The sequence below is a fragment of the Triturus cristatus genome, chromosome 7 (assembly GCF_964204655.1).
Source record: "Triturus cristatus chromosome 7, aTriCri1.1, whole genome shotgun sequence".
Taxonomy (NCBI): domain Eukaryota; kingdom Metazoa; phylum Chordata; class Amphibia; order Caudata; family Salamandridae; genus Triturus; species Triturus cristatus.
Genome location: NC_140590.1, coordinates 820823118 through 820895206, shown reverse-complemented (window position 1 = coordinate 820895206; position 72089 = coordinate 820823118). Strand labels below are relative to the sequence as shown.

Genomic DNA, 72089 nt, shown 5'->3' with positions numbered 1-72089 from the left:
AAGTATTTAGTTATCCAGCACAATATCCTTGGTGCAACATCAACTGTTGCATGGCTAAACACCTATAAGGTCCCAAAGGCGAAACCTATTGGCTATGCCAATGCTTGTTTACCTCTCCTTCTCATCTCTAATTGAAAGGGAGAATCAGACCGGTACAATCCCAATACAATAATTCCCCACAGCAAGCGACACAGACAACTTTTCTCCGCCAGTCCCCACATCTTTAGGTTCCAAAGCTTTGCACTGGCTAAATTCTAAAGCAGGTTTTGTTAGTGGCTTATTGTGCAATGCTCATGGCCACCAATTTGCAGATATTAGTTTGTATCTGGGACTCAAATGCCCACAATGTCAATGTGGGTTAGAACAGTCAGATGCAACTAGTTATGCACCTAATGAGTCAGGTGCTCAATTTTTCAAATACTTTCATATTTAATGTAGGAGCTGTTTCTTTTCCTCATTTTAAAGGATCGGTTGAGAAAACTTTGTTTGAATGGCAACATGTAAAGAAGCTTAACTTAGATGTGTGTGGAAGTATTCCAATTGCCCCAAAAAAACAAAAAACGGCTGGCTTATGGCCCAGTAGTTTGTACTGAACTGTACTGTGTGCAATGCAATAGGTCTCGCATTATTAAAGCGTGAGCAGTTGGCATAGCTAATAATAATGAAACACTAGCTATTGGCATTGTAAATGATAATGGCATTTATTTATGTGTTTGCTTTATAAAATAGATAAAAAAGGCATTATCATGAACAATGCCAATAGCTTAAACTTTTGCAAATGTGAGACCTATTGCATTGCAAATGCTTGTTTCAGTACAGCAGGCTTTTTTGTGTGTGTGTGTGGTTGTGTGTGTGTGGTTGTGTGTGTGTGTGGTTGTGTGTGTGTGGTTGTGTGTGTTGTGTGTGTGTGGTTGTGTGTGTGGTTGTGTGTGTGTTTGAGGTTGTGTGTGTGGTTGTGTGTGTGTGTGGATGTGTGTGTGTGTTTGTGTGCATGTGTATTAGTGTGCATGTGGTTGTGTGTGTGTGTGCTTGTGGTTGTGTGTGGTTGTGTGTGGTTGTGTGTGGTTGTGTGTGATTGGTTGTGGTTGTGTGTTGTTGTGGTTGTGTGTGTGGTTGTGGTTGTGTGTTGTTGTGTGTGTGGTTCTGTGAGTGTGGTTGTGGTTGTGTGTTATTGTGGTTGTGTGTGTGGTTATGGTTGTGTGTGTGTTGTTGTGGTTGTGTGTGTAGTTGTGGTTGTGTGTGGTTGTGTGTGTGGTTGTGTGTGTGGTTGTGGGTGTGGTTGTGTGTGTAGTTGTGGTTGTGTGTGGTTTTGTGTTATTGTGTGTGGTTGGGTGTGTGTTGTGTGTTGTGTGTTTGTGTGTGGTTGTGTGTGTGTGTGTGGTTGTGGTTGGTTGTGGTTGTGTGTGAATGTGGTTGTGTGTGATTGTGGCTGTGTGTGTGTGGTTGTGTGTGGGTGTGTGTGGTTGTGTGTGTGTGGTGTGTTTGTGTGTGGTTGTGAGTGTGTGTGTGTGTGTGTGGTTGTGTGTGGTTGTGTGTGATTGTGGTTGTGTGTTGTTGTGGTTGTGTGTGTAGTTGTGGTTGTGTGTGTGGTTGTGTTATTGTGTGTGTGGTTGTGTGTGTGTGTGTGTGGTTGTGGTTGTGTGTTGTTTTGGTTGTATGTGTGGTTGTGGTTCTGTGTTGTGGTTGTGTGTGTAGTTGTGGTTGTGTGTGTGGTTGTGTGTTTGTGTTATTGTGTATGTGTGGTTGTGTGGTTGTATGTGTGTGTTTGTGTGTGTGTGGTTGTGTGTGTGGTTTTGTGTGTGTGTGGTTGTGTGTGGTTGTGTGTGTGGTTGTGGTTGTGTGTGTAGGAGTGTGTGTGTGGGGGGGGTGTGGTTGTGTGTGTGTGAGGTTGTGGTTGTGTGTGGTTGTGGTTGTGTGTGATTGTGGTTGTGTGTGTGGTTGTGTGTGTGTTATTGTGTGTGTGGTTGTGTGTGCTTGTGTGTGCTTGTGGTTGTGTGTGTGGTTGTGGATGTGGTTGTGGGTTGTTGTGGTTGTGTGTGTGGTTGTGTGAGGTTGTGGTTGTCTGTGTAGTTGTGGTTGTGTGTGTGATTGTGTGTTTGTGTTATTGTGTGTGTGGTGTGTGGTTGCGTGTTTGTGTGTGTGGTTGTGTCTGTGTGGTTGTGTGTGTGGTTGTGTGTGTGTGTGGTTGTGTGTGTGGCTGTGTGTGCTTGTGGTTGTGTGTGTGTGTGGTTGTGTGTGGGGGTGGGGGTGGGGGTGTGGTTGTGGTTGTGTGTGTGTGTGGTTGTGTGTGTGTGGTTGTGTGTGTGGTTGTGTGTGTGGTTGTGTGTGGTTGTGTGTTTGTGTTATTGTGTGTGTAGTTGTGTGTTTGTGTTATTGTGTGTGTGGTTGTGTTTTTGCGTGTGGTTGTGTGTGTGGGGGGTGTGGGGGGGTTGTGTGTGTGTGGTTGTGTGTGGTTGTGGTTGTGTGTGTGTGGTCGTGTGTGTGTGTGATTGTGTGTGTGTGCTTGTGTGTGTGGTTATGTGTGCTTGTGGTTGTGTGTGTGGTTGTGTGTTGTGGTTGTGTGCGTAGTTGTGGTTATGTGTGCTTGTGTGTGTGGTTGTGTGTGTGTGTGTGGTTGTGTGTGTGGTTCTGTGTGTGTGTGTGGTTGTGTGTTGTTATGGTTGTGTGAGTGGTTGTGTCTTGTTGTGGTTGTGTGTTTGTGTTATTGTGTGTGTGTGGTTGTGTGTTTGTTTGTGTGTGGTTGTGTGTCCTTGTGGATGTGTGTGTGTGTGGTTGTGTGTGTGGCTGTGTGTGCTTGTGGATGTGTGTGTGTGGTTGTGGGTGTGTGTATGGTGTGTGTGTGTGTGTGGTTGTGTGGGCATGTGTGGTTGTGTGTGTGGTTGTGTGCGGTTGTGTGTGGTTGTGTGTGGTTGTGGTTGTGTGTGTGTGCTTGTGGTGTGTGTGGTTGTGGTTGTGTTTGTGGTTGTGTGTGTGTGTGGTTGTGTGTGTGTGGTTGTGGTTGTGTGTGTGTGGGTGTGTGTGTGGGGGGTGGTTGTGTGTGTGTGGTTGTGTGTGATTGTGGTTGTGTGTGTGGTTGTGTGATTGTGTGTGTGATTGTGTGTGGTTGTGTGTGCTTGTGGTTGTGTGTGTGGCTGTGGGTGTGGGTGTAGTTGTGGGTTGTTGTGGTTTTGTGTGTGGTTGTGGTTGTGTGATGTGGTTGTGTGTGTTGTGGTTGTGTGTGTGGTTGTGTTATTGTGTGTGTGTGGTTGTGTGTTTGTGTGTGTGTGGTTGTGTGTGTGTGGTTGTGTGTGGTTGTGTGTGTGGCTGTGTGTGCTTGTGGTTGTGTGTGTGTGCTTGTGGGTGTGTGTGGTTGTGGTTGTGTTTGTGGTTGTGTGTGTGTGTGGTTGTGTGTGTGTGGTTGTGGTTGTGTGGGTGTGTGTGTGGGGGGGTGGTTGTGTGTGTGTGTGTGATTGTGTGTGTCGTTGTGTGTGCTTGTGGTTTTGTGTGTGGTTGTGTGTGTGGTTGTGTGTGTGGTTGTGTGTTGTTGTGGTTGTGTGTGTAGGTTGGTTGTGTGTGTGGTTGTGTGTTTGTGTTATTGTGTGTGTGGTTGTGTGTGTGTGGTTGTGTGTTTGTGTGTGTGTGTGGTTGTGTGTGTGTGGGGTGTGTGTGTGTGGTTGTGTGTGTGGTTGTGTGTGTTGTGTGTGTTTGTGGGTGTGGTTGTGTGTTGTTGTGGTTGTGTGTGTAGTTGTGTTTGTGTGTGTGGTTGTGTGTTTGTGTTATTGTGTGTGTGGTTGTATGTGTGTGTTTGTGTGTTCGTGTGTGTGTGTGGTTGTGTGTATGTGTGTGGGGATGTGTGTGTGTGCTTGTGTGTGGTTGTGGTTGTGTGTGGTTGTGTGTGATTGTGGTTACATTCGATTTGATGAGAGTTAAGCAGAGATGTCTGCATTCAAACCACTAGCGAGTAATTGTAACTCTGCAGCTACACATATCCCTTGTAATAAATACAAGAGGAACATTTCCGAAGCTGGTAAATAAGATATACTTCCGACAGTAAGGTACTGTCATTTCTTTCCCAGTTAAATAAAAGGTGAGTACAATTATGTGCAAGTTATAAGGCAAAAGTTAAAGGCCGGAGAGAATTGGGAAGCAATCTGGTATATTTTGGGAACCAATGGAATTGTCAGAGTTTTCCCGTTTCCTTGAATGGACAAAATAGATGCACCATTTTTCTCACGATTAGATTTAAAAACCATTATGCTTGCGACTTTGAATCTAGATGACCGTTGTTTTTTTTCTTAATTGCAACAAATTGTAAGATGTCATTAAGGAAGCTTTTACGGAGAGGTCAGGGGTTCGAGAGTAAATCCACATGCAAACAAGCATTGGCCGCGCGGCTCACTGAGAACATCAAAGCGGCTGAAAGGGGAGAAAGGAGGGGTGAGTGCAAGCTGAGGTGACAAGAAGGGCTGGGCGAGAAGGGAGGGGGGAATGCTAGCAGCAGAGAAGCCTGATTAAAGCTGAGGAAAAGGGAGGGGGAGAAGGGAGGAGGGAGTGCGAGCAGCAGCTGTGCATGTGTACGCCATCGTGCACTCAAGCTTTAGGCCTGGGTAGCACTTTGAAAACCTGTATACTAAATGCTCTCCGAGCAGCGCATGCGCACTGGCTCAGAGAGAGCTAAAAAGGAAAAGGAAAAACTAGTATGTGTTACTACATTCTCACCTGTTTCAAACAATGTCGAGCAATGTATTTTGAAGCACTAGAATGTGTTTAATGCAGATGACCTTACACTTGAGAAGCCTATCTGTGAGTTCCGTAAAGGTAAAAACCTTAAGAATCACTGACTCAGGGCAGCATTACCACATCAAAACCCCACTCGTACCATCAATGATCTCTTGGGACGTTTGAAACTTATTGGTCATAAGCAATGTGGCCAGTTTAGTATTTTGGCATTTACTATTGAGTCTGAAGAATTTAGACATGGCAGAGTGATCTCAAAGTTAAAACAGTTTTTTCATTGTGATACATCAACGTTATATTTGCCATAACCTGCCCTTGTGATCTTGTACACGTCAGCTAAACCACCCCAAAAAAATTGCATTCGAATTTGCAAACACAGGAGCCATCCTAGGTGTGAGGTCATGCCAGCACCAATGGGGGTGGGGGAAGGGGGGCATTTCTTACAAAATAATCATACTGAAGATGAACAACCCTGGCAAGAAATTTCAGTCATAACCTCACCAAGCAGAGACAGCCACCTCTCATCACTACTAAACAAAGAGGAGCTGAAATGGATTAAGCGAGCGAATAGCCTGAATTCGGGCCACAATAGAATGAAAAGTTGGACTACTTTAGTAAAATAACATTTATTCCTAAAACTGCTTGATTACATCTTATGCATTGCTGGAGATAAAACATAAGCTGCTGATATTTCGTTTTATATACTGAAGGAGATACATATGTGGTTCCTTGCTCTATTTTGTCTAATTTGGATGCATGAACATTTTTGCCTTTTCCTCTTCCTCTTCCTCTATTAACTGTAATCAGGAATTGGTGACTCTCACTTCCGCTTTTAATTCCCTTCATGTTGGGTATTTCTGTTTTGGGATCTCTTCAAAAAACCACTGCCACTACATTCAAGATGGTGGCTGTCCGATTTATCTTGTTTCATGTTCCTTTCCTATACTTGCCTACCTTATAGCGGGTGACCATTGGTTCAATATGGCAGCAAGAGAGCAGTCCTCTCTCTATTTTGATTCACTGCCTCTGCACTTGCTCACAACATGGCCACTGATGATGCTGTCCTATTTTTGTGTCTGCTCCTTGAATCAGTGCATGCTCCCTATTCAACCATTTGGCACTGGTTTCTAGAACGCCTGACACTGTTCAGGTTCGCCATAACGATTGCATACTACTGGTTGCCTGAACTTACTCTCACTAGTTACATACATTGGGATGAATAACAAATCATTTAAAGTAAGGTATGTTTACCTCTTTAGCAGTCGTCCTCGTCCTCACAATCACCTTGGTACCTATGCTCATTATGTCTTCCATTGGATCTCATTCCCTTGACAGATTCAATAGTTACCTCATTCAGGATTAGTCAGGATTTATAATGCTGGGCTAATCACCCGATATGGTATCCAGGCTTGCAGACCCCAGAGGCTTATTCAAACAGCCAGGTCTTGATGGTCATTCAGAATTCTGGAAGTGAGGTGATGGTGCATAGGTGCGTGGGGAGGCTGTTCCAGGTCTTTGCTGTGATGTGGGAGAAGGAGCGTTGTCCACTTCTACTTCGGTATATGTGGGAGAATGGGCAAGAGAAAGGGAGGTGGAGCGTAGCCTTCTCGATGGAAGTTCAGACGGTGGTTAATGTAGGCGTGTCCTTGGTTCTGTAAAACCTTGTGTGTGGGTCAGTAGCTTGAATTGGCATCTCTTCTGTATGGGGAGCCAGAAGAGTTTCCTGAGGAGGGGTGTGATGTAGGTTCATCGGGGAAGGCCAAGGATGAGTCCGGCTGCGGCACTCTTGATGGCCTGAAGTTTCTGTAAAAGGTGTGCACGATACCTACGTAGAGCGCATTGCCGTAGTGCAGTCGGCTGGTGATGAGGGCTTGTATCACAGTGTGTCTTCTGTGCAGGGGTATCCACCTGAGATCCTACATAGCATGCGCAGAGTGAGGATGCAGGCGGAGGAGACAGCATTGATCTGTGGTGAGATTGTTGTCAATGATGATTCTGAGGTTTCTGGCATCGTTGGAGGGAGTGGGTGTGGGTCCTAGGTCTGATGGCCAGCAGGAGTCATTCCATGTTTTGCTTCTGTTGCCAAAGATCAGTACTTGCGTCTTGTCTGTATTCAGCTGTAGGCAGTTGTTTTTCATCCAGTCGGCTACGCTTGTCATGCATCTGTGGAACTTGGTTCTGGTGGTGGTGGGGTCATCAGTGATTGAGAGGATGAGTTGGGTGTCATCTGCGTAGGAAATTATGTTGAGACCAAGGGATCTGACAATGTTGGCCAGTGGAGAAAATATATGTGTTGTAGAGCATGGAGCTAAGGGATGATCCCTGGGGGACACTGCAGGTGATCTCTTTGGGTTCAGAGGTGGGAGGTAGATTCTCTGGGTTCTCCCAGTGAGGATGGAGGTGATCCATCTAAGGGCATCCCCTTGGATGCCGAGGAGGCGGAGTCTTTTGATCAGTGTGTCGTGGGATATGGTGCCGAAGGTTGCGGAGAGGTCGAGGAAGATCAAAGCTGCTGTTTCTACTCGGTCGAGGAGGGTTCGGATGTCGGCAGTGGCTGTGATCAGGGCGGTTTTGGTGCTGTGATTGTTGTGAAAGCCAGATTGGGTGGCGTTGAGTAGCTGGTTCTGCTCCAGGTGTGTCATGAGTTGATTGTTCGTTTCCAGTACCTTTACTGGGAATGGGAGCAGGGAGATTGGCCGTGGTTTTTAAGTTTGCTGGGGTTAGCGGAGGGTTTTTTGAGTAGTGGGAACTCCTGAGTGGGTAGATTTCATGGTGGAAGTGGTGTCCTGGGTGGAGAGGATGTTCCAGGTGGTCAGTGTGAGGCTCATGTCGGTTACAGTGGTGGCGCATCTGTCGAGGGAGTACTTGGGGGTGGGTTGTGGTTCGAAGTTTCTGTATTTGGTTGCGATCTTGTCATGGAAGAAGTGGGCAAGGTTGTCACACAGCTCCTGTGTTATGTTGTTTATGCTGGCAGCCTCTTTAAATTTCACCACCTAGGAACCTTCCAGGTACTCTAATTATTTGCACCTTCAGTTAGGCAATACCCATTTCTTCCAATTACCCTCTTTTCTGTTCTATCCTAATCCATAGTATTCTCCTGCAGCATATTACATTGGTGCTTTCCTCCAGGGCCCCCATTTGATCACTCGCCCTATTTGGGTTAAACGTATTACCATGTTTTCGATAAGCAATTACATTAAAGATGTATTTATGACTTGCCTCTTTTTTTGCCTTTTCGCAATTATTGATCATTTGTGACATTGTAGAACCATAAGCATGTATGTATGCATCACAATTTGTTGCCTTTTTTCTTTTAAAAACGTATTTTTATGTGTGTCCTTTTCTTTGTGTTTGTCTTTACATGTGCTAGTGCAACAATTATTCAGCCCTACATTCAACTTGTCCTGATGATGATCATATCATTTTAATGGATCGAAATGCAGACGATAACACATACAGACCCAATTCCGATTAATTCCATAGTTTATGGTCTGTATGCCTGCTGATGTAACTGTGATATAAACATTGCACCCTTGAGTCACATGCACCTCACTTTTGCCTTTAACATTTTTACCTAGTACCTTTTTTACTTCACATTCACTCTAATTCTACTGTGTTTTCACTTGAGAAACTTCATTTATTGATTTTTTATAGTGTAAAATTTGTTTCGTATTTAGAATATTGATTGATATTCTATGTCAATCCTTGTTCTCGTAGGGAATGCTGCTGTTTTTGAATACCATATTATTTGTCACACAGAGCTAAAAGCGACTTCATGATTTCAATATCACTGCAGATCCACTATCTGATGGGGTTATTTGGGAAAAGGTTCCATATCAAATTTTGGCCCTACAGAAATTATTCAAATTCTGTATCAATTGAGAATCACGGGACATCAATGCTGAAGACTGACTTGAGTTTCTGTGCTTCACTGGATAATGAAGATCTATATCTTGATGTGGAAAATCACAAAGAGCTGTTCCAGTTCCATCATTATGGACACAAATCTATGCATTGATAAAACAGCCAAAGGGAAGTATATCATTTTACACAATAGGGCTATTATGGGACTGTGTCGATTAACAGTGCTAGAGGTTTTCAGACAAGGTTTTAATAGTGATGTAAGATCAGAGGAATCTGCATTTCACTATTTCCAAGAGCCTACACAGTTTAAAAGGATTTTGATCACCTGTCACAGATGTATATATTTCCAACTGTTCATTGATTGATTTCTACAACAAGGCTACACGTATTGTAAGGGAAAAATCAATGAAAATTGCTTGGGAAACTAATTTTTGGCAAGTTCATGGAAATTATACCCTGTTGAGAGCATGTCTGATTCCTAGAGAATTTTTCTTTTTGAATGAGTCTTACTTCTCTTTCAAATTTGAAGACAGCATTAATAGCAAAAAATATTTCATAATTTGGCACATTTTTCAGACTGCATATTGAAAAAAAAGCATTATTAATAATGAACTGAAGGAAATGGTTCAGAACTGTACTTATAATCTGACATTGTTTGGTTCAGATTGTGTAGCCTTATGCCAAACAAATACCAATATTGCATGCATAGGTTTCTGTCTAAAGCTATAGGTCCACTAGAAAATAGACCAAATGCTAGGCTTAAACGATATTCTCCCATGACAGTGACTACCTATTGTTTAAGAAATGTATGCCCAAGGTAGTTATCATGATCTAGGGTGAATGGTGGAAAAAAAACATGTTGAAAATAGGTGAAGATATTGGTTTGAGTGATTTTCTTTTAGGACAATATCATGTGAAATTAAAAGATTTATAGCTACAATAACTGATGCAACTATAAAAAAAGAAAAAGCATATTCACAGAGGATAGCACCAGAAAGAATCATGAAAATTGACAGAGAAATTATGCGAAATACTTTCAACTTTATTGATAATGATGAAACATGTGTGCTACTTTGTCAAGTTCCAAACAGAATAATCTTTATTTAATTCCCAATTCTTTAGATTCTTACAGCTAAGCCATGCACTAGAGAAATACTGTGTGAGTTAGTTGGTCTTCCAGAGTTCAGTCCCCAAGAAGCTAAACTAATATTAGGAATATTAGAGTGAAGGGGATATCAAAACTTTACCACTCCTAGATTGTGACTGGCCCAGATCCTACTTTACCCCTGTGTACCCAATGACAAAAAGACCTAGGCCCTCTTGACGGTTAGTAGATTGAAGCAAAGATGGTGCAGTACAGCTTTGTTATTTCGTCCAAGCTTTGACTAATGCAAATCAACTACCTCCACAGAACATACTACACCATGAGAGATAATTGAGAATGGAAACTAAGACATCCCCAGCTGTGCATGATAGCCAGGTGATGGTACCTTTCTACACATTGTATAGGACTTCCATCCCATTTGACCATTCTTGAAGTACATACAGAACACTCTAGAAGTAGTGAGTGGCAGGTCAATTGTCCTTGTACCCAAAATTGTGCCATTGTAATTTTGTGGAACTTAAGGGCCTCAGTAGCAGTTGCATCGTAATTGGGCTGAGATACCTAATTACAAAGGGGATATCACAGAATCAGAGGACTTGACTCCTCCCTTCCCCCATTGCTGTCTATGGCTGAGGGGTATGGATTGGTGCTCAACCTCCTCAAAGGAGAGTGTATAATGCCCATGAATGCCCAAAATAGCACACACAAATCTGGGGTAAATGAGAGAAACACACTGAATTCAGCATCACCTAACTGATTAAAGGTACCAACAAGACTAGCTAACCCCCCCCTCCCAAATGCCCACACTTGCCATGGTATCCTGAACCTTTGTAAGGAATTTCCACAGGGTCTCAAAGCTGGGAAAGATCTATAGGCAATAACCAAGGAGTTCTGGGTGGTAATAATTGCATCAAGTCACGTGGCAAAGCTCTCTTCATATTAGAATGTGTATGCAATCCTAACACCTACTGTATCCTGCCCATGACTGTGGTTAATGTTTCATTGTATTACTTGCAAACCCAAAAAGGAATGGTATTTATAAAATGGTACTGTCAAACTTTAGCTAAATAAATACATTTTATCTCTTCTATTTCCTGTTCTACTTCTTTTACAAGGTCTGACTTCTTTGCAAAATTGCAAGCTCAAATATGTGCACTGACAAATTGGGCACTAAAAACACTTCAATTAGCATAAGGTACCTTGGTCGTTGATCAACAAAACATCTGTCTTTAGTCCTTCCATTCTCACTATAACCCAGGATTACGATTTCTAAGAAAAGAGGCATTCTATAGCCTTCTCTTGATTGAACAGATAGAGTGTCCTTTTTCTATTGCTGACGTTTTGCATTTCATGTGGCTGTTGCATTGAGTAATTTATTGCCTCTCACTGTTTTATATTTCTATGTCTGTCAGAAATATAAATCTCTTAGATGGTATGATGGATGCATACACCATTCATTCTCATAATGTGATACATCTCTTGGAGCTGAATCTCCCTTTGAATTCTATTACTTGGATAATGGAAATCCTCCTTTCATTGGCAAAACTTCCTGTCCTAATATTTAACAACACTCACTACCTTGAGAGGCCATAACTATCCTTGTGCTTGTAATCCTTAGAAGCCTAGTGTTGCTTTCAAACTCCTCGCGACACCTGCATCCTTCATTCCCTCCTAATATATGCTGTTAAATAATGGCAGCTATGTAATTTGAATAAAATGTTCCTTTTTTTTGGGTTACCTCAAGATTGTGTGTATCTGTTAACTGTTCAAAAACAGTAGTAAAATGTTGTGAAATTACATTCCATCCTACTCCGGTAAAAGTTTTCAAAAGTATTCAATGGCCACAACTTGATATGATATATATGCGCTTTGATAAATTAAGCAAACTCATAGCAATTCTAACTGAGAAAGAGGTATCATTGCCCTTTGCAGCAGAGACATTTACTCTTCAAATAGCTCACTCTGTTTCCAATATTCAATAGCTTTTGCAGACTCTGTTTTAGACTCACTTTGTTGGCTTATTTCACACTGTGTTCCTTGTCTTGAACACCAAGGTCATTGTGCATGTTTTTAAGCTATTGGATATGGCTTACTGACTGAACTTAAATCTACATTTGGAACTATTCCTGAATTTGTGGTTCTTTGTTTTGAAGGCTGTTTGGTGAAATATCACAGCTATTCTCATTGAAAGGTGTTCATTTTTCCTCTTTGTTTTGCTGAAGCTATCAACAATTACTGTGAAGCATTAGAATAGCTAGATTAGTAATTCTGCCCCTACCCCATGCATGCACAAGTGTTTGTTAGGCAGGAGTTACAATAATAAATCTGATCCCCACCCAGTCTATACACTTTTATCAATGTTTTTCAGACTGCAATTAGAATGGTAAATACAGTCCCCCACGAACCTACACTGTATGTATTTCTCATAATATTTGTAGGTTTATAGCTAGAATTGTGTATTTCAATTTATTATTTGTTTCAGAATGAATTTAGGTTACTATATGTTACTTCACCCTGGATTTTCTAAAGCTATTTATATGATATATTAGTTAAAAGTACATATTTTTTAAATATTTTTTATTTCTTTTGATCTTTTATCATTTTTCTTTTGTGCTATTTTTTCATTATTATTTATTTTTTGTTAAAAGATTACATTTTGTTACATATTTTAAAAATTCTTTATCATAATTTAATACAATAATATTTGTTTATATATTTTCGAATAATCAATACTTATACATGTTTATACTATCTGTTATCATTTATCATAAATATATACTATTGCTTTGAGGCCTTTTGCAGTGAACATGAGCTTGAGGTTAATGTAGAGAAAACTAAATTTATGGTGCTCCATGGGGCAGGAGACGTTTCGGCAAAAGTCTTCATGGGTGGGAAGCCCCTGGAGCAGACCAAAGTTTTTACTTATTTGGGCATTACCCTCGATGAAAAATTGAGCTGGATCCCACAGGTGAAGCTTCTAGCCCTGAAACATTCACAGCTAGCTGGAGCCCTTTTAAGGGAGCATAGGCTATCTCTAACTAAGCCAGTGGCTCCAGCAATAAAGCTGTATTCCCTGAAAATAGTCCCTGCTATTTTATATGGTGCTGAGATCTGGGGTTGTTGTAACTTGTCCGATTTAGCTTTGGCCCAAAATAAATTTTTAAGATCAATTGTGGGCCTTCCAAAATCGACTCCTCGAATCCCCCTATTGTTTGACCTTGGTTGTAACCCTATTGAGGATATTGCACAGCTTAGAATGGTCCTCTTCTGGAGAAGGTTGTGGTCTACCCCAGAATTACATCACTTCGCAAAGGCCTTACTTGAAGTAAGGGGGTTGGACCACTCTAATAAGATTCTATGGCTAAAAACTGTCAAAAACCTCCTTATTGATATGGGAATGAGGGATTTCTGGGTATCCCCGGAAATGGTCGTCCCTCCAACCAAGACTGATTTAAGAGCCGCATACTGGAGCTTAGTAAAATCTAGGAGACATTCTACTCTGGTAGGATCCCCACTGACTAGAGTTTTTTGGGATTTCAAGGACGAACCATCCCTTGAAATGTACTGGGACCTGATTACCAAACCTAGAGATCGTAGGCTGTACCACCAGTTTAGGGTAGAAACGCTCCCACTCAGTAAATTTACCAGTAAATGGAAAACTGGTATGGGAGACAGGTGTCCTTTCTGCCCTGACTGTATTGAAAATGTAAGCCACCTTCTCTATGTTTGCCCAGCCTATCATTTAGCTAGGAGCACGTGGCTCAAACCCTTGAGTAGATCTCTTTGCACAACCTCCGCTATGACTGCTAAAAGGCTTCAGAAAATTGGAGACAATGGAACTATTATCATAGGGGTAGCCAAATTCCTAAGCTGGTCTTGGGCTATTCGCGAAAGATATGGTGGACTACAGTAAACTTTGCCAATTTTATCTTTTTAGATGGAATTTTATGGACATTTTAATTTAAATGAATTGTATGTTGAGTATAAACTATATATCCTGTGATATCCAATCTATGGTCGCAGTATTTCACATTGTTTTATTGTATATATATGTCTTTTAAGATGAATAATCGTAATAAAGACCTTTTTGACTGACTGACTGACTATTGCATTTTTTATTTAGCAATTATTTTATTTGTATTATAGATTTTTTGTAATGCATATATTAATATATTTTTAATTCACTGATAAAATTATTGTAAGGTCATTTCAACTTGTAAGAATAATTTTTCGAATGTTTACGTTATTTCTTATTTTATATATTTTTTAAATAAAATAATGTTTCCATTCTAATATTGTTAATTGCAATTAAAGGTCTATACTTACCAGTAAAATGTTTATATTTTGAGGAACGATAGTTTCGTAGTTTATATTTTTGAACTTATATTAAATGCATGTAACTTCTATAGATTGTGAATACTTTGGCAACAATAATCTTTTGCTGTGATATTTTTGTGACCATATCCTGTCAATCAACATTTACTTCACATTTGCACATTAGCAACTCGCAACTCGCTATATTTAGAAAATAAATAGGCTGGAGCTCAGAGCTCCAAGTGTGCTGTTTGGCAGTTGCATTTCACAGCAAGGCTCATACTTCTGAGTTTCTGTTGCAAGAGTTCCCAAGGCAGAACGTCCAGCAGCAGGAGAATTCAAGATTGTGACTCTGTGTGAAGGCAATTGTGCTTCCTCAATGCGACCCAAGGCTAAGGGTAATACTGTTTGACGGGAGAGACAATTCCCTGCACTGGAATATCCTACTGTGGGGCACCAGGCTGAAGAAAGTTGGTTTGTTGATGCAAAACGTTCTCCTAAGTGTACCTGGAAACGTTGCCAAACTTTGTGAATGGCTGTCGATCAACAATAAGGTGCAAATAAAATCTATTGATATTGCTAGAAATTGGATTTCTGGTTGGCAGAGGTATGTACCCTGTCCAAGCAGAAACCACAATTATAGTCAGGGTAAGTCACAAACACACTGTAAATGAACAGATGCTCACCCTATGGTAACTTGGCACAGAGCAGTCAAGCTTAACTTAAAGAGGCAATTTGTAATGGATTTGTGAAACACTTAAACAGTAAAACAGTGAAACACCACACAAAAAGACTCCATACCAGGTCAGGAACATAGAAATACATTTTATAAATAAAACAAGACCAAAACGACATAAACTCCAATAAGTAGAACTTTAGATATTAATTTTTTTAAGAATAAATGGAAATAATAGCATTTAGATGCAATAAGGACCTACCTGGGATATCTGGTTGTGCTGGACCAGGACAAAGTCAAAAGTTCAGGCCGAATGATACGTCGATGGCGGTCCACACAGTGACTGCGATGCATCGGTGTCTCCACACAACAGCGGTAATGCATTGGTTCCGAAGGCGATGCACTGGTTCCGAAGGGGATGCATCGACTCTGCTCCAGCAGAGGATGCATAGGTTTAGAGGGTGATGTGCTGGGTCTGAAGGCAATGTACTAGTTCTGCTCCACGCAACAGAAGTGATGCATCAATACTACTATTACAGAGGAGGATGCGTCAGTTTCGATGAAGCAAACACTTTAGGCCCACTTCCAATGGTTCAGGTCTAGGATCAGGGTAGTTGGAAGTCTTTTATGTCCCTGGGATGTCAGATCAGGAGGTAGACAGCTAGCCCTTGGAGTCACGCTGGCGACAAGAGAGGCAGGTCCCCTCTTCTCACACAGGCAAAGAGCACAGCAGGCAGCAGGTCAGCACAGCCAGAAAGCCGTTTTTCAAGAGCAGCAGTCCAGCAGAGTGGCAGTCCTTCAGCAGCACAGCAGTCCTTCTTCTTGGCAGGGTATCCTCAGGTCCAGAAGTGTACTGAAGTGGTAGGGTTTGAGGTAAAGTTCTTATACCCAGTGGTGCCTTTTAAGTGGGGTAGACTGTGAAGAAAGTTTTGAAGTGCACAGAGGACCTCCCTTGCCTGACTACACATTCACTACAGGAGGGTTTTGAGCCCTTTGAGTGGGGACAGGACACAGCATATTAATTTGTAAATGTGAGGCTGTGCCCAGCTCCCCCCCACATCATGCCAGGATACCCCATCAAGGCCCATCAAGTCACACCTAGGCTCCCTTTGTGTGTGGCTGTCTAGGGAGAATAGACAAAGTCCAGCTGTCACCTAAAACAGACATGCAATAGGAGACAGGCTGCAGGCAGACAGGAGGACTGAGAGCAGGAAAATGGCAACGTTCTAAAAGTGGCTTTGTCTTAGTTAAAATAGTAACTCCAACTTTGCCATCAAAGAGGATTTAGTAAGTGAAATGGTACCAACCATGACAGATCTACTCCTTCTGAATTAGGAATGCAGCATATTAAATGTAATAATGAATCCACAATCTTATTTTATGAGAAGGGTAGGCCTCACAGTAATAAATAATGATTTGGGGAGTTTTTCGCTAGCAAGACATGTAAAACATAAAAGTACATGTCTTATCTTTAATGTATGCAGAACCCTGCCCTATGGGCCACCTAGGGCCTACCTTAGGGGTGACTTATATGTCATAAAAGGGGAGTTTAAGGCTTGGCAAGTGGTTTTAAATGGCAAGTCGACATGGCACGGGAACACTACCTTCAGGCTGCAATGGCAGGCCTGGGACAAGATTCAGAGGGCTATTTAGATGGGTGGCACAACAAGTGCTGCAGGCCCACCAGCAATATCTAACTTACAGGCCCTGGGCCAGTGGCATAACAATAGCCTCCACAGCCCCCATGGTATGGGGGAGCAGCGCTCCATGTGGTCCCCAACAGCACTGTGCACAGGTGGGTCGGAGAGATCCTGACTGGGTCTGGAGAATGGGGGGGCCCCCTCATTGTACTTGGGAGGGGGGGACCCCTCAAGTTTTATTATGCCATTGCTCTGGGTATACGGTATACCACTCTACAAGGGACTTAAAGCAAATTAACTATGACAAATAGGTATATACTAATCAAACTATGTTTGGGGAGGGGGCACAAGCACATTAGCATTGGTTAGCAGTGGTAAAGGGTATGTCCTACTGAAAAACTAATTTGGGAGTTTTTCACTACCAGGACATGTAAAACTTAAAAGTACATGTCCTACCTTTTATGTGCACATAACCCTGCCCAATGGACTACCTTGGGCCTGCCTACCCTAGGGAGTGACTTATATGTCCTTCTAACTAAGAAGAATAGCAATCTATTAGTATGTGTAGGTCGACATGTTTCACACCTTTATTGTCCAGGATGAATCTGTGGTGTTTCTTCAGGACCAGTGAAATATAACCCTACCCTTAATCAAGGTTGGGTGTGTGATCTATGGTCTTCTTAGTTAGAAGGACAATCTTTTTATCCATATCAAGGAGACACCCCATTAAATCCACTGTAGGGTACCCCTTAGGTATTTGTAACCACTAGTAGCACCTATACTCTGCACACTCGCACTCACCATCGTGGCTATTCTGAAAAGATCTCCTACAAAGAGCCCTCTCGCAGGGCTTGTAGAGTATTGCAGCGCCGACCCCACGACGAGCAAAGCCCTATGATGAAGCATGACACTCTGACGGGTGTGTGAGGGCATAACTTCCTTATAGGGAAGCCCCCCATCTATCTCCAACCTTATGCTTTATACACACTACATATAACTCTTCTCTTTAGGAAAAGCTACCACCCTATGTCATGATACTGACTACTCTATATATGCTTATTCTGGTGGGTACCCACTGAGGGTCTGATTCACAAATGGCCTCAACAGTCGTGGCAAAGGCATCGTAGTCGCTGCAGGGGGTCCGCTGTCATGGCGTGACCTCCGCAATGGGAAACTGCTGTACGGAGGTCCGCCACGAGTGCGGGACCCCCACCACGACTGCAAGGCCTCCACCACAACTGCAGAGGTTTTTTGTGAAGAGGGTCTTTAGTGTAATTGTTTTGTTCCTCTTTAGCACTACAGCATGAAGAAGTGAATGGGCAGGACCAGAGGCAGAAAGGTTTTGCTGAGGCAACCACCACCATTTCAGGAATCAGGGATATGGGAATAAAACACTGCAGAAAACCCCTAGGATCCCAGATTCCCAGCAGCACCATAACCTCCCTGGCACACTATGTACACACAATACCTGCAGAAAGTGATGGAAGCAGAGTCAGAGGAGAACAAATCATTTAGCAAATGGGAAACACAGCACAAGCAGATGGGATGTTGTAGTGTGTGGGAACGCATTCAGGAAGTGGTAACAGAATTGATAAAAACAATACACTATTCAGAGAAAAATAAATTTGAATGCTACTCACTTCCTACATAGGCTGGGGACTGTTGGCCTACATGAAGTGAAGGAGACTGTTCCCACTAGAAACAACTAGTTACAGAAATGAAGCACAATCACCCAGAAACAAAGTCCAATCTCTGTCAGGACTAAGGGCCAGATTTAGATCTTAGCGGAGGGGAATACGCCATCTTAAACGTGGCGGATATCCCGTCAGCCATATTACAATCCCACGATATCCTATGGAGATCGTAATACAGTGGACGGGATATCCGTCCTGTTTGTGATGGAGTATTCCATCCGCCGAGATGTAAATCAGGTCCTAGGGAAGGGATGTGAAAAAGACAAAAAAAGTGAGCAAGGGGGAACCAGATGACGAACGCCACTGAAGAACAGCAAAACTATCAACTTACAATGTTGCCAGGCAGTGTGCTTTTCTAGCCTTCGCCTTTTATACTGTGAGAGGTCAATTATAATACAAATGCTTTCAGCCTCAAATGCCCTGATTATGGTTTCCACAATAGTTGGTTCAAAGAGATGAATCCTCAGCGTGTTGAGCCTGGCAGGGTTATCTAGATATAAAACAATTTTTGAAAGATAGTCTGTCATAGCAGCCCTTTATGACATGGCAGGCTGTATTTAGTCATTTCAGATTCACACTACTGCTAACTGCTAACGCCTTTGCAGAAGGCACATTAATCCAATAAACTGACTCTTGCAAACAAAATAATCTCCAGATCAGATATATTATCTCACCAGGCTATATTTCAAAACAGGCCACTGTGGGCTAATGCCAGTCAAATGTAAGTCGTACCTGACTTTTGGTAACTCTGCCCCAGCACAAAAGGCTAATCAAAGCACCAGGCCATATTGGAATAGGGAGTTTCCTAATTGTACAGCGCCTTCAGAATGACTGGTAGGTTTAGGTAGTGACAACCACTTATGTATCAGGAATAGGAAATATTGCGAAAGTTATTGGAGAACAACAGGACTCAATTATCTGTACAGTTGTGCAATCTCTTCACACCGCTAATTCTTGTTTGAGATACCATATATGAAAGGTGAGACTGAAGTTATGCTAATGCTCACTGAATTATTGGCCTCTCAGCTGTGACAGTAAACTAGTGTTGGTACTACCTTTTTTATCAGCTCCCCACACATAGCACTGTGACGACCCACAGGGGTCCATCATATTCAACATCTACTCAACCCACTTACCAAACCTGATTAAATCATTCAACCTCAGCTGTTACAACCATGAATATGACACCCAAATTTTAAAAATAATGGTCTGGAAGACCTCTGCAACTTGATGACTGCCTTGGGCCATAAATACATGGATGATGAATAACCAACTACAGAAGTAGGCTGGTATTTTCGTCCGCAGGGCATAAGCTCTGTCTATGTGGTACTTGGCTTTAAAATACCACATAGACACAGCTTATACCCTGTGGACGCAAATACCAGCCTACTTCTGTATGGCCTAAACAACATGAGTCCCCTCCAACAATGTCAAGAAAAGTAAGAAACCTGGTGGCAATCATGGATTCAGACTAATATTTGATACCACATGTTAAAAAGCGTAAAACAGAATGCCCTTTACACAATGCAAACACTAGGTTGCATCCTCCCATATCTTGGATACCAACAGAAACTGCAAGCCATCCTCACACTCATGATCTCCAAGTTTGACTGTGCTGACAACGTATACCTTGGCACACCTGCATTTATCATATGCAAAATACAACCTATGCAAAATGTTGCTGCAAGACTTATTCCCTGCCTTCACCCAAGAGAACACATGACTCCAGTCTTGCAGTCACTCCACTGGAAATCTATAGATAGACGGGCAATGTTCACGACACTTCACCTTGTTCAGAGAGCCCCCAATGAAAAGGACAACTATCCCAAGCTGCCAGCATCTGGAGCTCACTACCAGCCAGCTCTTCAGATGACTGTTTACAACATGGATATTTCCAAGACATCTGCACAACCCACATCCCAGCCACAGAATCTGGAAAGGCAGCCACACGCTCAAGCTCTAACTTTAGTTTACAATCCAGAGGGTGAAAACAACCCAACCAGCAAACTAGTTTCGATAATCAGGTAAGTTAAGAAGGGCTGACCTATGCTTTGCCAGGTATTATATATTTATGTAAGTTCATTCATAACATTTCTGGCCTACAGTAATACTTATCCCATAAAATCCAGCGGTCAGCTGCCAACTGTAACTTACACCTCTTACATTCAATTAAGGCATAAATGCTACGAAGGTTGTCCCTCACCAGTACTGTGCAGTCAATAAACCAGCCATCACTAAGTGAACAGATATAGAATAGCTGCAGAGATCTGTCACATACTGTAGGTCAATTGGGGGACTTTAATCCAGTCCATGACTGCAGGTTCTAAATATCTATACACTATGGCCACTTCTTTCTTCTCACAATGACGTTCAGATATGAGATGATCGTAACAAAGAACATGCAGGAAGAACTCTCCACTACTTTCTCCATCCAACAATGCCAGCTATGGCCAAGAGCCTTACACTGGGGGCAGATTTATTAGGATTTTGCATCAGGGTTACATCACTTTTGTGCCTGCCTAGAGTTATCTTGCATTGGGAAGGCATTCCATGGGTGGCGCACAGACGTTTCCATGCATTCTCCCATAGATTTTGCAGTCTCAGATTTACTAGAGAAAAGTAAACCTGCACATTCTTCAAAATGCTATGCCTTCCCCAGAATGGTGTAAAGAGGAGACATTTCTAAAATTCTCCTTGTTACTTCCTCGTTCTATGTGAGCTGCATTCAGCAGTACAAATGGAAAGAGGAATATGCCTCTAAGGATTGTTTTGTACAGGAAGGTTCCCCTTCCTGCACAAAAACTATAGTGCCCTTAATGCAGGCACTCTTGCACCAAGGCGCAAGAGTGCCTGCATTGGTGCAAGGCAGCACACAGTGCGCCAGCACTAGGAGACAGTAGAAATGCTCTCTATTGCTGTAAATATGCCGCATTTCATTGGCTTCCCTTTCACACAACGCAGCACAGAAAGTTGCGTTGCCATCTTTTATTGAGAGAAATGTAAGTAAATCTGTCTCACAAGTACTGATTAACCACCCCAATGCAGTGACCAACTAGAAGACTATAATCATATACTACCATTAAGGGACCTGCAGAGCAGTTCAAACCCACAAGTGTACTGAAAAAGCATAAACTGCGAGTCCGTGTGTCATCATCCACCACACTGCCACAAGCTGCGCCCCATAACACAATAACTGCACCTCGGAGGCCATCACACATAGTATGGAATCACTTCCCACATAGGATCACAAAACAAAGACACCACCCTTCCAACCGCCCCCTGTCCCCCATGGGATGTAGGTTGCTGCCCATGTAGGTAAGCACTTCAGTGCCCCACGTAGGGATAGTAAGAACTATACAAATAAAATACAGTATTTATCTTTTGTGCAGCACCACTATTTGCTTTGAGCCTATTAAAATATTTGTTTCCATCACACTTTAGAATTATAAAACAAAATGTGCTTCATTTGTGCTTTCGTAACTGCAGGTATATGTTGAAATATTTGTATCATTCATTTACAGGTTTTTATATTTTGTCTAATTTAGAAACAAAATGACATCCTGCAGTGCTTTTATTCACACTCCATGTATGCAAAGTCACTGGAATTATGTGATTCTTTGGAACTTTCTGCATAATAATGAATTTTCTGCATTTTCCACATATTCCATCATCTGCTGTATAATCTGCAGATTTTAAAGAAAGCAGAGTTTTTTTTTAATTCAAACAGATCAAAATGACCAAAAACGCTGCAACATGTGCTGCCTTTGCAAAAGTGAATACTGGTCACCTTTTAGTTATGTATACCTGTATTTGGATGTGGAACTGGTACTAATGAAGTGAAACGTTGGCCCAGACAGAGCTAATGTAAAAATTACAAAATGGTGAAGTGAAACTATCCCAAAATGTGCACCAATAAGCTGCATAGTGTGAGTTTTCTTGTCACACAATTAAGTCAACATTGCCGCATAATTTAGCCCCCCCCCCCACACCGTATAATTCCATCGGTCCTGTCTGTACCCCAGCAAGATTATCTCATAGTTCACTTTACCAAATCCTGTCAATTTGCAGTCGGGGAAAGAAAAGTAAACAGCATCTCCACTTAAAGGAATAGAAAGCAATTTTCCAGAAGACGCCTGACATTTAACATGTCTTGGAAAATGCAGCAGATGTAACAAAATAAAAGCAAAACACAAAGGCATGTTTATTGCTTAAACACCTTCTGAACTCCCACACATCTATACTGTGCCAGCTGCCTTGGGCATTTGGGGGGGCCAAAGATTAATTTGGGCTGACCCGGCCCTCAAATGCTCCCCATGGCCTCGGCCCTAGAGGGAACCGCTATGGCAGACAGGAAACTCGAAATATGCGGTCCTGCCAAGCATATTGCAGCCTTTGGACTACCAGGCCACCGCCAGGGATGGGTGCTTCCCTAGCTGTGTCTGCGGGCCCAGGGCGACACGACCACTAGGGTTGTGGTGTGGCGGTCAGAAGAAGGCCACCGCCGCCCCACTGTGAGTCTGGCGGTCTGAGGACCTCCGGACTCGTAATTAGGGCCTTAGTCCTGTCTTGCAATGATGTGCGTCAGCTTTTGCCAGTGAAAAAGTGGAGAGGGCACTTCCCCTCAGCCTACATGGAAACACATTTGCATCTTAGAGGTGAGTGTATGCCCGTATCAATGGACGGAAGGGTAGGCTTTAGATTGAAAGCACATACGTTATTAGGCACAAAAGGAGAAAGATAGTTATACAGAGGATGGGCAGGTTGCTGGATGGCTGCGTGACTGTCTCGGTGTCTCGTGGTTGGATTTCGATGGATTAAGGTATAGACGGATTGATTAATGGACGAGGCTGGAAGACGGGTTTGGATGGGTGAGTGGATGGATGGATGGATGGATGGATGGATGGATGGATGGATGGATGGATGGATGGATGGATGGATGGATGGATGGATGGATGGATGGATGGATGGATGGACGGACGTGTGGGTGGATGGGTTTGTGGGTGGGTGGGTGGATGGATGGATGGATTGATTTACTTGGAACGATAGATAAATACTTTGGTGTCGTCCTTTTACCTTACAAGTATATACCCCACGGAAGAGGAGAACGGTGCACCTGCTGACCTGTCCGAGGCCTGATCCAGTCTGCCACGTTCAGCTGATCCTATGAGCTGCAGGCTTTCCTTTTGCAGCTACCTCGTCCTCTGCCTGTATATAATCACCCGCCTCCCCCCCACATTTCTCCTTAAACTCACGAAGTAACTTCAAGGGTTCGTTAATGAGTTTTGGTGCCATTGTCCCGTGCTTCCTGCAGGAGGGGAGGGGTGTCGGGCCCGAGGGAGCAGGGGTAGCAATCCCCCCCTTGTACCTATAACATAAACACCCTGTTGTTTTCCCGTCTTTATCTCGCTGGGCAATTTGTAGTGTTTGAATTGGCCTGGTGGCCCTCGGCCTGTTTCCCAGGATCCCTTTGAAATGCACGAGGCTCCTTCCTTGCACCCTGTGGCCCAATAAAAGCCCGCGCCCGGGGTGTGGCTGCGCACAGCGGCAGGACTCGCAGGGAGCAGAGAGCGCTTCAGCAGGGCACCTGGAGGCAGCCTTGGGGCGCAGCATGCCCACATCACCCCTCCTGGAAAATGTATGTGGGGTATCTTCTGGATAAGGAGTCCGCCATGTACCCTAACCCTGGCACCAGGCACCCCGGGCTGAGCCTGAGCCCGCAAGGGTACGTGCCGGCACCCCCACAGTACCCCGACTTCACCAGCTACCACCACCACCACCACCTGACGGGCATCGGCAGTGAGCAGCACCACGGGCAGGGGCCCGCTGCGTGGGGAGCCCCCTATGCGCCCACGAGGGAGGAATGGAATGGATACGGGCCCCCGGGGCCTGCCCAGGCAGCACCCGCCAACCCGGCACAGATGGGCTACAGCTCCGCGGACTTTAACCCTGTGCAGCCCCCGGGCCAGGGGATGCTTCAACCGGCCCTGGGCAGCGCCGGACCCCAGCTCTCCCCCAACTCCCAGAGGCGAAACCCCTACGAGTGGATGAGGAGGGGAGGGGTCCCCGGCAGCACCAGCACCGCCAGTGGTGAGTGGGGAGGGGGTTCTCTTCCTCAGGGGAGCATCACCACCGCGGTGGGCTCGGGTAAGGCCTTTTCCAGTACCTTATGGGGGTGTTTAGGATGGGGGCTCCAAGACCCTTTGTAATGGGCAGGGAAGGTTATACAAGTTCTTTGAAACTTGTGGTTCAGACTTCTCATAATGTCAATTGTTATGTCTCTCACTTTTTACAGTGCTGTGGGCCGGCCGACGAGCTCTATATTATGTACACAACGTTTTGCGCAGCGAGGGCCCGTGCCGCCTGGAAACATGCATTTTACGCAGCCGCTTTTTGTGCACGTTTCACCTGTTAATCGTCGGGTTCCTTCTGAAAATATTGTGGTATTTGTTCTAAAGACTAGATGTAGCCTGGTCACATTTGCAAAGCCTATAATGTCGAATTACAGCTCCCATCAATTACAGCACACCACCATCCTGAGCGCGCGCACACACACACACACACACACACACGCAGAGATCTGTCTATCTATCTGTCTATCTGTCTATCTATCTATCTATCTATCTATCTATCTATCTATCTATCTATCTATCTATCTATCTATCTATCTATCTATCTATCTATCTATCTGTCTGTCTGTCTGTCTGTCTGTCTGTCTGTCTGTCTGTCTGTCTGTCTATCTATCTATCTATCTATCTATCTATCTATCTATCTATATATATATTTGTAGATATTCATTTTTATCTAGATATGTGGAAAGGATACTATATTCATATATTAAAATATTAAGATATGAATATAATTGAATGCACATTAACGTAAATATTGTATCAGTCTGTATCTCTGCACATATCTAGCCACACCTCAATCTCTGTCATAATATATATATATATATATATATATATATATATATATATATATATATATATATATATATATATATACACAACATTACACACATGTATTGCACGTATTTACGCTCTGTATTTAATTGAATGATGTGACTGCATGAAGATGGGTTACATCGTATATGTCTGTCTGTCTTTAATAGGACAAGCTGAGTTTTCTGGCTGGGACACGGATGTGTGCACCTTTTGTGGTGTTAATGTTGACACAATGAGTTTCCATTCATTTGCAAATTTTGAATGTGAAGAATTGTTACTGAAGATATTGTTATGGTAGTAAAGACTATCACAGAAATATTAAAGACATAAGAATGTTTGAGACTTTCTGGGTTGGTTTGGTTGTAAACATTTTGTAATCTCCCAATTCCTTCATCCAAATGGGGTGGCACAAAGTTAGGCAAGCCAGCAGGGCAGAGAGGGCAGCGTGTGTGGGTGAAGCTGCCACTTCTCATGGGCAGGATCCAGTTTGATGAGCAGCGGCCTGGTGAGCAGTGCCATATGTAGGAGGACCTCTGTCCTTTTTATTCCAGATCCGGGGATCTGCTTCGACCAGTGTCTTCTCACTGTCAGTGTCATCGTTTGGGCCCTGTGGTGTGAATGGATCTAGCTTGAAGATCCACTACCCCGCTGTATGCAGATAGACTCCCTGGCTTTGAGCGCAGGGAATATGAGACATCCTAGCAAGGGGAGGTGAAGTGAGCCATCACCCTGGAAAGAGCCATCACTGTTTGTGAGTTGGCCCGGCTTCTGTCCACCTCCACGCTGAGAAGCACTCTATGCTCAGAGTGGCGCAGGCCCTGTCCAGCATGGAGGCCAGGACTTAAAGCCCCTTTGGGGGCTAGGGGTTTCCTCTACTTATTTATGCAGCTTTATATAGCCGAAGATGCCCCAGGGCACAGGGAGCCCAGAGCGCTTTTGGTAAGGAAGACAAAAATCCCCAACCTGGAAAGTGACGATGCAGAACATAACATAATATAGAGTTCGAGGTAGGTGAATTGCATAAAGTGGTGGGAATTTGTCTTAAACAGAGTCACTGTTTCCCAAGTTCACTCGCATTAAAAACCAGACAATCTGAAGTGTGTTTTTGAGTTAGACATGTTCAATATAATTGCATGAATCTTAGGGTTTCGAAATATTCACTTTGAGGGCACAGTCTTTATTTAAGTGTATTCGTATTTGAATCTCGCATTGTACGCGGTTGGTGTTTGAGAGGGTCGGTATTTATAAATGCTTATATTAGAGACTGTGTTACGTTTAATAAAAATACATTTTTCGAGATATGAGGTTTAAAAGGTGATCCCACAATTCGTTAAATGTGAACACCGGGGACTTTGAGCCCGGCAGAGTTGAGTAAAATGCCTTTTCGAGAAGGACGTCGTTTACAAATACTGACAGCACAGACAGACAGACAGCTCTCGCGGCTAGGCCATAATCATATTTGAGGAGGGCGACCTTCATGACGTTGCATTCATAGTCCGGCGCATTGCAACAGCAGACATGTCACATGGGCCAACCTTTAAAAATATTGATGAGGAAGGCAGGCTAGGGGGCTTATTTACAAGCCCCTTGCAGCCGGTGCCTCACTTTTTCACATATTAAAAGTGACGCACGGGCGGGGCTAAAAAAGCCCAAAGGTTTCAGAATATTAATACATAGAATTAAGATTGCCATTCTTTTCAATATACAGAAATTCAGATGCGTCAGAAGTAGAGAGCTCAGAGGGACGACACGAGCCAGTACGAGTTACCCACCAAAGAACGTTCTCACCAAAAGGAGTGTAAAGATAAAAGGAGTGAACGTGCCGGCTCAGTGAGTTAACCACCCGTCCCTAAGACGTGCCTGCAAAGTGTCGACGAGAGGCACATCCTTTCATCCGTGGTTGGTGTATACCACGAGCACCGCTGAGTAGAGTGATCATGGCGTCTAGTATCCACGCGCCAGGCGACACCTCGGCTTATGAAAGGTTCCAGTCCACGGCCAACGGTAATTACACCAACATTGGCAGTTTGTTTTTGGTTGGAGTATATTCAGGTTTGTCGCCGCTGCGGGGTGCAATCGTATGATTTGTAGTGGGGCGTTAAGAAAATATGTATAATACAACATCACCCACAAATGTAATTTATAAAAGAAAAACATTTGAGCATGAAATGTATTGGCCTGAATTTCTGCATCTGTCGGGAGACATGGCTGTTTATCATTTCGAAGCGCCTAGCTTTGGTGCTCAGTGCGCTACAAGGGCTCCCACCAGTGATTTTTCGTGTGGGGAGATCTCTCTAGTCTTCACGTCACCCGGAAGCACCAAGACACGATAGAAAGTGGATGACAAGTGACGCAGGTCGCCGAGTTTCTTCTGTTAATGAAAGTGGTGGGTGTAAAATAGAAAGACAACACAAACCCCGTCCCCAGGAAGTCCTTTTATTGTAATTTGTACGTGCTCAGTGGTGGTGTCTCAGGGGCACGTGTCGCCGCAGCAGCCATCATCAGAGCTACGTGTGCGTAACACCAGTGGGCAGAGGGTACCCGCTCGCGGACAGCGCTGACGTCATTGTGCCACCATAACATATCAGCTGTAGGGAGACACTGACCACCAGGGCCAGTAAAAAACCGGCAGCAAAGACCCAAGGGCACTGCCCACTAGCTCTCCCTGAAGGATAAAGGGAGTACATTTTTATTGCAGTTTAGAAAAACATTATTATTTGCAGTTCAGAAAAAATTTGAAGACATGACTTTTCTCTACTTAGGCACCCTCCTCTCAATATGGTTTTCACCATTTTTCTGCAGACTGTTTTGGACTAGCGCTAAGAACCCCCATTCCTTGGGCAGGTACGCGCTTTATAAACTCTATAGTATTAAATATTGCAAGCACATTGCAAACACCGAAAGAACAAATCGGAAGTAATGTAACTCAGTTTGTCGCCACTTGTTTTGTAAATACCCAAAACCTTATGCTATTTTCCTCATTAAGTACTGGTTGTTATTGCTACGCATTTCAAAGGCAAACGTTTTAATCGACTCCGAAAGATGAAAGGCAGAGCGGCGAAACGTGGCAGCTCACATATAGTCGCAGCAAGCCTTGAGCTAGGCAATCCTTTCATCACAATTATTTGGACACATAATAAGAACCGAAGTGGAGCGCGGGTAGGGCCGACCCTACCGTGGACAGTGGTGTAGCCACTACGTCAAGAACCCTGGTGCAAAGTAGGAAGACCCCCCTGGTCGCTGTTTCAACTGTGAAATGCAGCCATAATCAGGCTTCCGCGTGCCCCTCTGGCCTCTGGGCACTGCTACACCGATGGAAGATGCGTCCCTGATCGGGTAATAAAAGGGCCACGTCCTTTGAGTGCCTATAAACGGCTACTATTACGTGGGAAAAATAATCCCAAAGCAACCTAAGAAATGGGAAACGTTAGAAACAGAGTGGGTACGTGTTGATGCATCCCGCTATTAAGTTATGACTTTTAGGATATATGAACGTTTTTCCATTGAAAGCGTGCTTAATTATAGATAATTTCAGAAAGCGAAGTTCCTTCCACGTGAACGCCTCCGTTTGCTAGGGAGGAAGAGGGGGTAGGGTTACCCGTCTTCCCCCTGCCCAGGCACCCAAATAGGTTTCCCTTTAAAGAGGACGCGGCTCAACATGCAATTCAAAATGAACACATGTAGCAGGAGGGGCCACGGGCGGTTCAAAGGCTCCCGGGGGAAGGGGCGTGTATGGAGAGGGGACGGAACAAAGGGCCGGGAAGTGGCCCTCTGGGGCAGGCCCACGGTTGCCCCTTGTCATGCAGATGTGGGGCGCTCCGGAGTGACTCCGGTGTGCTGGGAGGCCGGCAGCGGAGACCTAATCGGCCCATTGTCCAGGCCTTTGTGCCCCCTTGTTCTGGGGGCGGAGGAACATGGCCTTTGATGTGGGGGGCGTCCTCCGACAGCTGACCCTGCCGCCAGGTCACGCTGAATGGAAGAGGGCGACGGGGCGGGGCTTTTTAGCCGCCCTTCCGGCCGCAATGTACATGCAGTAGGTGAGTCTGGGGCTGGGGGAGTGAGTGACAGCAGGTGCACGGGTGCCCCTAGAATCAGACATTTGTACAACAAAATCTTCAAGTCGTCCCTCCCCACACTCACCCCGGGGTTAGTTATTTCCTGCTTGTCAAACCTTGCTGCAGTTTAATAGTGATGACGTCAAAGGAACGACACCTGTTACAAGTGTAGTAATAATATGGCGCGTTTCTTTATGTTGCCATAACCAGGCGCTGCTCGTTGATAATAACGTAAATAACAATATTTATTGTTATCATTTGACTTCATATTAATTGTCGGATACGACTTCTGTGGACTAGACACGTGGTGCCTTGAACTACCACTTCTGCTACTACTGCTAAAACAACAATAATAATAACAACAGCAACAATAAAAACAACAATAACAGTAAAACCGATGATGCTGCAGACGAGGGTCTGGATGATGCCGTCTGCGTCACCGAAAGCTCCGGCTATTACTGATTTTAGTGTCTTTTTGTCTCGCCGTCACGTCACTGCCGCTCCCACACTAACGATGACCCTCATTCAATCTCAAAGCGATTTTGGAAAAGCCTTTTCTGTATTGCTGTGCAAGTGTAAACAACTCGAGTTATTTATAGAGCTGCGAATCTATGACTGTCACTATGCGCTACATAAAACAGGGTTTAATTGCTATGCATATACTAGGCTTTCCAGGTGACATAAGGCACAAGGACCCGAGGGAGGGGCTGCCAGGCCCGTGATGCACTGAGTCCATTTCTAGTTTTCCTCTTTCCTCACACCACGGAGCGCGCGCCCTCTGGTACAGTTTCTCTTCCTGCTTCACCTGAGCTGCTCATCACCCAACCGAACGGCGCAATGTTATGTTATGAAACTTTCATCCTCCATCATGATGAAAGGCGGAGTAGACCCTCTTCTAGAGCCAATGAATGTCAGGTTATACTCGGATCTGCGGGGCCAGGCGTATTTTCAGCAATAAAGCGTTATCCTGGATGTTTTTACTTTTTCAAATGCTAGCAGCGAGCTCCTGACAGGATCAGAGAGGCGGGCTAGCCTACAAGGTGCCAGCTGGGGTCAAACCCCCACCCTCACCTTGACTGGTGCTTAGAAGGAGAACAGCGCCCCCATAGGAGTGACAAGAGAAAGGCCATGCGATTTTGCAGTGCAGGACATAGTTTCAATTTTAGTATTGTTTACATAGCGCCTAAACCCAAATGACTCATAGCGCCAATCCAGGCCAATACAATGAAAAGACCGGCTAGGGTTAGAGTTGAATCTTCTTTGCTAGCTGCAGAAAACGGGATCCAGGTGCGTTGGAGCACAAAGGGACGCTACTTCACTGATTTCAAAGACCCACAAAATGTCCACGTGCTGCCGCATCACGACCCCTCAGGACCCAGGGAGTGGGGAGTGTCCGAGAACACCCGGCGATGGCCTCGTGATGCTGCGAAACACACACGGCAAAGCTGCAAACAGAGATACTTGTGCTGCAACACCTAGTATTTACCGTTTGGAATGTAAATTAGAAGCTTGATTTAGTGAACAACAAATACATTAATAATGCAGTTTGGCCGAAGATAACAGAACCATCCTTTCCCCACGAATAGTTACGAATTCACAAACAACTGTTTCTTATGATCAAGGTCACATATGATTTACTTACACAAACATGTCCTTAAAACAAAACCAACACAGTCACACATAGACACATTAAAATCTATTCAAGATAAAAGGAAAACATCACAACCTAATATACTTTACTCTTGTTAATGAATGTTGCTAGTAACAACATTCATAAATCGTTTTAGACCTATTATTGACACACTTAAAAATTAACATATTAATTAGTTATAAAGCCATCCTGTGTGTTAAAGTACCATATAAAAAAAAGGTGTTTAACATGTTTTTTTACGAATGAATGTCAGTGAGTAAAAACAATTAATTAAAATATGCAAAAAAGTGCCTTTGGCATTCAGTTGAGTTTGCAAAGACCTTTTCCACCATACCCTTGAATCTTTGGGTGAAGCTGTAGAATTGAAAAAATTAGGCTACAACTTAATGTGAATTTTAAAATGCTTGAAAGTAAATTGTGATTCATAAGTGTATATATATTTCCCACGCTACTTAACAATGGTTCTAATTTTAAGCCAATTGACAGCTTAATTGGAATGTGTGTGTGTGTTTTTTTTTTTTTAAAGAACTTTGTGGATCCCAATTAGGGAACATAGTTTTAGTGTAATATCAGAGTACCAGGGGCAAGGAAACACAGTTGTGGAGGGGCGACAGTATTGGGAAAAAAATGGAAGAGGAAGACTAAGGGTACATCGGGTGAGCACAAAATTGATAAAAAGGAGGCGTTTGGGGTGAAGAAAACTATTTTAAAAAAAAACATGTCGGGGAGGGATTGCCTCCTTACAAAAAATAACAAGGGGGAGGAGTGAGTGAGAAGATGTGGCATGTAAAAACAATGTAAGAGGGAATCAGACTTGGGGTTGCAAACCTTGAGAGGAATTCAAAACAAGTGAAATATTGTTAATGACAGGACCGAGGAAGTGTAGAGCTGTGAAGGGAAAAGGATATCTACAAACCTTGTTGAATAATACAATAGAGCATTGGTTCTTGACCTGTAGTCCAGGTACCGCTGGGGGTCCATGGATCCAACTCACGGTGTCCACACCTCTGAAGGTATATAGGAATAATAGATAATTTAAATTTAAAAAACATTCTGTAAATGTGAAGGAATTTTAATATGGAGGCCAAAAGTAAGTCAATATCCTCAGACTAATTCGAGGAATCAGTGTAACAGCCAGTAGCGGTCCGTGGAGGGAGTTCGGTGGGGCAGTGAGGCGGGGGGGGGGGAGGGGCAGAGTGGGAAATGTAAACACCGGAATAGGGATGAACGGAGGTAAGTACACATTTAAATAAATAAAACAAATTCCTTTGCGCGCGTTGCATCGCAAAATGCGATACAGCGCGCGGAACGAAATTCGTTTTATTTATTTAAATGTGTACTTACCTCCGTTCATCCATATTCCGGTATTTACATTTCCCCACTGTGCCCCTCCCATGCCCCGCCTCACTGCCCCACCGAACTCCCTCCACGGACCGCTACTGGTAACCAGCCGCGGTCGGTAGTGGGAGTAACTGCAGGGCGGTGACGTGGGGAGGGGCAGGGTGGGGGGTAGTAAACTATGGATTACAGAGGTTTACAGGTAAGTTAACATATAAATTAATAAAACAAATTTTGTTGCGTGCACTGCATCGCATTTGGGGATGCAGTGCACGCAACGAAATTCGTTTTATTAATTTATATGTTAACTTACCTGTAAACCTCCATAATCCGTAGTTTACTACCCCCCACCCTGCCCCTCCCCATGTCACCGCCCTGCAGTTACTCCTACTACCGACCGCGGCTGCTGGTAACAACATTAAATAGAATATAGTATGGAGGATGAGAGGCCTCAATTGAATTTAGAACAGCACAAACTTTCCCATTAAAAGAAAAAAACATTATTTTATATTTTTTGTGAGTTAAGAAATATTTAATCATTTGTATGTTTGGTTGATGAGTACTAGTTATGTATTGTTTTGTGGTTCAAATTATCGAAGGTGCTTAGGCCCGGTCCCCTGCTTCCAGTAATTACTCAATGCGGATACCCAGATTCCAATAAGGATTAAGTAGGGGACATCGGGTTCCATTAATAATTAAGTGGGGGTCAACAGAACCTAAAAGTTAAGAACCACTAAAATAGAGAACACATTTTTTAAGGTTCGTATAATTTACTTATTAAACTAAAAGCCTGGAAAGTACAATTTTGAATGCAATAATCTATAAATTAATGTTTGCTAAATAGAAAATCCTATTAATTTAGAAAATGTATATTAAAGGGTTTAACTGAAATCTATTCTATGAATTTGTTTCATTCTGAAATCAAATACAACTTTTTACAGGACGTGAAACACCTCTGAAATACACATCATGCCCCTTCTTACTCCTTGCACATATGCAAATATGAAAAGTTTACACATTATTGTTTAGCATTGTTGCGGATAACACAATAAAAAACCTGCATTCTGGGGGTATGGGCTAAAGTAACCCCATAAATTTCCCCAGGGCCTTGCAAGTTGAAGTTTTACCACCAATTCACATGTGCACAACTGTCTACACGTTGAGAAGGCACACCCAGCACTAAGGAAACATGAATCTTGGGTACACCCCACCACAAGAAAACCAGATAGCATGGCCTGTCACCTGATCTAATATTTTGTGGTAAAGCGTGGCATCTAAGCTATAGTTTGTGCTGACCAGGAAAGAGTGCACGGTGACTAGGCCAGACATCAACGCCATGGTGTATAGAGATTACTGATGATTGTAACCTACCTTTTTTGAGTAGTATCCAAACCTCTCAAAAAGCTATATAGCGATCTTATATTACAATAAAGAAAAAAGTAATAATAAAAAATGCAATACATAGTTACATATATAACGCCTCATTGTGATAAGGTATCTCACACACCAAAACTTCCGAATAGCCCAAGATTACCACAAATTAATTCATATTGTGCTACCCGATTCTCTTAGCATAGATAATTTCATAAAATGTAACTTGATTCATTTTTTGCTGCTAATGAAGAAAAGAGTATCTCAGTGGATTTCCCACGTTGCTACAAACATTGCAATACATATAAAATGTCGCTCTGCTACTGATAAACAACATTTTCTAAGACCATCAGTATCGATTACACAAAATAAGATTGTAAATGTCCCCGAAAGAATGGCTTATTCTTATATAAATCCAGATAGGCAGCTAGCGGGTCCAACTTTTGTAAAAAGATATACAGTGATATGAAGCCAACCCCTCTTTCCCTCCAGATAGCATTTAAGCATCTATTTATAGTTGCTGGAAAAAAGTATTTATTAATTTAAGTGTATAAGACAAAAGTGAACATGGAAAAAATCTATTCTCTTAAAATAGGCGGCTCTGAAGCAATTATAACTACTTTGCCTACCTTGCAATGTTTATTGATTAGACGCAGCAATCGCAAATGAGCCATGCAGGTGTTTGAAAGGGTAACACTATAGTGTTTGGAAAGAGAGAGAGAGAGGCAAAGATGATGAAAAAAGAGACAAAGGCGTAAAAAGAGAGCTGGCCCAGGCAGGTGTCCCAACAACAGAAATGGTTTTCCCTATGATAACCTTTTGTGTCCTCATGACCTTGAAGAGTAGTGGGTTTTACTCAGAACCAGTGGTGCATGACCCTCTCTCTCTCTGAGTGCCCAGACTCCTCATGTTTAATTGGGGCACCATGTCCATTTTGAAAAGTCCGCGGCACAGAAAGCATGCCCCATACTGTAACACAAGCATGACCAATGAGCCACTTCCGCCCATAGGGTTGGGATAGAGGTAACACCTCACACCTCTTTACCCCGGTGCCACTGCACCTGCTGGACTATTGATAGCTATGCCCCTGGTAACATTGGACCAAACAGTTTTTTTAATCATGAGTTTCACACACATTACACTGTGTCTCAGGGTTTTCAGGGTTTTCCTGCTTGAATTTTCTCAATTTGTAGCCTGGAGGACATTGCACCGCAAAGCTGAGCAACAAGAGCATTAACGTGTGGTGAAAGTGGTCTGAAAGTCCATTCCTGAGTGTTATTCCCCATTGCAGAGGCAAACCTTCAAATGGCGAAACCCAACCCAACATGTGCTACCAGTATTTTTTTGCCATGGTGGTGCCCGGTCACCTCGGCATGATTTTACCGTAGACTGTGGGGTCTCTAATGCTCCAATGGCGAAGTGGTCAGGTAGCAAAATGGCCAGGATACTTTAAAACCAGCACATCCAGACTCAAGATTGTAAAAAAGTGCAAAAAACACACCATGCTCTAAGTGCACATCTTGTGGTAAATGAAGCTGCCTGTTTAAATTAATTTAAATTCGTTTCAAATAAGCCCTGTTTTATCATTTTACTTTCCATAGGCTATCCTCTTCTTTTTTAATTGATGTGGTGTATTGTCACTTTTTAATTTATTATAAGACGTGGAATTGTGTTTAAAATGCAATACCGTATATTTTCTTGAGAAGTTAAAAACATTTGTTTTACTGGCAGAATTGCGGTACATTATTACTGCTGTGCTTTGTGAAATTGCAAAACTATTGAATTTATTGGCTTCCAAGAAACCAACAACTTTATTTGGTACAATGTAATGATTAGGTTGCTTTGCATACCCCACTCTTTGCCTTAATGGGACAAGAATTGTATTTTTTTTTGGGAAGAGGTTCATAGCACAGCACAAGCACAGTGCTTTGAAGCTGCTTTACACTGAGCGATTCATTCAGAACAAGCCCTGTGACTGTAGGCTTTCACAGAGGAGTTTCTAAGCACTTTTGAGAGATGCAGGCTGATAGGTAGAGATTTCCCCCAGAGCCTGGTCTCCCCTCAGAGAAGCACCAGCCCCTCTGGAAGGAGATACATTTGCATGTCTATTGTTATTTCCATCTAGCCCATTGGGGTCCTCTGGGATACATGTTTTCCATCAGGGAGGCCAGACTCCCCCAAAGTAACACATGCGCCAGTTCAGATAAGATAGTTCAGTGAGTTTTGCGCCTGCGGACGATATCTTAGTCCGTAAACCTGGCAGAATGGACTAAGCTTTTCATCTCTCTAAGGTCAATACAAGGAGGAATATTGGGTTAGGCAATGATAACAGTTTCTGTTATCAGAGTTTGAGCTATGTGAAACAGCTGCCATAAACAACTTTATGGCGATCCCCACTACATAGGGTTAGAGATTCCGCTCAGATTCTAAAGTGAAGGTAGTATTTATGGCTTTCATCACTTTTCGCCACTTCAAGGACTATCAGTGTTTAGACTCTGGAAATTCTCCCTTTACCAGACTATGAGAACTCACTGGGAGCAAGGCACCAGTTCTCCACCTCCCCCTTCCCCTGACATCCTCTCTTCTCCTCTCCTCCCTGCCCTCCCTCCCCACCTCTCCTATCCCCTCATCTCTTCTACTCTGCTTTTATTTCTTTCTTAAGAAAAAAAGTGACATTTCAAATAACTTATGTGATAACCCAACAAAGACACATTTCTTTCGACTCACAAAAGTAGAAATACGTATTTGATAAAATATCACTGAAGGAAAAACAATGATATAGGAGAAAGAATCTGTGAAAAAAAAAAAAATCAACTTTATGCTCAACCTGAAAGTATGCTCTTTCAACAACTGCTTAGTCTGTGTAATTTGGCATTACAGCACTTCAGACGTGCAGCATAGTTCCTCATAATATATATTCTACATTGAGTTGCTCTTGACTCTTTCATTATCTGATTAGGAAAGTTCCAATTCCCGCTGTTTGCTGGCATTCTTAAGGAGTTTATGAAGATTAAGGGTTGTGCCAGTGGTATATACTTGAGAGAATTTATATCAATATTTCTCCAGGTAAACATGCATGAAAACGGACACAAATACAATGTATAATTTACGAAAGTGCAATACGTATGGCCAAACAAACTAGAAAATACACAGTTTCATTCATGTTTCTAGCCGTAGCCACAACTCTCATTCAATATTCTGCCAGCATGCAGCATTTTAGAATTGCAAATACAAAAATACTTACCAGAGCCCTCCCACTGACAATGGTACAAAATATTGAATTTCTAAAATTTAAAAAGTTTCTCATATGTAAAATGGAATCCACACAAATTCTTCTACCTTCACTGATTTCCTTGACAGAGTGTACTCTAAAACCATCATTGTTTAAAATATGGCCTAGTGTCTCTACGGAACACAGTTCTATAAGATGTCAAGTATTTAAAATATATTTATCAAGAAGTACTCTTAAACTACAAATACTTTAAATGTAATCTAACCGATTCTACCCACTGATAAAACTGTAATATCTCCAACTCTTACTATCGAATCTATGTTTCCATAAAAAGGAGTACTTTGAAATTTAAAGTTTTAAAAAAAGATTGCCAATATATTTACACACTCAGACAGCGCCTTCAAGTATACACATTTTAAAACATATCAGTTTGAACTAATCTAAAGAAAAACATTTCAAAACTCCAGAAGATTTCTCATCAGCATTGCATTCACTGACAGTGCTCTGACTTCTGAAAGATTTCCGCAGTCTTCATAGCAATACTATCCAAGTCAATTATCAAATGATCCACAGATTCCTTCGTGGAAGAAACCGTACAAACGTAAATGTTTAATGAGTTACCAAATGATAATAAAATATATAATATGTACACTCTACCAAATGATAGAGACATAGACAATTCGCACATGAAGTTCGATCTCCAGTCATTATCTTGAAAATTCATGGATTTAATGTCAAATTGATAAAATTCCAGCCCGGATTTAGTAGATGAGTGGATTATGTTCAAATGGACTCACACAAACCTATTGGCCTTTTTGTGGAGCTAGAATGATAACACTAGAGTGGAAATGTTTGAGAACAATGATTTGAAGTGTTTGTTATTTTCTGGAAAATTCAATAAACCATTGAACTACATTGCTATCAACAGCGATTATTCACATGCTTTTGCATGTGAACAAAATACACAGTAACCCTCCCGTCATTCTTACATCGACCTGAGTGCGCTAGCATTCTCAACATCACATTCTGTCATATTGCAGAACTGCTGTTTGATTTTATTTTCAAGCTCATCAGACAAACAAATCCCACTGGTGTCTGAGTGGTTTACAAAACATTAAAATGCAAAACATAAATACATAAATAAGCAAAATGAAAATAACACAACAAAACAAATATGAAAAATCTTGAAATTCCTGGTTTCAGTTCTGTCCTGAAACTTTAAATTAGGTCTAAATATGAGTTTTGCTGGACAGCCATCCCTAAATGTGGAGAACCTCTGGACAACGAGTGGTGCCACGTCTTAGATTTGGTCAATTTTGGAGTTAGTTTGTAAAGTTAAAATTGTGTTTTGCAAGAATTGCACACCCCACCAGAAATTAACACATTACCAGACAATAAGATATAGGGCCAGATGTATCAAAGGGTTTTACCCATTCTGTGTCTATGGGAAGATATGTTCATACACAAGGCCCATAATCTTTCAATGAATAACTTTAAATGTATGACACGTGGTTCCAAGACAATTCTTGACTCCAAGGGTATTCAATTAACCGAATATTTGTATTGGTTGACATACATATTGCGCTTTTTTCTCTGCTGGGAAGCTCCCCCTTTTCAGCATTGCTAGTCATACTACACCCACTTACTTGGATGTGGTCTAGGAGTGGCACTGGGTAGCAGAACAGGCTGTTCCAGAAGGCCGTCGTCATCAAGTGCAGGGCGCGGATCAATGCCACAGCTCTGTGGGGCAGAAACAACAGCAGCCTCTGATTTCAAATGCCGAATACAAGCATTAATGTGCTCAAACGCATAAGGCTAATTTTATTATCAATGAAATTGACCCACACCCACTTTAAGTGGAAAGTATTTTAGTACCGCATTTTTGGAAACTTATCAGGGAGACAGAATAGCTTTTAAAAACCATCCTTGCTGGTGAAAATAAATTTCACTGAACACAAATACTAAGTGAATTCTAGTGGTGGGCAGCCTACAAGAAAAAAAGTAATACTTTTTGAAATCTCATGAAGTTAAACATTTTTGAGTATGTTTTTAATCATGTTTGTAGTGAAATGCTCTGATATTGTACAAGAAACGTCTGCTGTAAAAAGGCAGTTTTCTCCTTTGCTCTGCGAACTACTTTGCATTTGTGCTTCTTAGCAACGTTTTACTCATTTGCTTTTAGCAAATTATTTTGCTAAAAAAAATACGAAAAAGTGAATTGATTCACCGTGGTTTGACCAAAACTCTAGAAACAATTCACCTTGGGACATGTGCCGGGCATGTGTTACAGCTGCACACATCTGTAGCACCATTTCGAGCCCGTTCTGAGTGTAAAAGAAGCTTATTTGTCTGCAGTCTGTTAGGAATGAGGACACTGGTGCGGACTTTGTTGTGCCTTCTTTGCGAGTAAATAAAGGTTTCACAGCTGCAGTGTATGCGGTGTGTGAGTGTTTGTATAAGGAAGTCGTGTCCTGACTTTGTCCTGTGCACCTGTTCCTTGTGTGTGTGTTAAGCTTGCACTTCTTTCCATTTTAAACCTATGATGTGTGTGAGGGAAGCATACATTTGCTACCTTTGTTATACCTGTCCGATGTGTGTGAGGGACACGTGCTCTGCTTTTGCCTGGCCTGCATGCCTCAATTTCCACCAGAGCTCAGAAAGCATGCCCTGCTACCACCTGGGCTGCAGCGGGTCGGCCTGTAATGGAAGCTGGTGCTCTACCTCCACGTGTTATCTTAGGGAAGCTTGTACAGATGTTTCTGTGCTGGCCTGCCCATTTGTAATGGAACTTTAGACTTGCTGCTTGTATACCTACATCTTTTTTAGTATTATGCGAGGAAAGCTAACACTTATATCTGTTATGTACCTAGTACGCCTATGCGAGGGAAGCTGAACTGATGTTAACAGTGCGATTTACGTTTAGTAATTGTTATATTTGTGAGAATTAGTAAGAATGTGCTCGAAAAAATAACACTTTAAGACTTTGAACACTCCTACTGTGTGGGTCTCACAGAGATTGCAAATGTTTCAGAAGCAGGCAGCCAAACTATACTTACAGCAAAACACTCCAATGCCCGACCAGCCTTGAAATGAATTCACTGCCTCCCAAGAAATCCAGGGTAAAATCCGTGTTATTATCAGTCACAAGGATTGGGATTGGAAGCCTTGAATATTATCCAGCAATGGGCATTCAGATGCCTGAAACATGGTGCCATATCCTAGAGGTTCAATATACAGAGCCATTTTTATCAGCAGAAAGCCCCATTTGTGATGAACAAAAAAATGAGTTTACTCTTGCAAAATGATTAACTCACACAGATTTTCATGTGAGTAAATCTTCTCCCAAGGGTAGGGTAACTTTATAAAATGTATGCATACCTGAAAACGTGTGAGTTTATGGCCATTCTCAAAGTTTTATTCGGCCTATTCCTACCCAAGAACCATTCTGAGATGTACTGTTCTCAAGGACAGGACTACATCTGTCGCAGTGGTAGAGAACAGATACAGAATACCCCAGATTTACTAGTAGGGTCGGGAAACATATTTTCTCTACATAGGAAAATAATTAGCAGGTTTAATTGCACTTCCACATTAATTTTTTCTTAAAGTAAAGGCATAAATGTATATTGCTCCTTCTCATGTGTATTAAAAAAAAACTTTAAGGAACTCTAAAAGTAGCTGAATAATTAAATAGCAGGGGGTCCTATCCTTTTCACAAAGCAAGAATCTTGTTGCAAATTACAAACTGAGCACATTTATTCAATAAGGCAACTTAAATATTGTGCTACACAAGTGGTGAAAAAAAGGGGCTGATTTCTCACTCCATTGACCCATAAAAGGAGTACCTTTATCTTAAATGTTTCTTCTAATATAGTTACACAAGCAATTTAGTATCATAAAAAGAACCATTTGTGCTGCTTTTATATATTTTAAAAATCAATGTTTAGCCCGTAATATGTCTTATAAACTACTATTCCTACCAACTAAAAAAAACACTCTACCATATCTTTTAAACTCAAAATCCACACACTCCTAAAACCTAACTAGCGATGTAAACATTGTATATTTGCAAAGTTCCCAAATAATTTCTTAATAGCTTCCTAAAGCGACCCATTTTGTTTTAAAGATTTTCTTTGCTTATAGCAACTACTGTTGAAATACAATTGCAAACTTAATTTATCTTAAAATTTTCGAATAAAGGTTATAATTTAGAATATTGTAGAATTTATAACTTTTGAATAAGTAATTCCAGATTTTTTTAATTTGAACATTTTAGAGCAAAGCACGCATCATGACAGATATCGCTTCCTCACGCAAACATGCCCTTTTCAAAAGGGGTAATATCCAGGGAAAACTGTGATTTTTTTCTACGAAATGCCGCTGGTCAGAAAAGTAGAACTTCTTTGCCTTTAAAAAAATATGCAAAACATTTTATGTATCTAACATACAAATTTTAAGTGGGCACTGGTAACAGAACTAAAAGGTATACACTGTGGGATTTTAGAGGAATTCTGAGAGTTTGTAGAATCACAAAAAAATCCCCATTGTAAACAGACACAGTAGACGGAAATGTTGAAAAGGGCATAACAAACTGATATAAAACCAACCCCCAATCAACTGAGGAAGGAATGGAGGCTAGGCCAGTTGTCTTGATAGAGTGGAACTGTCGAAACCTGTCTAAAGTAGAATACCGTCCAGTGATGTGAAAATGGGACACTGCAGGGTCCACTGACACACGGTTTCATCAATTATCTTGCAGAGACCTACATGAAGTCTTCAACTGGATAATCATGGACCTAGACAAATGTTTGATTGTTGATAAAGTAAAAATGGATAGCAATGCAGGCCAATTGTGACTCCTTGCTCTGCCCTTCAGTGTTCTATATCGACAGCAAGGCGAAATGATCAGAGCTGTTATGAGATGGGTAAATACAGTAGCAGCTCGTGGAGGGAGTGCTGCGGGCGGTAGGGTGGGGCGGGGAGGAGCAGGGTGGGGGGTAGTAAACTACGGAATACGGCCGAACAGAGGTAAGTAAACAAATAAATAAAACTATTTTTGTTGCGTGACCTGCATTGCCAAATGCGATGCAGCGCGTGCAACGAATTTAGTTTTATGTATTTATTTGTTTACTTACCTCTGTTTGACCGTATTCCGTAGTTTACTACCCCCCCACCCAGCTCCTCCCCCACCCCATCCCAACACCCCGCATCACTCCTTCCTTCGAGCCGCTACTGGGTAAATATATAGAATTAGAGATGGGAAACAGTGAATAATAGGGATTGTTTTACTAATGTGTTCAGAGTGACGTCAAAGAGGCAATGAGAGTGAAGCTAGAGTTGTCTATGATCCCGCTCAGATCCCTGCGTAAGTGACATCAAAGAGACAACAAGAGTGAATCTTGAGTTGCCTATGATGTCACTCAGAACCCAGCGGTGAAAAACATTTCTGCCATTTACTTTCTACCCATCTGTAAATTTATGTTATGTATGCTCCCCAAAATCATCTGCCCCAGCTTCCAACTGATGAGCAAGTGAGAAGAGTAATGGGAGAGCATGCATAACAACATGACCTTTAATCCCTGCTACAAAGGAGAAAAAAGAACCTGGCCCCCTCCACTCTCTGTGCCTTCCATTTCCTCCACTCCAGACCATGTGATCCCTGCTCTCTAGTGCTGCTCAGACAGGCTCTCTGAGATCCCAAGTGCAACAGCCCAGAAAGACTGGGTTTAGAATCCAGGTATTCATGCTAATGGCTCTCTGTGGGAACTATACTTAACAGATAAAATGAGGTTCATCGAAGCTTTCAATATAATTTCACAGAGGTGACTTGTAAACTCATTAAACATCTTTGTCACTGGAACAAAAAAATTCTGCTTTTGGTGCTCGCTTCATTCTTAAACACTTCAAGAAAACTGGTCAATTTCCAACATGACGGGCCAGTGGGGAATGGAACGTGCACAGCACTCAGAGGTCAGTGGGGCTGTCAGATGCAGAGGTTAGTAGGTAAGAGGTAAGTACCATAGACAACATAGGTGCTGTGAAATAGAACATTTTGATTAGCTACAACGGTAAACGTCTAGTCGTTGTGTCAACAAACACTTTCTGAAAGGTACCAAGCTACCTATGTTTATAGTTTCCACACAAGTCACAGCTCTAGCTTACTTGAACGTGCAATCATAATTCCACCAGTACCTTCCTTTATGTCCATGCTGCCCATCCCCATCCCTACCAGGGCATGCCACGGGTATTATAAAGTGAACTGTGCTTTCATGTACTTGACAACTTTTTGATGCAACCACATCTGAAACTGGATCCAAGTAGTTTGATTCTGAGCAGAATGGCCTCTCAGCTCTCTTTAATGATCCCTCAAAATTCCATAGCCACCCTCTCATACCTCTGCACTCTTTGGAAGAGTCACAGCCCTCATTCTTCCTCACACACAGCAGCAGCTACAGTTCCTTTTTAGGTCTTGCCTACGCAGCCCGCATGCGCTGTTTAGGAGGGCCTTTAGCCGTCACTCTGATCATTTTCAAGCACACACTCGTGCTTGTGGTGGCATCCACCTTGTCGGAGTGAGCAGAGGCGTGCCACAAGCACGAGTGCAGTGCTTGAAAATGAGCTGACTGCGCGCGCACGCACGCACCACTCCGGGGCTCACCTCCTGCTCCCCCCCTCTCTCACGGGCATTCCTTGTTTTGTCATCTTGCGGATGACTCATCTCCCCGATTTCCCGATTTAACTTTATTACTGACAGCACTTTTTAAATTAATTCCCTTTGGGGAAATTAAAAGTGAAAGCCCTTAATTTTTCAATCAGTCAAAATATTTGAAATGCGTTTCATTTGTATGTGTCTTTTTAAAAAGCATCCCATATTTCACTCATATGGTGGAAGTTTTGTTGAAGCAAATGTCCTGTATCACCATGCTGTATGGATCCTAATGGCAAATGTGCCAGCTATTTGAACACCACGTCCACCACCACATCCACTACCACCACCACCACATCCACCACCACGTCCAGCAACACGTCCACCACCACATCCACCACCACCATGTCCATCCCACCACCACGTCCACCAACACCACGTCCACCACCACTGCGTCAACCACCACCATGTCCACCACCATGTCCACCACCACCACTACATCCACCACCACCACACCCACCACCACCACCATTTCTACCACCACCACGTCCACCACCACCACATCCACTATCACCACCACCATGTCGTCCACCACCACCACCATGTCCACCACAACCACCATGTCCACTACCACCACAATGTCCACCACCATGTCCACCATGTCCACCACCACGTCCACCACCACCACATCCACCACCACCATGTCTACCACCACCACCACGTCCACCACCACATCCACCATGTCCACCACCACATCCACCAACACCATGTCCACCACCACATTCACCACCACCACGCCCACCACCACGTCCACCACCATGTCCACCACCACCACATCCACCACCACCACGTCCACCACCACCACCATGTCCACCATCATGTCCACCACCACCATGTCCACCACCACCACGTCCACCACCACCACATCCACCACCACCATGTCCACCACCACCATGTCCACCACCACCACCACGTCCTCCACCACCACCACATCCACCACCACCACATCCACCACCACCATGTACACCACCACCACATACACCACCACGTACACCACCACCACGTCCACCACCAACATGTCCACCACCACCACATCTACCACCACATCCACCACCACCACTACGTCCACCACCATGTCCACCACCACATCCACCACCACCACATCCATCACCACCACCACATCCACCACCACCACGTCCACCACCTCCACGTCCACCACCTCCATGTCCACCACCACCACATCCACCACCATGTCCACCACCACATCCACCACAACATCCACCACCACCACCACCAACATCACCATGTCCACCACCACGTCCACCACCACCACGTCCTACACCACCACCATGTCCTCCAGCACCACCATGTCCACCACCACCTTGTCCACCACTACTACGTCCACCACCACCACATCCATCACCACCATGTCCACCACCACCACCACCATGTCCACCACCACGTCCACCACCACCAAGACCATCACCACCACATCCACCACCATGTCCACCACCACCACCACCACGTCCACCACCACCACGTTCACCACCACCATCACCACGTCCACCACCACATCCACCACCACACTGTCCACCACCACACCCACCACCACATCCACCACCACGTCCACCACCACCTGTCCACTGCCACCACCATGTCCACCACCACCACCATGTCCCCCACCACCATGTCCACCACCACCAGCACGTCCACCACCAGCACCACGTCCACTGCCACAACATCCACCACATCCACCACCACCACCAGGTCCACCACCACCACCTCCACCACGACCACATCCACCACCACCATGTACACCACCACCATGTCCACCATGTGCACCACCACGTCCACCACCATGTCCACCACGTCCACCACCACCAACACATCCACCACCACCATGTTCACCACCACGTCCACCACCATGTCCACCACCAACACCACATCCACCACCACCACATCCACCACCATGTCCACCACCACATCCACCACCACCACGTTGTCCACCACCACTATGTGCAGCACCACCACGTCCACCACCACCATGTCCACCACCACCACATCCACCACCACCACGTCCACCACCATGTCCACCACTGCCACATCCACATCCACCACCACCAGGTCCACCACCAGGTCCACCACTGCCATGTCCACCACCATGTCCACCACCACATCCACCACCACCACGTCCATCACCACGTCCACCACCACCATGTCCACCACCATCACATTCATCACCACCACCTCCACCACCACATCCACCACCACGTCCACCACCATGTCCACCACCACCGCATCCACCACCGCCACATCCACCATCACCACATCCACCACGTCCACCACCACCATGTCCTCCACCACCACCACCATGTCCACCACCACCATGTCCACTACCACCACATCCATCACGACCATGTCCACCACCACCACCACATCCACCACCACGCCCACCATCACCACACCCACCACCACCACCACCACATCCACCACCACCATGTCCACCACCACCACCACATCCACCACCACCATGTCCACCACTGCCATGTCCACCACCACCACGTCCACCACCACATCAACCACCACATCCACCACCACATCCACCACCACATCCACCACCAACAAGGCCACCACCATATCCACATCCACCACCACCACACCCACCACCACGTCCACCACCACTACCACGTCCACGTCCACCACCACCACATGTCCACCACCATGTCTACCACGACCACCACATCCACCACCACATCCATCACCATGTCCACCACCATCACCACATCCACCACCACCACGTCCACCACCACCACCACATCCACCACCACATCAACAACCACCACCACCACGTCCACCACCATGTCCACCACCACCACCACCATGTCCACCACAACCACATCCACCACCACCATACCCACAACCACCACCACATCCACCACCACGTCCACCACCACGTCTGCCACCATCACCACGTCCTCCACCACCACCACGTCCACCACCACCACCACATCCACAACCACCACCACATCCACCACCACCTCTACAACCACCATGCCCACCACCACCACCACCACGTACACCACCACCATGCCCACCACGCCCACCACCACCATGCCCACCACCACCACCATGTCAACCACCACCATGTCCACCACCACCACATCAACCACCACCACGTCCACCACCACCACCATATCCACCACCACCACGTCCACCACCACCATGTCCACCACCACCACGTCCACCACATCCACCACATCCACCACATCCACCACCACCACCCGTGACAGGTTAAATGTCACTGGAGGGCAGGAGTAATAGGAGTGTCAACCCCAGCTGTACATGGGACATTTAAGGATGCATTGGGTGTGAGAAGACGGGAATAGGGGCTAGAAGATACACTTTGAAGAGGCACAATGTCACAGGGGCTCCTGTAAAAGCACTCGCAGCATCTCTACTTCACAGTGGCATACCTGCACGAGCCACTCACTCAAAACATGCATTGGCATAGCCAATAGGTCTCACCTTTGGGACCCTATAAGTGTTTAGCCATGCAACACTTGATTTTGTCGCACCAAGGATATTGTGCTGGATAACTAAACACTTATAAGGTCCCAAAGGCGAGACCTATTGGCTATTCCAATGCTTGTTAAAGAATGCATATGTGCATGAATGGGGATTCCTAAATAGCATGAACCCAGCTAAAAACAGTACAAATCAAAGATAGTTTCTATTTTAAATATTAAATAAATTGTAATTGGAATGTCCTTTGCTCTTTGAAAGTGTCTGAGCATTCACTCAACAACGGTGTAAATGTCAAAAATTATAAATGCGGTTCATGTTCTTTCGAATGGATTAACAGTACGTGGTGGAGCAAGTTCTCATCTTGTAATGCATGCTTATTTATGCCTCAGAGAATGCTCATAATATACCTTTGAAAAGAGAAAAAATTATAAATTCCTGATGTTCAAGTGTACAGAAAAATCTTGAAATGTTGTCAGTAAAATGAGCCTATATCAATGTTATACTTCTAAATTATGACTAATAATGTAATATGCATAGCTAACTTCATATCACTCATAGTTCAATACATTTTCATCACCCCACCATCAACATAATCTCATCAAATAAAATTAAAATGTAACCATTCCTAAAACATATTTTATTTTTTCCTCTACAGTGCTTTGTGTTAATGCACACATTTTTCAAATCGATAAAATGAAACAAAAGACCTAAGAAGCATTCACTGATGTTATAGAAATATGTTCTCACATCAAATCTGTATAATGGTTACCAAAAGTAACACATTCTTTCAACCACGAAATCTGACTCCAAGAGTGGGATGCTGCATTATTATTTAAATTGTAAACACTCCAAATAAAGTTACCTCATGTTTGCAATTTAATTATACTTAAAATGGCAAAGTCAATATTTTAAGAAAATCTTAAAAATTTTCAAATATAAATAACATTGATGCACTACCCACTAAAGCCTCTGTCATGATGTGAACTATAACATTAATATACAGGAATATTTCATACAGCACAAAATAAATGAACACCAACTTTATAAAATATTGATATTAAAAAAATAAAATAACAATGTTTATTAAAACATTTAGGTAGAATTTAAAAACATTTAATAATTCATTTTTAAATAAAACCTTACCCTCAAAAATGTAAACTCCCATAATTGTACCCTATATTTTAGCCCCCCTAAACAACAACATAAACATATTTGAGCCTCTTCTCAAAGTTAGTTCAGTTCAGAAGCTATGTTTATTTAGAGTGTAGTCTTTAAAACATCTAACATAAAAACAACGTACCTTTCAAAATTAAAGACAATAAGAGACTATAACATTTTAAAATAAGGATTTTCTCTTAATTTCCGATACAAATCAACATACTGCACATACCACTTTTAAAAATTGCATATAAGATAAACATTTCAGAGCTTCCCACCTATTCAACACTCCATATTTCCTTAAAATGAGTTTGAAGAATCTCCACCTGTCCTTCATTAAAAACCAACTAGTAAAATATGGAGATTCATACATTTCTTTTTCGAACTCGCATTTAGAAACACCCCCATTTTCTTTTAACCCCCTGGCAATTTCAATCTAAGAATTTAAGGGATTAAGACCAATTCTAAATCATTCATTTCTGCAATGACGATAAATAAAGGAATGAAATGTTAGTTTGCCATGAGTCCCATATCAGAGTTGTGGGCTCTTAGTTAGGATAAACTCACAATCCTTTTCACAGGCGTTTTGCCTTCATTCTTAAATGCATAGAATTTATTAAGATTTTGTCCCGGTACTTTGATGGAGTGAGCGTTCAGGGGGAAGTGATCCTCTACCTTTAACAACATCCCCCAAAAATCAATATCTACCATACCCCCAGTAAACCCAAACTCCCACAATAAAAAAAACCTAATCATATAAATAAATCAAAGCTCAATTTCCTCCTCCTTTCTGAAGAAATATCGCACTCAGGGAGGACATTGAAAGTCGTTCTTTATTCAACCGCAATTAATGAACAAACGCGTTTCGGCGAAAGCCTTCTTCGGTGTTCACAGCACATCGAAGGAGGCATGTTTAAAAGCGTTACCATAGAGCTTCGAAATGAAGAAGGGACCAACATTTAGTGTCTTAACATCAGTGCCATTTTGAAGTGGTGCCTCATGGTATCAATTCTATGCAATTCATCACATATGTTATATTATATAATTACTTTGTCTGTATAACAAAATTTTAAAGGACATATTCCTCATGCAGATGTCATATTAAGCCATATATCGGCATACTCATCTGCTTCAACCATTGGTTTCGCTGAACTAACAATCAGTGTAGAAATCATCGTATTGCGCAATACTTGATTAACGGGCATATCTCTTTTAAACATCCGTCAGTGTGACATGATTTCAAGTGTCGTGTGTATACAGAATTTATACCACTTATTAAGCCGTGAATCGACTCACTTGTATTGCACATTTTGAAATTATGTATATGGAATTTGTACCGCTTATAGAGCCGTGAATCGGCACACATGTATTGCACATTTTAAAAAAAGATTGTAGTTTCAGCTAATCCTCGGCACTCTCGTATTGCACCATTCATAAATCTAGCCGTGTATCGGCTTTTGTCCCTTCATGTAACGCTAATATCAACACAATTTGCATTTTCAACATGATCTCATTGTTACCGGGTTCCAAAGATATCAGAATACAAAAGGAAACAGTACAGGAATTCATTTTCAGATTAGTTTCAACACCACACCGGGCAGGAAAAACATTTTCAAAGCAATGGACATTTAGCCTACATCTATCTTAAGGCTGATAAATCTTACAAGCCTATATGTACCGCTAATTCCTCCCCACTATTTAGTCCCCTCGGATATTTGGTCTGTAAATCTATAATAAATCTTGACTCTAATCTTCTGAGTTTGCGTATTCTGTTGCCCCCTCTGATATTTATAGGAACATGATCTAGGCCAAAATATTGTAGTTGGTTTCTATTGCTTTGATGACATTCTGCAAAATGGCGTGCCACAGGATATGCTGCGTCTTCTTTGTCTATGGCTCTTAAGTGTTCTAAGATCCTAATTTTAAGTTGGTGTATGGTGCTACCTATGTAGCGTAGCCCACAGGGACATACTAGACAGTATACTGCAAAAGGAGTGCTACAAGTTAAAAATTTGGATATTGTTCTCGTTATATTAGTATCTGGTATGTTGTAAGACAGGACTCTTCTGCTGTTAGAGCAGGCTTTGCATCTGTTACAGGGAAAAATCCTTTCATTTCCTTTAAGGTATTGCTGCGTTCTGGAATTTTTTCTAGATGACTTTTAACCAGCATATCCCGTAGGGATCTAGCCTTTTTGAAGGTTACTAAAGGAAAAGGCGGAATATCCTCGCTGATGACACTATCCGTTTTTAAGATATGCCAGTTTTTCTTCAGCATCCGCTTTAAATAGTTGGCTTCTGAGGAATAAGGGGTAACCATCCGGAATTTACCCTTACCATTGTTGTCATTTTGTACAGGTTTGTCCATCAAGAGTTTTTCCCTAGGGATCTTTCTAACCTTCTGCAAGGTTTTTTCCAACATCTGAGGTTTATATCCTCTCACAATAAACCTAGCTATACATTCTGATGCCGCCGCCTCAAAATCATTTTCCCTAGTGCTATTTCTCTTCAATCTCAGAAATTCGCCATAGGGAATGCTCTAAACAAGTTTTCGTGGATGGTTGCTAGTGGCAAACAGAGTTGAGTTCCCTGCGGTCGATTTGCGAAACAGTGCAGTCTGTATCTTGTCATCATCAATGAACACCCGCAGGTCCAAGTAGTCCGCTGCCACCGGACTCACTGGGCCTGAGAAGTGTAAATTTAGATGGTTGCTATTGAGAACATCTATGTAACTGTAAGCTGAATCTATTGACCCCTGCCACACAATGAACAGGTCATCGATGTATCGATGCCATTCCACAACTCTACCACTGTTCAGTCCTGTGTAGGTTTTGGGCACCTGCTACTCCCACCAGCCTACGAATAAGTTCGCATAACTGGGTGCAAAGCAGGTGCCCATCGCCGTACCTGATGTTTGTCTGTAGTACTGGTTTTCAAATAAGAAGATATTATTTTTTAGACAGAACTCCAAAAACTCAATCAGCATTTGATTATGTTCCGCATAGCGAAGTGAGCGCTTCTCAAGATAACACTGTATGGCTTTTATGCCATGTTCATGCTGTATACATGTGTACAGACTGGTGATGTCCAATAAATAAATATACACATTTCTGATCAATTTCATACATTTTCATTTTTTTATGTGAAATAAATTATTCTAAAGATTTATAATTAAAAAAAATTATTTCTGTATTTTGAAACAAAACACTACAAATCTGAACACCCAAATTAGCCCCCTGTAAATAATTAGAATGCAGGAACCAAACTAAAATGATAAAACACATATTTCACTTAAATAAATGACCAATAAATTAAGATTAAACCTCCAAAGAAGAAACGTAGATATATCAAAGCAAAGTGTATCCCTGCCACAAAATATATCAGACTTCTACTAAATTTACTGACACATGCAGGGCCATGGTGAGGGCTATGAAAAGGAGCATAGGTAGGTGAGAGGACAACAGTTAATGGAGCAGAACACAGGCAGGAGATGGGATGGAGGGCGTGAAGGGGGAGGTTACACGAATATGTGCAGGGAATAGAGAAAGGAGGACATATTACAGAGTACCATGTGTGCGAGTGATTGGGGCATAAGTAAAGGGGTTGGGAACAGAGCACCATGTTGCTGGGAACCGACCGCCAGTGGTTCTGTTAGCAATACACCCCATTCCAAGATGGTAGCACGTTTGTAACCTTATGCATTTACATGCATTTACATTCCATGGCCGATGCAGAGATTCAGCTCGTGATGCCTCTACCTCCTGTTCCCTTTTGCGCAAACTTCAGGAAAGGGCAAGCCTGCAAATTCCTAGTTAAACCCAGGGTCAAAGTCAGACGTGGCCCTAAAAACCAAGACATGAGCCAGGCCATCCAAAAAATTATCATTTTAATGATGCAACTGAGGACATTCCGAGTTGTGTTAACTGTTTTAAATTCAATATGGCCGATTGTTTAACAATTGTGCTTTTAATTTAATACATTAGATCGTGTTATTCTAATGGGCCACATTATTTTACAGTAATTGCTTCTAAACATAAAAAGTGAAAGATTTAAGCACTGCTTTCTATAATGCAAACAAGCAGTGTGTTGTGTGATGCACACTATATAAGTGGTCAAAATCATCATTATATCCATGAGCAACACTATAGTCTAACTGCATATGTGTACATTATGTGATGGTCACTCTGAACGGAGTCACTTTTAGGTGTTCCCATGTGTTGGACGTAGCGAAAGGGAATGTGGCGGGGATTTGGTGGTGGATCTTTCAGGTATGTTCATTTAATCTGCTCTGTAAGTGGGAGGGATTAACAAAGAGATGCTCGCTTTTCGGATTTGTTCATACCTGTATAGAGCATAGGATTCTGGTGCCCGTCACAGTAACATGCATTTTATTATGGAGAGAGAAGGGCAGCATTCAGGCTTCACCCGAATTTGGTTCAGCCATCTGAACTAGAGACAGACCTTAGCCCAAGCCAGGCTTGTGCCTTGATTTGTGCCCCTGCCCATAGCAAACATACTGACCAATCACGACGTCCCTCTCCGTGATCCCTAAAATCCTTCATGCTCGGTTCCCTCTAGATCCTGTCTCTGCCCTCCTTGCCTCTTTCCCATAGTACTCTGCCCCTTGTTCTCCTCTCCCCGTGTTCCGTTCGCCTCCTTACCACGCCAATGCACTATCCTCCAAACCTCTCCTCTAATGCCCCCCCCCCTCAACATGCACAGCGGTACGTCTGACATCACCTTCTTCACCAATACATGATATTCTCGTCAGCCCACACTGCTTCATCCCTTGCCGCAGGTGAGCCCGCCCCCTGCCTGCGCCCTGTGCACGGTGCATCTGCTAGACCCTCTCAGTCCTCCTGCAGGACTCCCAGTGGGCCTGTCCAAGACCCTCACTACACCTACAGGGGTCACAGCACGTGTAGGGCGTGATGCACAGCATTTATAGTATTCTCATAGTGTGTATGTAGGACTATCACATTTCAAGTCAATAGATTAATCATTCAAGTTTACGTTTTGTCAGTCTGTAACAATTGTTGGCAATGCTGGATTTATTTAGAGTTTTTAATGGCCACATATCTTGCAGATTGCCATCGCAATGTTGTTTCAAGGAACTCTCATTTTAAGAAGTTCATGGTTTTAAGCAACTGATTGTTTATGGTCTGGTTTCATAATTCATAATTCCCCTCTGAGGGACTGATGGTTGTGCTCCTTTTGAAAGTTGGTAGAAAGGAAACTGACATACAATGTGGCGTGGATTTGCAACGTTATCAAACCACGGTCACCGGTTACACAAGATAAGCAACAGTGCAGCTGACACCTGATTATGCATTGCCTATACACATGTGGCCGTACATGTTCTTGCACCGCTGCTGAATATAGCCTTATAGCCCGCCGTAGCGGGCTATACCGGCTGTTAATGGCCCGCTGCAGCGTTAAAGGTCCGAGCCGAAGGCGAGGGACTTTAACAACAGCAGCGGGACATTAACAGCGGTATAGCCCTGCTACGAAGGGCTATAAGGCTATTAGAACATTCTGCCACTAGAGGGCAGAATGTTCTACCAAAACAAAGCCCTTCAGGGAGCGCGAGGGGATTGAAATCCCCTCAGGCTCCATGAAGTCTTTGTTCACAGCCAGAGCTGTGAACAAAGACAATCATTGGAATGTTGGAGCTCCGGGCTTATACCAGCCAGTATTAGCCCGGAGCGCTCCATTGTCTTCAATGGAGCTGCCAACGTTCCAATGTTCTAATATGCAGTATCGCCTTTTCTGTAATGAACTTGCATTGGTGCTATCCATATGGGCCTAGTCTGTGTATGCAAAGGAAGCCTGCACTGCTGCTGCTTGTTCTGTATGCGGAAGATTACACTGCTGAGGCAGGTACCTGCTCTGCGTGAGGGAAGCTTGCACAATTACCAGTGCTGTATCCTGGGATGAGGGGAAATGTGTGTGTGTGAGGGGCCTGCAGTTCTGCTACCACTACTATATGTGTTCTGAGTGTGTGAAACATGCATAACTGCTGTCTGCATTGCATGTGTGGTTTGTGCGTGTGTTAAAAGCTTGGGCTGCCGCTGCTTCCACTATTGTATATTTCGAGAAATCTTGTGCTGCAGCTGCCCATACTGCAGATGGTCTGTGTATTACGAAAGCCTGCTACGCTATGCGCGCTGAACTTGTTCTCTGTATGAGGGGACCTAGATGTCCTAGATGTCCTACCCACCTTGTCCCTCAGTCCCGTCTGACTCGTCTCTGTATTTACCCTCTCGCACTCCAGTTGGAGACTTGCCTTGAATTTTGGATACTTATGTAAACAAATATTTTCAAACAGATGTTTCGGAGACCCCCCTTTTAGTTTTATAAAGACCTGGAGTAAAATCCTTTGTTGGACATGTTTTAATCTTGTTCTTGGAATACTTTTGAGGAATGTTTGAGTCTTTTGTGTCTGACTTCTCTCCTCCATCTTTGGCCAGTATGGACCTCATTGAGAAGTGGCCCATTACATGGGCTGGATTTTTCCAACCCTGATGTTACAGATACCGGTAACTCCCGAGGTGGGGAAGTTCTGGCCTACAATGAGTTGGACCCTGGGGAGCCACTAAGAAATTAGGGATTTCCTTTGGAATAAGTCCTTCTTGGTCCAGGTCCTACATTTGTTTGATAAGGCTTCCCTTGAGCTAATGCGGTGACAGGCTCTGGTTGATGCTCTTGCGCTCAGACAGTGATACAGATACCTGATAAGACTATGAGCAGCATTTCTAGCACCCCTAAAATGAATCGTTATTCTCTACTGATGAAGGACAATTATCATGAAACGTGTCTAGAGATACACAGCACTGGCTGCACCAACACAGATGAAAACTCAAGACTGTCACTGAAGTACGTGTTATCATGCACTACATTTACCATAATGCATTTGGGTAAACTGAGTGCAGTGTGCTCCCTTAATGTAGTGGGACGAACTGAGTGCAGTGTGTGTGCGCATGCGTGTGTGTGTTAGTGTATAGATATATATTCCTCGCTATCTCAAAAGGCCTTCTCTAACTATACTCCTTAACCCTGCATGAAAAATTAGACTTGACTTACTTCAGTTTGATTCCTCTAGGTTTTGGCTTCAGAGTGACCCTCTTCTTACCTTCCATCATCTGTATGCTTCTATTTCTTAGTATAGCCTCCTCCCATTCTCATGCTTGTGGAATAAGTCTGGGGTGGAGAATGATATTTGAATAGCCTCCTGGAATGTCCTTGATAGCTTGCTTGAGGAGTCAGGTCTAGCTCATGGGAGGTGACTTGGAGGTTAGCCCTCAATGCATTATAACTACAGCCACTGAAATTATGTGGCAATAGAGGACCAAATTATATGGCAGAGTTGACTAATTTAAGCAGCAAATTAAGGCAAATTATGCTTCATAATTCAACACATTCTCTGGCAGTATTAATTCGCTATTTTGGCATTCAAACACACATTAATACTAGGCCCTGGCTTAATTTTAATTACGCCTGTGTAATCAGAGTGATTTTGATAATTCCGTGTTACTCTTTGATGAGGAATTACCGATAATTACACCTGCTCGCTTAATTAAGAGTAATTCTGGGGGAAACAATCCTACTGCGAGGGCACATTCAGTGTCCGTGAGCGGCCGCTCTGGCTCACTATTTGTGTTCTGCAGAATTTAGTGCTTTTTCCTAAAGCAAAATGCATTCTTGAATTCATTTTGAATGCATTTTGCTCTAAGAAATTAGCGCTAGTTGCCGGGAGTAAGTTTGGGGGAAAATTATACCCAGACAACACATTTAGCACTATTTCTTAGCAACAAAATGCCTTCGCACGCCCATTTTGGATGAAAGGGCAGCATTTTGCGATAAGAAAATATCGACAAATGCTGGGGAAAGTTGGGTGAAAATCCTACACCAAGAGCACATGTAGCGAGTGTGAGTGGCTGCTTGCGCTTGCTTTTCATGTTCGGTTGCGTTTTGCACTACTTCGTAGCACAAATTGCATTCTTGCACCCATTTTGGATGTGAGGAGACATTTTTGCATTAAGAAATAATGTTGAACTTGTTTTGGGCCATTCTGCGCGATTATGCTACACTGAATGACGCAAGTTACACCCACCCCTATTTAACACTGCCTGGTTAACCACAGTAGTATGGGTATAACACCTGAATCCGGTAGCGGCCTGTGGAGGGAGTTCTGTGGAGCGGTGAGGCGGGGCGGGGAAGGGGCAGTGTGGGGAGTAGTAAACACCGGAATATGGATGAACGGAGGTAAGTAAACAATTAAATAAATAAAATGAATTTCGTTGCGACTTTTCATGATAGTAACACGAAATCAATTATATTGGATACTGGGCAGTCACTTGCTGCTGGGTGGTGTCAGGACAGGCCCTGACTCTGAAATCAAGTTACTGGAACACACCAAGTTCGACTAATGACAATCTGATTAACCTTAGGGTCAGTAATGAGGTCATAGGTCAGTGGGCACGGGGGCTACGAAGGAGCTTTGCCACTGCACAACCTAGTAAAATCAGGAGAAACCCCAAAGAGAATTTAGGAAACTTTTTCAGCACCCGGGTCAAAGGCTGTGACCAGGCAATGCCACACAAAGGCAAGTGGGTACAAAGAACGATGAAAAACAAGGTACAATTTTATATAAATGTCCATTCAACACATTTTTCAAGGATTGTATTCTGCGATGAACAAAGCTACAGCCTTGCAAAATTGTTCTGCTGGCCGTTTGTTGACTTGAGATTGGGGAACTGATAAAGTCGATGTTTTCTGAGTTAACGTTTAGCAGCAGTGTGAGAATGACGTCACTGAGCTCCATGGGAACTTTTTTGGAAGTGAATGCTTCGAACAGAGTGGCACTATCTCACTCCATTATAATGTAATAAATGCAGGTGAACATAATATTTAGGTATTTTTGAAATACCGGTAAAAATGTAGACTTCTTTTGCCAAGGGCCTACCTTATCAGTGATTGGGGCACAGGCAGTAAAATACTAAAAAATAATTTTCCACGCCTCCCCTCCAAAATACCCACTGACTTGGTAACAGCTGTAAAAACATTATCATCACCAATGTACCAAAAAAGGTGGATAAAAATAACCTCACAAAGTCCACGAAGCTTTATAAGTGAAGGTGGGTGATCCTTAGGTTAGGACTAAGGATGTCAACTCTGACTGGGATAAATATCTCTGAATGTGATGAGGCCACTGAGTGTATTGTGGTAGGATGCTGGAACAGGAACTTGACAGCTTTCTAATAAAATGTCAGTGTCCCTTACTTCCATTAAACATAGATGAATAGATTAACACTACTTTAGATACGAAATGTGAGGAGCGTTTTAAAGAGGTCATCTGGTGGATGATGTCACAATGGGGCAAACAGTTATTATCCAACAAAGGAATATTCTGGAATGCCCATTGTTGGTTATTTCTAGAAATGCAGGACTGGGTATGATGACGTGTTTTTCTCTCTGCAGTAACAGCCACTTGCCTCTTTAGAGATCTTGGAATGGGAGGTATATTTGCCCCGTTTCCTCACTGATACGAGCAGGTTAGGGAATAAAATAAAATAGACGTTTTTCCAGTGCAGATTTTGTGCAACCAATGAGCTGTGGTAACTTTTTATGACATCATAATTCTGAGACACTCCCTTATGACATATGAAAGTAAAGGCCCTCCATTCTGACATCAGAAAGCTCCACAATGATGGCCTAAGGCTGCTCTTTTACAAGTGAAAGGACGTTCAAGTGAACCGAACTGTAATGTGTGGCTCTTTCAACCGAAACTCCTCATGGTGTTTCTTGGCTTGATGCAATGAATGAATGGAGGATTTAGAAAAATGTCTTTTTGCCTTGTGATTCTGCGTTGTGGTAGTACCCGTGCAGATATTGGCATGGAGGGTGTAAAGCATGGAACAAAGAACCGGATAGCGTAGTGACCAGTCAAAATAATGAGCTGGATAGTATAAACACGTATTTCATTAGCATTGGCATAGCCAATAGGTCTCGCCTTTGGGACCTGATAAGTGTTTAGTTATCCAGCACAATATCCTGGGTGCGACAACATTCACTGTTCCATGGCTAAACACTTATAAGGTCCAAAAGGCGAGACCTATTGGCTATGCCAATGCTCGTTCTGGGGAGCTGCAATGTGTGGGTTTAGACTCATCTCTTGAACTGAATGAGAAGCAGACAGGACCCACTGGCTGCCAGAGGCATGCGCCTCTCTCCATTCTTACCATACTAACACCTCCAGCACACGAGCCCCAGCACAGACCTGTCAAAGCCCCAACCAGTGCAAGGAAGATGATGAGCAGAGGAGGGTTGTGTGTGATTTGGAGGAAGGAGAGGAAGGTACAATTGTATGTAAAATGGTGTCGTATTTCAGGGGAAATATGGAAACTGGCATGGCGCTGTTGAAGCTACAATGTCATTGCTGCTTTACACATAAGGCAAAAATATGAAATCTTGGCGATTGTGCCATACATTTTGTGAAACGTGTGAAAACTGGAATGGCACTAGTGTTTCAGACATTATGGGGAAATTCGGGAAGCGTCATGACAATGATTGGCTTTGTATGCTTGGGCAATGTGTAATCTGGTTTTGGCAATGGTGCACTGGTAACCACATAGATACCATTACCATCATAAGTATAACCATAACTAATCCTTTATGGGTTCCGGAGTAGCGTGCTACTTGCCGAAAAAGCGCTTTGATGCCTCGTCAGGGGTAGTAAGCGCTACAAGGCAATACAATAGGGGAGGCAGTGAGCTGCCCTTAGCACAATGTGCATCATGGGCCAATTTGGGCACCAATGATCTGCCATGGCAGACTGACATATTGAGCGCCATATTATTGACAGCACTCTCGAATAATTGAGCGACACTCCGGTATATGTTGAAAACACTCTATCATACGACGACTATGCCTGGCATAAAATAGCCCTTAAACTAACTCTGTTTTTATCTGCCACACCACATTCTTCTCACCTGGAGAACAGATATAATTTCGATCTCTGGAGTCCATGTTAAACAAGTAGAAGAATCAAGCCCTGCGGCTCTTGTGAAAGACATCTTTAGTGACCTAAAGCTACATTTTTCTTAAAGGAGCAGGATGCCACTTTCAAACAAGTGAGATTTTGGCTTTCCCCTACAAATCACTAGCCGTATTTTGTGTAGGCCTGTGTGTAAAATTCCACTCTGCTAGCAGAGTTTGCGGAGTTTTTCCCACGTTCCAAACACTCAGCGTAGTAGAGTTTTTCCTCTTGCATTGCTATCCGTTGCTAAGTTGGCAAGTGCGAACAAGGAAAATCATATGCTCGACCACCTTTCAGCGAGATTTCTCAACAAGGGCGGTCACGGCAGGTCGCTACTGCTTGCATTGAGAAACCTTCCCCTCGTTGAGGAACCTGCCATCCACTCGAGGGGCAGAAAGAAACCGCGCCATGTTGCGCTGCACATGGTGCCATTCGTGTTGATTTTACAGCGTGGGACAAACTCCTGGCGCTAAAAATGAGCGCGAGCAGTGCAACTTACCTCACTCCATTGCTTGTGGAACTCTGCATAGCGCAGCATCGTTTTTTGGCACTTCGCAGAGTTCTGCGTAATTCTTATTATTTACTATTCTGGCCCCGAGGTTTTTGGGGGAAGGTTTCTACATTGCACTGACCATAGGGCACTGACCATTGCACAGTTACTACCACGATGCTGCTATGGAAGCACCTAGCCTCCCCAGGAGACATACCTCAGCCGCTCGCTGGGTCACAGCAGAGCGGGAGGTTCCCAATGGTCTAGCAGACATCATCAATAACTATACACAGGTGGAATTAATTTACTTTTTAGGGCTAAGGGCAATGAATCTAGGCGAGAGTCGGCGGCGAGCCTGGCCTTATCCTGTAACTAATTCTTTTCCAATTTCAGAACATTAAAGCCAGCTCCTAATCTTATCGGCGGCGCTGAGGTGAGCCCTACAAGCGTTATCCATTAACGCAGATAAGGCTATTCTCTACCCGCGTGCACATACACAACCCCTTCGGCCCCTGCCCCCGTGGCTGCCAGTCACACGCGTTTAACAATTAATCTGCCGTTCCCTGCGACAGCGCGAAGGCGGGCTCCGCGGAGAGCCGATTAGGCCCGAGTGCGGTCGATACAGTTCGATATGAGATCGTCTCGAGGGGCCCTCGGCAGAGAGAAGGCGCAATGCTGGTCTGTCACCAGAGGCGGCGTAATCAACAGTACACACGTGAAATAATAAATTGCTTAGTTAATGCGACGGCGGCGCCTTTAATTTGTGCAAAGGAGGTGCCGCGGTGTGTACCCAAGCTATTAACCTGCTCCGTGCCCCGGGCAGTGAGCGCCCCGCGTTGTATGGATTTGCAATTAGACTGGCACTCAGATAACACGTTGCGCTTGACTTGGAAGTTGGCGCCTCTCATCAAAGCAGCATTTCCCGAATGCGTTGAATGTGCTTCTTATGCATAAAGTTACATGAGATTGTATTTTTCCGAACTACCGCCCACAATCTGTTCACCCCAGTGCCATTGCTAGTAAGGGCCATGAACTGAATTGTCTTGTCCCAGGTGCGCGCATACACAACACTTTAAATAGTTAATCTATAGAGCCCACGGCACTGGCTCACTCTGTGAGTATGAGGGGGCGTTTGATGCAGTTTTAAGAGCTTAATGATGAACATTATCAAAACTACACTTGACTCTGGGAAAAGGCTCGTCCCTGGCGTGACATGCGTGCAAAACAAACCTCAACCTAACATGGAGACTGACAGAGGAAAGGGTTTCCACACTGCGGACCAGGGCCGGACTGGCCGTAGCGGGCACCAGGTTTTTCCCCAGTGGGTCAGAAGGGGCTCGGGCTGGTTTTGGAGCAGTGGGGGCCGTTTATGTTACCGAGGGCCGGTTTTGCAGCAGTGCTGCAATATTGGCCCCCTGTAACAAAAGCAGCGGCAGTGTTTCCCACCAGCACCCCCTGCCCCCCTCCATCCCCCCTCTTGGGGCCGATCCGGCCTAATTGCCTGGGCTGGTATTCGTTCTCAGTCCGGCCGTGCTGCGGACCACTGCAAGCTTCTCAGACCTCCCACCAGTGCAAGCTTTTCACGCTGTGTACTGGGGTGAGCTTTCATACTGTACAGCAGTGTGAGATTTTCACACTGCCCACCAGTGTAAGCTCTCATACTGCCCAACCGAGTGAGCTCACACACGTCCACCAGTGTAAACGTTTCACACAACCCTCTAGTGTAAACTCTCATACTGTTCAGCAGCATAGCTTCCACACTGCCCATTACAGTAAGCCCTCATACCGCCCACCAGTGTAAATCCCCACACTGCCTGCCAGGGAAACTTCTCACACCGCCCACCAATGTAAGCTCTTCGACTGCCCCCCACCATTGTAAGCTTTTGATGCTGCCGCCCGATTTAAGGCCTCATATTGCCAACTAGTGTAAGCTTTTCATACCGCCCACCAGTGCAAGCTTCTCATAATGCCCACATGTGTAGGCTCTATTACTGCCCACAAGTGTAACCTTCCATACTGCCCACCCACTAATGTAAGCTTCTTATACTGCACACCAGGGCAGTGGTCTTCAAACTTTTTAATGCTTCATACATGATTGCCAAACATACTATTCTGGTCAGACAGGCCTTACTAAAGTGTAAACGTATCCACAGTGGGATTATTAGAAATGGGAGTGGGGATGGGGGTTTTGAAGAATATTTGGAGTCCCTACTCCCAACCAAGATATTAATGACAAAAGGCGTTAGTGATGACCCGTTACAGGGGGGCTTACAGCCACTCATTCTTTCCCGCTGAAAACAAAGCACTGTTATAAGCATAATGCTTCTTTTGGCCAGAGGCTGAACCCCTCCCCCCCAGGATCAGTTGAGGCACCCTTAGGGGATCCCACCCCCCAGTTTGAAGTCCACCAGTGTAACCTTCCATACTGCCCACTAGTGGAACGTTCTTATACTGCCCACTAGTGGAACGTTCTTATACTGCCCACCAGGGCAAGAGTCTCATTCTATTCACAAGGGCCAAATTTACACCAACCATGGAAGCATCTTAAACTACTCCTTAGAGGTGGTTTATCAGTCAAAGCTCCTCACATTGTCCACTCAAGAACGCTTTCACGTAGTCCATCAGTGCCAACTTCTCAACAGGTCAGCAGTGCCAGCTGGTCACATTTCCCACCAGTGCCATCTTTATAGATGCCCACCAGAGTCAGCTAAGAGCATGTGCTCGCCTGGATGAGTGTCTCAGGTTGCCAATCAGAGTTCATCTTATAGGAGCCTCATAGTCTGTTACTGTTCAGTCCTAAGGGGCCCATTCCGAACCTGGGGAGCGATGATAGGGGGGACACTGCCCACCTGATTGGCAGTTTTGCAGTATCTGTTGAAACTAAATGTGTGCAGGAACTGCCCTGGAAATGGGAAAAATGTGCAGAATTGAGACTGGTAATTCAAGGCGAGGGACTCTATTCCCCATTCTGGCCCATAAATCAGAATGGCTGGCAATTGGAGCAGATACCAGAAACCATATCTCCTGGCTTTCTATCTCCACAGGTGAACTCAGAATTGCAGCATTAGTGTCTTTAAATGAGTCTGCCACCTGATTGCCAACTCGTAGCGTTTGAAAAGCACGTTCTTACCCCTATGCGGGGTGCTAACAGATAGCTAAATACTCTGTGTAGGGTGTGTGGTTGGAAGGATGTTGAAGGGAGTGCGTTTCACGTAAAAGGGATGTCGCTGGTAACCCCTTACTCGTTAAATTCAGGGCTACTCAACAAACGGCCACACAATAATGAATGCTAAGTATTAGTAAACAAGCGCACGGTGTATCCTGAGTCAGGGGCTGAAAACTATGTAAATAACACAATCTTGAGATCCCATCAGCCCTACCTTAGACACTATTACCATTTAGAGTAACTCAGCAGCTCTGATACTTGCGAGCGATCTGTCTGGCTGTACCTGTGCTTTGGGTAAGTATGAGGAGATGCAGGGAGTTTGCTTTCAACAGTCAGGGGGCAGCTAGAACACGGACCTGGGCGGGGCGTGTGCCAGCGCTTTCATCTTCCATCTCAGATCTGTGCTGGGCCTTCATCTCCTATGAGGTCTTAAGTGCCTATCGGCAGGGCCACTGAAATGTTGTGGCATAGGAGAACCAAATTATGCAGCAGTGTTGACTAAATTATGCATCAAGAAAAGGCAAATCATGCAGCGTAATGAAGCACATTTTGAAGCTATATCTTATCACTTTGTTGTCATTTTTACACGTTTATACTGTATGGACTAAGGTTTCCACTTATTAATATCAGTTTAGCACTTTAATACAGCAAGCAGCAGCTGAAAGGTAACCAACCTCTGTGCGAGAAAATGCCTGTCACTGTAGGTTTTCAGTAACTTTTGGTCTGTTTGACCTAAAAAAAATTTTTTGTTAACATCTGCAAATTATGCAGAAGATGATTGATATGTGACAAGTGTAGTAAGTCCATAATTATGCAGAAAACGCTACGGCTGCACAATTGCATAATTCCAGCGACCTTGCTTTTCTGTCATGACTAAATATAATGTATATTTTGCTTAAAGAAATGGACAGTCTTAAAACAATATTCCGACCCTTTGTGATAATATTCATAGTGCTAAATGTGTGGATTGTAGTACTTACAGTAATGAGCAATCAGTCTATAGTAATGCATGGACTGCTTAAGGAAATGGAAATGCTGCACTTACATTTTATAACTTTTTACCAGACCTTCGATATGTGAAATTGCACAAGAATTAGTCAAAGTATTTGAAAGCTTTGAAGTGTCTGGTTCTTCGTAGTGGGAGGGGGATACAACAGCGCTGTTTAGCGACTCGACACCTGGGGCCTCATGTAGGAAGCCAAATACCGGTCGGTAACAGCCGAAATTCGGTAAATATCCCGTTACCGACCGGTATATAGGCATTTGCGATGTAGGGGGCTGATTTTCTGGATTCGGTATTTACCGATTCGGAAATTAAGAAATCGGTAAAATACCGATTCGGTAAATACCGAATCCAGAAATGCTATGTAGGGAGCACTCTAAAGAGTGAAAATTAGTATTAAGAATTCGTTATTTACCACCAAATACAGGTTGGTGATAAATAACGAAAACCTTGCAAAAAGTAATATTTTTCAGATTTAAGAGTGCCATGTGGCAGACATACATGCCCTTAGGGCATGTATGTGCGCCACATGTGCACACATGCAGGATTCAGGGGTGCAACAGGGTGTCAATGTGACACCCTGCCACCCTTGAATATGCTCCCCCCATTACCGAATCGGTATTTACCGAATCGGTAATGAGGCATACCTTCCCATTGATTCCTATGGGCCTCCAGGCCCATAGGAATCAATGGGAAGGTATGCCTCATTACCGAATCGGTAAATACCGATTCATAATTACCGAATTTTTCCGATTCGGTAAAATTTACCGAATTATTACCTACATCACATTTACCGATTCATAAATACCGAATCGGTAAAATTCGGTATTTATGAATCGGTAAATGTGATGCTACCTACATATGGCCCCAAATCTTTAGGTATTTTTGCCTCCCTTAAAAGTGATGTTTTCCTCAACGAATTAAAAATATCACTATTTAAATAAGCATTGGCAAAGAGAATAGGTCTCACGGGCCTGCCTTTTGGCTACAAGTGCTTTGCCAGTGTTGTTTGCCAATGCTGATCAACATTAGCAAAAAGAGGGGAAATAATACTTTTTTATCAACAGTGTCAAAAAAAGCTTGATGTGTATGCCTGCATTTGCCATTGCGCATGTGCATGTATGCATGATTTATATACAGCAGTCAAGCACGTCACTGGCCGTTACCATTGTTTTTATCTGTGGTTCCTAGATGGCATACACCACTGGGTCTTAAACATGTTTCTGGCTGCAGGAGATCCAAAAGAGGACCACCAGTACAAATTAACCACTGCTTGCATCACACTAGCGCACGCAGTAGGTAAATGTAATAAAAGGATACGCATCCTTTACGCACCAGTGCAACCCTAACCCATGCATATCCCGCCATTAGATGATGTGCTGTCACATGCTTTAAGTGCACAATCTCTGTGTTCAGGGGGGCTTTGATACTCTTTACTCTTTGAACCCACATCCTGTCCATGGTTATCACTAACCCATTCTTCATGTCTGTTCCTTCTTAGGTAAAACGAGAACAAAGGACAAATACCGAGTTGTGTACACGGACCACCAGCGCCTGGAGCTGGAGAAGGAGTTCCACTACAGCCGCTACATCACCATCCGGCGGAAAGCGGAGCTGGCTGCCAACCTGGGTCTCACGGAGCGACAGGTCAGTACTGGACGATGGCCCAAAACCTTTTCTTGTGCTCTTAGGTCATGTACTTATTCTTCTCAACTTTTCACTGGAATGCACATGCACCCATCACCTGTGCTCACCACACGTGGGTAATTCAGCACTCGATTAGCTCCCCTGCTGCTTCTCTCGCGTCACACCTTTCACTTTTTTCCTAAAACCTGTTCACAGCCCCTGCATAGCGCCTGGAAAGGGGCATCCCCCTTGAGCACTTTGATGCACATCTCTACTGAAGCCAATGGGTGGGCACACCCCTTGAACACCTCCTTGCATTTCCTGTCTTCCTTCCAGAATTACTTTCTGTGATACGGTGCTCTTCTTGCGCCCCGGTGTTGCTGGCAGGTAGTGCTTGGTGACGATCGGATCACGAGACCGTGTCTCTTATGTATCCTCATTTGATGAGTAACCTGGTTTGAAGTTTAATTTTATGGGGAAACATCTATTACAACGCGGGCATTACATAATAGTGCCTTTACAACGCAGTGATTACCACAACTGAGACATTACCACAGGTTCCATTACAACGCAAGTCATTACAACAACTTGCTTTAGGGAATGCAGTGTTGGACTGGTGTTGGATTTTAAGTCCAACACCTTCCCTACTGATACACCGGCTGGAGTTGGAATAGTACTTTAAACTATTCTAAAGTCCAGCGCTTCCCTAAAACAAGTAGCTGTAATGACCTGCGTTGTTAGGCCACGCATAGTTTTGGCATGCCTGGTAACAGATGCTATTCATTTTAAGAGGTTGTGTGTACTTGTCTCCTCCATGTGCCCCTTTCCTTGTTAGCTGCTGTCTCACTTTAAGTGTCTTCTCTTTCGCCTGCTCCACCAGCTTATCCTTTTGTTACTGTTTCTACTCACTGTAGGTGAAAATCTGGTTCCAGAACAGACGTGCGAAAGAAAGGAAAGTGAACAAGAAAAAAATGCAGCAGCAAAGCCAGCCGGCCAGCACCACCACCCCAACTCCACCCATGGTGGGCTCCAGCAGTGGCAGCATGGGCAACATCTGCAGCAGCAGTGGCCCTCTACTGTCCCCTTCTCCACTGACTATCAAAGAAGAGTTCATGTCCTAATGAGCGCCTATACAAACATGTGCAAAGGACACTTAGAGTCCAGAGAAAGGCACTCATTCAAAAGACAATCATTCCTGCCAGACAACCATTTTGATATGATGTTGCTTCCCACCTCAACAATATCACTTCTTGTGCGCTTTAAGGAGGAACCTTTTTCATAAATGGGTATTGGATAATATGTTTGTATAAAACATACCCAGCAATGTTTTAGTTAACTTTACTGTATTATTTTTGAAGAATTGGTCGATCTGGAAGAAATATATTATACAAATTTGCAAAGACGGTATATATTATATTTTATAAGGTGGAGCAGATACGGTTTTGAGACCTATGTGAATGGTAAGAGAAGACATCAGGAAGTCCTTTGTGGGTAAATGCAATTTCTTCTGAAAAGAGATCAATCGATAAACCTCTACAAGAAAATATTTTTTCAGAACTTTGAAAAAAACATTCCAAGCATGAAAAATTCACATGGTGTGCAGAAATGTAATCAATGAACTCAACCGTGCAAAGGCAGCATCATGGCACCATCCCAACGGAGATGCAGGAATCCACACTCTTCGGCTGTGGGGCTTTTGAACATCATAATGTGCAATCTATATATTCGATTCAGATGTCTCAACTTCTACTGGAGTATTTCAGGTAGACAGGGAAACAGAGCTCAAGGTTTTAAATCTCTTTTCTGTTAGGATAAGATGTGTTTGACCAGCAACAGTGAATTCCTGCCCACACTGTTGTGTTATCTTCCTGCTCTTTCTAAAATTGAGATTTCTGAATCTGAGCCCGCACAAGAAAAGAGCAGTCTCAGAACCTTGGACTGAGCAATCTTGAAACAAGATTTAGGTTCTTAAAAGACTGATTTTTTCTAGGTCAATTGTCACTTAGAGAATCAAGAGAACCTCCACAGGGTGAAGCTTCCAGATCATGGCTCAGGTTTCCACTTTAACACTTTCAATCAAGGAAAATCAGAAATGACTTTGCAATGTTGGATGGGTGGTTTAAATGGGGGCACTGGGAACTTAAAACGTTGTATTTTTCCATTGTATGGTTTTAAAAAATAAAAAATATTTTCACCCCAATGTCTCCAGTCCTAGCTGTACAGAAAATAAAATAATAATAGAAAACTTTGAGCAGCACAAAGAAATCTATACAATGCGCAGCGGAGAATTGTAAAGAAGATGAAGTTCTGTGGAGGCGGGAAAGCCCGGGGTCACTCAAGTACTGACAATGAGGATGATCTCAATAGGCTGGTCAGTCAACTTTATTTCGACGATCCATAAAAGTGCACAGTACACAGATATGTTAAATACGTAAAAATTCGTAGCTATAGAGCGGATCCCAATGGCAGTATACACTATTAAAAGGAAAACTCCAGTCACAAAACATCAATTAAGAATATGCTGCCCCAAAAATTAAGATCAGAACCAGCGGGACAAAAATCTCAACAAAAGAAGCCATGAAAAGGTGCTCCTGAGGGGGTCGCTTTGTCACCTGGACGTTCTATATTATTTTCTACTGATGGCAGCTCAATGACTGTACGGGATGTCTAAATTAAAATTACGCTCCTTCGGTCTTTATACAGATCAGATGAATGTTTTGTACCATGGAACTTTAGACTGTTGAATATCTCCCATCGATTCCAATCATCATAAACATTTTTTGGTAAAATCTTCTGACAATGAGGGTCTTCATACCAGACATTGAAACCCAGCATTCAAACCATTCATGTACACAGGAATATAAAAGGGAGCTGCAACCCTAAGAAGGTTGTATGGAATGGGCCTGCTTGTAGACCTTGTTCAAACATTGCGCAACAGTGGGTGAGATCCTCACTGCCCTAAAAATCTTGCCCATAGCATTTTCTACTGACGAGGTCCCCCTAATAAAATTCACAACCGCAGTGCAGACATCAATGGAGGCCAATGAATACAAATATCTCATGCTTTTCTTATATGTATATGCTAGTCATTGATTGTATAACTTTTTCCATACCATAACTGGGAATAGGAACGTAGCAGCCATACGAGGAGTGAGGAAAGACATGAAACCCACCAGATGGCAGATGAGCGGTATTTTAATCCTGGAGTAGAGAAATATCCCCACTTTGTGGCTTCTAGGGGAAATTGTCTGTCTCGTCAACAAGACACTAATCTTGTTGGCCACTGCTAGATTCAGTGGAAGCTAGGAGCAAGCTCTTAAACATAGAACTATCTGTAAACTTCATATGACGTCTATGGGCTTTTTACACAACATTGTGGTATATTTTCTGTGACAACAAAATAACCATTAAAATACAATCCATGAAGCTTAAGGCCAACCACGCCAATGTCAGATGCAAGTAACTTTAATCACTAGAGGCGGCAACCCAGCTCACAGCGAGTCTGAGAGGAGCTGGGCCTATGACAGTGTGCGCTGCAACCACACCTGGCAGTCACAGACAAAGCCGCGTCCACTGCCCATTTCATGTGCACCACCGCTCCCAGCTCTTAAGGATGCATAAGAAGTGCTGTGTGCACGGCCGGCTCCCAAAAACTCATTAAGCACCTTGAAGTAAACTGCACACGCGTGCTGGGTCACCGATACTTCTGCAGGCCCACGGTCAACAAGCATTGGCAAAGCCAATAGGTCGGGCCTTGGCAAGCTGGTGCAATGGCTCATTTTTATTTTTTATTGCAAGCATGTGCCACAAAAATAAAAATAAAAAAAATAAAAACATGCAGTCTCATAAAACTGGATTCTACATACTTGAAACAATTTTGAGGGGAAGAAAACTATAGTTACTTTACTAGTGATATTTTTCAAGCCTTTCAGTTGTGTCATGCGTTTTATTTTATTTGTGAAGGAGACAAGTATTAATCACCACCTAACCATGGATTCAAATCTGAGGCAGTTACAATGTCACTTAAAGATTTTATAAAAGAGACATGAAATTAATTGCCATCTAACTGGGCATGGACATTGTGAGTAAAATAAATAGCTGGTATTTAAGGTCGATATAACATTTTCAAAAAGAGCATTTTGAATCACTTTTGTCACTATAGAAAATTGACTAGTTTTTGGCAGATGTGAACAATGTGCATAGTCTGACCACTTACTGTATGCTATTTCGGGCAGAAGCAAAACATGAATGACAATTTAACAAACCAATCTATGTAGGCCATTTTCCGAAAGAGCCTCTCTGCGTGTATGTTGTGTAAGTATTTATTTGCAAAATAAGTCTGTCGAGACAGTAACGCAACCTCAAAGACCAGACCTGAAAGCTCCTGCTCCAAGCTGTCCCATGCAGTGTCTGAGGGCACAACTGGTAATACAGCCAGTACCCGCTTGCATACATCCTTCTACGTTCCACATCCACACAGCGGTACAGTGGATTCAGAATGACCTGCAGTGCATGGGTCTTTGGTAGCCAGGCTTACACTTGCTGCCGCATTCGAAAAAGCTTTATGAAAAAGGGCAATGTTAAAGATTGACATTGTTGTCTGATGTCATCAGGTCCTATTCTGATTGCATTGTTTATTGCTCTAAAGTTGAGCCTTATTTTGATTACGTTCGGTTCTCAGTGGGCACCCCTGTGATGCAAATATTTGCTTTTTTGATGCCACAGAGTGCCACTTTGATATCATTTGGCTTTTCCTGATATTGTGTGATATCCAAGTGACAGGCTAAAGTTTTCTCCACCTTCCTTATAAGAGGTTTCTTAACAAAGAAGATGTCTAGTAAACTGGCATCTTCTGAACAACACAAGATGTACACAGTTTGAGACTAAAACCATTATGGAATCATTTATAAAGTTATGTAGGAAATCTATAAGGAACTGAGCATTGTTAGAGATGCACAATAAAGTCAGAAATGGGTATATTTTGTAAAAGTTGGGTGCTATTACCATAACAGACTTCACACCTCCAAGAAGGACCCAATTCACAAAGATGTCCTCGTTTTGTATTTTCTTCATATGCCCTACCACTGCAGTACAAACATATTTTCTCATTATGGAATGTAGGGGGTGTTCTAGCTTGTTGAACATTGGGAGCCAAGGAATTCCAACTGGAAGCCGTCGGTAATTTCCACAACGTGTCCATAGTTGATACCCCTCTTGGTGTTAATAGAATATGTTAACTATGCAGAGAAGTGGTCGGCTCCTAAAGTTCTCCACGTCAGCATGTGTGCCTGAATGCTGACTTGCACATGCATTTCCTTTCCCTGAGTTGGTGGGAGTAAGCCTCTTGGATAAAGCTTTGTGAAGCAGGCCCTGAGGAATGGGTGTGTGAGTACTCTTCCAAAATGACTGGAGAGGGATATGAAACTCAAAATGATGAAAACTGAACAGTAACATTAGCATTGTAAAATGAAGTGCTACATTTATTTGAATAACTTTGGGCGCTATTGACTCACTTCCTGTGGTGACGTTGGTGATTCCAATCATGATATCATGTCATTTCGTCCTGTTGTGATGTCATCAGGTACTGCTACCTCAGATACTTTAAGAGGACACCTTTGATCAGTAACTCACAACGCCAAACACCTCCCAGGCGTGCTCACAGCCAATACAACACCTTTCCAATCAGACTCCCACCATCCATTTTGTAGCATGCTACCCATGCGTAAAAGCGCACTGAAGCACTACACAAATGAAACTACAAAACAATGCAATACTGCAGTGATGTCACTAGATTCTACTAAAATATCACAGTGTCTCTAGTGCAAATGTCCTTGTGTCACGTGCTGATGCCAATTGTCTTTTATTGTGATGTCTTGGAGGACAATCCTCAACACTTGGGCTTTCACTCTACACATGAGGGTTAGATGGTCAGTCTGTGAGCTAAAGCCAGATTATTGTTGGGAGAGCTGTGCTTTCTGCTCCGACTCCCCTCAGAGTGACTTACATACCAGCTCCTTGAAGGGCAATGTGTAAAAGAGTGTGTCTCTAGTGATCACGTACATTTACTTATATATTTTTGCAAACTTCATGTCTCTGCCAAAGCAATGATATATATTAATATCAGTCACTGACTAGCACATTCGAAACATAGGAGCAGTGATATATTTCTCTGTAGCAGTGTCACTTTTCTCTTCCTGGCAGAAATTAAAACTGGTGTCAATAACATCTGGTTAAAATACATCCATTTATTGTAGCCAACTAGGCAATTATAGGGTGTATATGCATTTGTGTGGTGTGATAGATCATGTATCATTGTTCAGGGTTTGGACAGTTATAGGCAAATGCTATGTTATGTTAATGTTTACATTTGTTCACCACAAATATGCCATTGTTGTGGTACTAAATGATATAGTATTGTATTGTCGAATTTGAATACGCTGCAGATACCTCCGCATCAGACCTGGTTCTTAGGCAACCTCAGAGTACATGGATGGCAGGGTGTTGAGTGTATTTAAGCCCGAATGAGGGAAGTTGGGAATCATGCTCTAAAGAAGGTGTGGAAAACTGGTATCTGCATATAAGCATAGGGTGTTACTGCAAAGAGAGAATAGGCAAAGCTGTCCGATTGGATAGAAACTCTATTTTTGGAATAAAAATGTTTCTTTCCAGAATCTGAGGTGGCTGTCTTTTATCGTAATTGCAGCAGGAATTGAGATATATATGTTTTTGTCTTAACTGAGAATCGGCTTCTGCCATTGTGATACTTTTTGAAGGATCAGATGGTCAAGGGGAGGTCTAACCTAAAACAAAATGTTCTTGATTTTCAGTAGAGGTGGAGGTT

The 72089-nt window shown here is 43.3% G+C and overlaps 1 protein-coding gene across 2 annotated transcripts; it reads left to right on the top strand.

The window, feature by feature from the left end:
- The first annotated feature begins 23525 nt into the window (after positions 1–23525).
- On the top strand, positions 23526–67448 carry CDX1 (caudal type homeobox 1). 2 transcript variants are annotated; one of them, XM_085617729.1, is made up of 3 exons: positions 23526–24153; positions 65124–65269; positions 66163–67448. In XM_085617729.1, the coding sequence occupies exons 1-3, from the start codon at positions 23643–23645 to the stop codon at positions 66367–66369; spliced, it is 864 nt and encodes a 287-aa protein (XP_085473855.1). In that variant the 5' UTR covers positions 23526–23642; the 3' UTR covers positions 66370–67448. The 2 variants fall into 2 exon arrangements, with proteins under 2 accessions (XP_085473855.1, XP_085473856.1); XM_085617730.1 differs by having other exon boundaries at positions 23527–24096.
- The last annotated feature ends 4641 nt before the right edge of the window (positions 67449–72089 follow it).

Bases quoted from the DNA above. Each gene is read 5' to 3' on its own strand.
- CDX1 (XM_085617729.1), top strand. From the start codon at position 23,643: ATGTATGTGGGGTATCTTCTGGATAAGGAGTCCGCCATGTACCCTAAC. The intron at 24,154-65,123 runs GTAAGGCCTTTT...GTTCCTTCTTAG, and splicing joins CACCACCGCGGTGGGCTCGG to GTAAAACGAGAACAAAGGAC. The intron at 65,270-66,162 runs GTCAGTACTGGA...TACTCACTGTAG, and splicing joins TGGGTCTCACGGAGCGACAG to GTGAAAATCTGGTTCCAGAA.